Source organism: Leptosomus discolor, chromosome 24 (genome assembly GCF_034619465.1).
Source record: "Leptosomus discolor isolate bLepDis1 chromosome 24, bLepDis1.hap2, whole genome shotgun sequence".
NCBI classification, from domain to species: Eukaryota; Metazoa; Chordata; class Aves; order Leptosomiformes; family Leptosomidae; genus Leptosomus; species Leptosomus discolor.
Window position 1 is genome coordinate 7,344,676 of NC_141414.1, and position 65,309 is coordinate 7,409,984.

The 65,309-nt window shown below is 64.8% G+C and overlaps 6 protein-coding genes across 7 annotated transcripts; 2 read left to right on the forward strand and 4 right to left on the reverse strand.

Annotated features, from left to right (window-relative positions):
• Positions 1-15,456: 15,456 nt before the first annotated feature.
• On the reverse strand, positions 15,457-17,446 carry LOC147413793 (myocyte-specific enhancer factor 2B-like). The gene is made up of 5 exons (XM_086477441.1): positions 17,425-17,446; positions 17,179-17,324; positions 16,456-16,567; positions 16,260-16,350; positions 15,457-15,772 (listed from the first exon to the last, which is right to left on the reverse strand). The coding sequence occupies exons 1-5, from the start codon at positions 17,444-17,446 to the stop codon at positions 15,457-15,459; spliced, it is 687 nt and encodes a 228-aa protein (XP_086333567.1).
• A 478-nt stretch (positions 17,447-17,924) lies between these two features.
• LOC147413794 (myocyte-specific enhancer factor 2B-like) lies at positions 17,925-19,458 on the reverse strand. Its single transcript, XM_086477442.1, has 5 exons — positions 19,405-19,458; positions 19,015-19,218; positions 18,810-18,938; positions 18,557-18,719; positions 17,925-18,307 (listed from the first exon to the last, which is right to left on the reverse strand). Exons 1-5 carry the CDS (start codon positions 19,456-19,458, stop codon positions 17,925-17,927), a joined length of 933 nt encoding a protein of 310 aa, XP_086333568.1.
• A 10,804-nt stretch (positions 19,459-30,262) lies between these two features.
• Positions 30,263-34,967, forward strand: TMEM221 (transmembrane protein 221). The gene is made up of 3 exons (XM_086477709.1): positions 30,263-30,564; positions 34,091-34,176; positions 34,450-34,967. The coding sequence occupies exons 1-3, from the start codon at positions 30,263-30,265 to the stop codon at positions 34,965-34,967; spliced, it is 906 nt and encodes a 301-aa protein (XP_086333835.1).
• A 1,448-nt stretch (positions 34,968-36,415) lies between these two features.
• On the reverse strand, positions 36,416-45,210 carry BORCS8 (BLOC-1 related complex subunit 8). 2 transcript variants are annotated; one of them, XM_086477514.1, is made up of 5 exons: positions 45,159-45,210; positions 42,789-42,901; positions 38,472-38,536; positions 37,840-37,947; positions 36,416-36,953 (listed from the first exon to the last, which is right to left on the reverse strand). In XM_086477514.1, exons 1-5 carry the CDS (start codon positions 45,193-45,195, stop codon positions 36,911-36,913), a joined length of 366 nt encoding a protein of 121 aa, XP_086333640.1. In that variant the 5' UTR covers positions 45,196-45,210; the 3' UTR covers positions 36,416-36,910. The 2 variants fall into 2 exon arrangements, 1 of the variants encoding a protein (XP_086333640.1); XR_015184019.1 differs by having other exon boundaries at positions 36,914-36,953; positions 37,379-37,947.
• A 1,294-nt stretch (positions 45,211-46,504) lies between these two features.
• Positions 46,505-50,874, forward strand: RFXANK (regulatory factor X associated ankyrin containing protein). The gene is made up of 9 exons (XM_086477443.1): positions 46,505-46,703; positions 46,916-46,993; positions 47,706-47,786; positions 48,113-48,178; positions 48,358-48,458; positions 49,439-49,564; positions 50,057-50,123; positions 50,362-50,442; positions 50,816-50,874. Exons 1-9 carry the CDS (start codon positions 46,505-46,507, stop codon positions 50,872-50,874), a joined length of 858 nt encoding a protein of 285 aa, XP_086333569.1.
• Positions 50,875-51,977: 1,103 nt separating this feature from the next.
• On the reverse strand, positions 51,978-53,307 carry NR2C2AP (nuclear receptor 2C2 associated protein). Its single transcript, XM_086477649.1, has 5 exons — positions 53,267-53,307; positions 53,011-53,101; positions 52,769-52,874; positions 52,406-52,473; positions 51,978-52,094 (listed from the first exon to the last, which is right to left on the reverse strand). The coding sequence occupies exons 1-5, from the start codon at positions 53,305-53,307 to the stop codon at positions 51,978-51,980; spliced, it is 423 nt and encodes a 140-aa protein (XP_086333775.1).
• Between the last annotated feature and the right edge of the window lie 12,002 nt (positions 53,308-65,309).

The following is a 65,309-nucleotide window of genomic DNA, read 5'->3' on the forward strand; positions in this document are numbered from 1 at the left end:
CCGAGCGCCCCGGCAGCGCCTGGGATTATCCTGAGCGTAACATCCCCTGGGAACAAGATTGCAGCTTAGGCCCTAATGGAAAAGAGGAGAGAGATGGGATTAAAAGGAAAATAATGACTATTTCTTTAGCAAGGCCGGGGAAATGAGACGGGGATTAGCGTCCTCTTTACCAGCAGCCCTCAATCCCGCTGGGCGGTCCCGGATCCATCCAGGGCAGCCAGAGACACCCACGCTCGGCATCGCTCCTGAGGGTGACACCGGGGCTGGTGGCATCAACCCCAAAGGGACGAGCCCCGCTGTCCCAAGCATGAGGCCAAATTGCCGGCACTGGATCCAACCCACCGCGTCCCTCTGCCACCGCCTCTGCCCGCACGCGGACGGCACGAAACGAAGGCGATTTTCGCAAATATTTGCCAGCGCGGTGATTTTCCTCTCCCTGCAGATTCACCGGGAGAAATTATCAAATATTCTGCAAGGAATAAAACATTGAAAATTAAAACTTCACTTGCAAAGGCACAAGCCTGAGAATAAACCTGAAAGGCTCCTTTCTCTCGCCTTCGGTTGCACACACCACGCGGCGCAATTGGCTGCTTCCCTGGAATAGATTCAGTTGCTATGATACCAAGTTTGCTTTTAACGAACCCCAGAAAATTAATGGTATTCAGCAGATAAGTCCTTAAAGTGGAACCTATTTTAAGAAATTCTTGCTGAATGGTTTACAAGTAGTCAGGAGGGAGAAGAAGGTTTCCCGAGCGCGGCAGAGCCTGCAGCGGTTCCCCCTCTGCTCCCAGCCGGGATGTTGGGGGGTGTGGTGGTATCTTTTGGGGTACGCTTCAGCCTGGGACTGTGAGCGGTGAGGGCAGGATTGCTGCACAGCGTCAGCCCCCCGCGCCCTGCACCGCGCATCCCTCCCGCTGCTGCTCGGCTGCCGCTTTGCATCCTCCCGGCTGTCCCCACGCGGCCTCGCTGCCGCTGCTGCTGCTGAAACGCTGCTCCCGCCAGCCGGCAGCTTCCTCCGCCGACGCTGCCGAAACGCGGGCAGGTCGGTGCAGGCAGCCTCTGCCCAAACCCTGCCCAAACCCGCACGCAAAGCTACGGGATTCACGGCTGGTCCCGGTCTTGGAGAGCCCGAGACTGCCAAAGGGATGCAAGCGGGTCTGGCGTGGAAAGCCTGCTCCGGCAGAAACCTGCCGTCCCTCGGAGGAGCTCAGGGCAAACAAGCGAGGAGCCGAGGTTTGTCTTCCTCCCGACATGGTGCCCCATCCATCTGACCCTGCAAGCGGAGCGCAGGGTGGCATCGGCCGTCGGATGGGGCACGTTTCCCCCAGGACCTGTGTTGCCACCAAGGAGACAAGCCGGTGCCTCCGGATGCCGCAGCGGCCCCGCGTTGTGCTGCAGCAAAGGCTCTCGCCCAGCTCGGCACCGCCACGGCTAAAGCACCCGCTCTCCTGTCCCCATCGCCGAACCGCAGGAACCATCTCCTCTTTAGCCCACCCCATATTTTGGGGTGTATGGGGGCCACCTCCGCTTTATCCCACACTGTATATCAAGTCCACATCCTCCCCGCCCAGAAAAAGGCCCAAATTGGGTGAGCCCAGGGTGTCTGTGCAGGCTGAGGGGGCAGCACCAGTGCCAGGGATCACAGAGATCCAGGATGAGGAATCCGCCTCAACAAAGCAAGATGTCTCAAGAGGGAGGAAGGTGCACCCCTACCTCTCACCCCCCAAATTTCTCCTCTGCTCTAAACTCCGGCAACATCAGGTGAAAGAGGAGGCTCAACCCCACGTAGAAGCCAGGATGCGCAGGGCAAGGAGAGGCTGACGGGGCGAGACATCGGGGCGTTGGGCTTTTAATGTTTGGAGCTGATGCTCTTCCCCTTCTCATCCCTTGGCACCAACCCAGCCGGAGAATCAAAGCACCCAAAGACCCGAGCAGCGAGCGGGGGAGTGGACGTGCCCCGGTGCCACCACCTGCTCGGGCCGCTGTGCCCCTCGTGCCATGCCTGCCTCCCGCGGGAGACGGTCCAGCATGGCCAGGGCCTGATTCTGTGATGGTTTGAGCACTTGGGTCCCTCTGCAGAGCCTCCCCGCTGCTGAATGCCCAAGGGAGCAGGACTGGACTCTGTGGCCTTGGAGGGGCCTCTCTTGCTGCCCGCTCTGAGCTGCACCCCAAAACACACGCCAGAATACACCGCTCTCCCCCTTCCTGAGCTTCCCAGGAAGAACTGAGGACTGCTCAGCCTTCAGGTCACCACTTACAGCCTTTCCCCTCTTCCAGCATCAGCCCTCGGGGTCGGATCCAGTGCTCCTCCTCCTGCATGGCCCCCGCATCTCCCTGGCAGCCCCGGCTCAGCCCCACAGCCCTCGCAACGGCGAGTGTCCCCGGGCACCGCGGGGACCGAGAGGAGCCGGAGGAAGCAAGAGGAAAGGAGGGAGCGGGCTGCATGCAACACCCTGACCCACGGGCAGCAAAGCAGGAGCACGGAGGGGGGGGTCCAGCAGGGACCCGGGGGGAGGCTGAGACCGGAGCACCCTTGGAGTGATGCTCCCAAATCCCCCTTTCCGAAGAACAAAGCTGCAATCTCTCTGCAGATGCAGAATAACCAACGAGCGACGATGATTTATTTCTCCTTCCCGGTAGATAAACCGGCGTCAGAAACGGGTTTGTGCTAAATTACAATTTGCATGCAGTAATATATTTAAGCAACTTTCCTTCTACTACTATTTCTGAGCTGGCCCCATTTCGTTTATCTCCAGCAGACCCAGTGCAAGCAAGCTTAATTGTCAACATGAATATTAAAACCACGGCGGAAAAAAAAAATTAAGCAATTAATAAAATAAAGGTGCTGTGTTTGTAGGAAGCCTGAGGAACCCCGGGTTGGAATCGGAATAATCACCCAGGCATAGGTGCTAGCTCTGGGCCTCAATAAAAATTATTAAAGACAAAACCCCACTGAAATTTCCACTCCAGAGACACGTTTGGCTTCCAGCCGCTCTCCCCCTCGCAAAGACGCCGGGGCTAGTGCCTTGGGGAGGCCAGCGGCCACCGAGCCCCTCTCCTGCCGGGAGGGCAGGGCTCTTCTCCCGGAGAATAGCGAGTGGGTTTTTACATTCGGTTCTCTAGCTTTATGATATCACATACACTCATACAGCTAGATAACCAAAGAGAAAAACCAACCCAAGTCTTTACGAAAGGCCTCGGCCGTGCCACGCACCCGGTGGTGTTTTGCTCCGGTGCCGGAGCCCCCCGGGGTGGCCGTGATTCTTGTCCCCTCGCCGCCAATAATGAAGAAACCCCAACGGTTTCGGTGGGAGAGCAGGAATCTGCCCAGCGCCTTGGGATGCGACGCACAACCCCGATGCTCCCCGATGGCTGCCTGAGTGCCCCAGCTTGACAGCCGCACCCCAAAGAGGACCCGCACCCCAAAGCAGGCTCAGCCCCACACAGACCCCCATGGCCCAGGGGCCGTCGCAGAGTAGGATGCTCCCCCAGGATCCATCTGCACCGCCCGCGGCCCAGGGACCTGCCTCCTTCCCAGCCCCAAATTCACCCCCAGACCCACCCCGAAGCCTGCTCCCACTTTATAATTACTGTAATTACTAGCACGGAACTGCTGAGTCATGAGAGTGGCTGGGGAAGGGACGAGCCCCGCCGAAAGGGCCCCCCCGGGGGCTTCCACTGCACCCCAGCTCTGCTCTCCTCTTCCTCCCCTTCCTCACGCATCCGCTCCCTGCAGCCGGGCCCGCATCCCCGGGACGGACCCCGCATATCCTGGGGGCCCGGGTCGTGAATCTCCCGGGGGAGGGGGGGAAGAGACACCCTACATCCCCCGGGGCGGTCTCGTCCTCACTCGCCCTGCAGGGATCCCAGGCGCCCCGGCCGGGAGGCGCCGGGCACCGGCTCCGGGCACCGGCCGGGCCGCGGTGGGCGATGCTCCCGGGGAGCTGCCCAAGACGGGGGGCTCCGGCCGTGCGGTTTCTCGGAGGGAAACTCGGCGGAGCGGCTGCCCCCGGCCCGCAGCGGCTCACGGGGAGACGACGGGAGGGACCCCGGGAAGGGGACCCGGGGAGGGGACGCGGAGAGGGGGTACCTGCTCGCCCCTCTGGGGCCGGTGCTGCCCGCGGTCGCCGTCGGCTCCGGGTCGCTGCATCTTTCCCAGGCTGGCAGGGTGGGGAGGGGGCTCAGCCAGGGAGGGAGGCTGGATGCCCCCTCCCGGTGCCGGTAACGCTCCCGCTTCCCGGAGCCTCCGGGACCTGCCTCTAAAGTTGAGGCAGAGCCGGCGGCGGAGAGATGGCTGGAGGGCGGGGGAGGGCGGGAGGAGGGACGGGGCGGCCGACGGGGACAAAGCCCGAGCGGCGGGGCTGGGACAGCCCGGGCGTGGGGACGGGGCAGGGGTCACCCCCCCCCGCCCCTCCTTGCCTCGGGGGGCAGCGCCATTCGCCACGGTCGCCGCTGTCCCCGGGGGCCGGCCCGTCTGCTCGCCCCGGCCCCCCCCCCTCCCCTTCCCCGGACCCAGCCTCCCGCAGCAACCGGCCCGCCCCGTCGGGAAGGCGGCGGTGCCCCGGGGGTAACCCCGCTCGGGCAGAGCTGTGGCAGAGCTGCCCCCCCCCCCCCCCCCCCGGCAAAGGCAGGCGTTAAACCCGACGTGCCCAGGGGAGCGGCCGGGGGGGGCAGCGAGGGCGGCCGGACCCTCCCGTCGAGTCTGCACTCATGGGCCCCGCTTGCAAAAGGGGAAATTTGCGGCTGCTCTGGAATAAAACCGGTCTCGACCCGCCCCCCGCTCGCCCCGTCCCGGGTGGTAACGGGGTCCCCCGACGGGCCTGGCCTCGGTTCTGCCCCCCCCGGTCCGGGACAAAGCGGGGCCGCGGCTCGAAGGGGCGGCGGGGCAGAGCCTGGGGCGCGGTGCCGAGGTCCGGCTCCACGTCCCCCCCGTGCGGCCGCCCGGGGCCGGTCCCTGCTGGCCCTGTCCCGGTGCAGCGGACCCGCTCCGCTCTCCCGGCAACGGCGGGGGCAGCACCGGCCAGGGGCGGAGCGGGGCGGGGCGGGGGGGGGGGGGACAGCGGCCTTGCCCCGGCACCTCCAGGCGCCTCACACCGGGAGCTCACCGGCGGGCACAGCCGTCACCCCCGTGTGCACACGCCCACCCAGGGGTGCCCGGGCACGGGTGCACGCACCCCGGGGCACACGCGGGCGCACACCCACCCTGTGCACACCCAGGAGCGCTTGCACCGATGCACGCACACTCATCCGTGCACACCCACGCAGGACACCCTGGCTCTCTTTCCTCACGTCCCCGGCCCCCCAGCCTTGCCCCGGCCAGCCGGGCTCCGCAGCCCTCCCGGGGCCGCCTCGTCGCACCTCTGTCCGGTAAAAAAAAAAAAAAAACCAAAAACAGTGGAAAACGAAAACAACAGGCGGCCCGGGTATATCGCCGCCCCCGGTCCCGGGCACAGCGCCGTGCCGGTGGCCCGGCTGTGGGCAGCCCCGGGTGGGCTCCGCTTCCAGCGAGGACCAGGAAGAGCGGGTCGGAGCGGGCGGCGGGGCCCGGCTCCCGCTCACAGCGCTCCGGGGTTCCGGGACGAGGCATGGATCCGTCCCGACCCCCGCTGTCCCCACCCGCCCTTTTATATGCACACACCTATATCTATATAAAATATATAATGGGTATGAAGAGGCCGGGAGCGATGCACGGCGGCGCTTGCGGAGATGCCAACCCCCCATTACCGGGGGCTTCCCGGGAGCAGCGGGGCTTTGTGCCCCGCACCGGGGACCCCCCAGGACGGGGAAGCCCTTGGCAGGAGCCCCATCCGCAAGCGGCGGCCGCAGCATCGCGGGGCGAGGGCGGAGGATGGTCCCGCCAGTACCGGGCACCGGGGACCGGGCACCGGCACCGGCTCTGCCGCTCTCCGTGGTGCTGAACCGCCGCCGCTGCCGCGCCCCCGGGGCCGTGCGGGGTCGTGCCTGCTCCGTCCTTTTCTTCCCGAGCCGTCACTAATTAATTATTATGACCGCTATTAATTATTATCGTTATCATCTCTGCCGTTCCTGTCGCTCCGGTGCACCGCGGCACGGCCAACCGTTCCGAGTGGGAAGATGGTGCCAGCGAGGCAGCCCGTTGCCGAATTAACGGATGGTCCCCCCCGTACACCCCCGGTGGCTGCCGTCAGCGATCCCCCCACCCCCCTACCGCCGCCGTGGGTCCGCACCGGGCGTGGGCCCAGCCGGTGCCGTTACCTCCGCAGTCGGGCTCCGAAATGCCTCTCCTGCCCGGCCCCGGGCGGCGGCGGCGGCCCCGGCGGCCTCGGCCCCGCTGCCGTCCACACCGCCCGGGGCACCGTCGGTCCCGGACCCTCTCCTCCGCCCCGGTGGGTTCCGCCACCGACCCGCTCCGTCCCCGGCCGGGCCTGGCCGCGGTCCTTCCCCAAAGGGGAAAACGCCAACAACGACCGCGGCCCCAAAGCTCCGCCGAGGGAACGAACGGGACCGGGGGAGCTTCTCCGCCACCCCGAGAACACCCTCCGGCCCGGGCCCGGCTCGGAGAAGGGTCGCTTCGGGCACCGGCGGGGCCGGGGAGCAGCATCCACCCCGGCCCCGCTTTCCCGCAGCCCCCGGGCCCGGTAACCGCCGCGCAGGGCCCGGGCGGGCCTCAGCGACCCCGTTTCCCCCCACGCCGGTTGCCGGTCCCCGTCCCCCACGGCTTCATGCCCCCGAAGGGACCGCGGGGGAGGTTTGGCAGCGCCGAGACGGGGAAGGCGGCCGCCCCACGCGTGTCCGCGGCGGAAGCTCCACGGGGCCCGCCCGGCCCCGTTCCTCCCCGGCACTTACCGAGCCGTCGCCCGCCTGTACCCCTCGCCCCGGTGGCCACGGGTGCTCTCTCCGGCCCCGGCGCCTCTCGTCCCCTCTTCTTCCCCACGCCTATCCCCTCGTGTGAATCAAATACCTTCACTACAGCAGCCATGTTGGGCTCCGGTGCGAGCACGGCGCTCGCCGCAGGAACCGCCGGCCGCCTCGGCGGGAGGCAGCGCGGCTGGGCTCGGCTCGGAGCGGCGAGGGGACCACAGTTCCCACCGGAGAACTGGAGCCTGGGCAGCCCGGCCGGCCGCCGGCCCCCTCCACCCCCCCCCGCCCATCTCCTATCGCACCGAGGGATGCCGCGGTGTGCCGCTCCCCGCCAGCCCGGTAACTTCCCACCGTTACCGGTAACGCCGCGAAGTGTAGTTCCCGCACCTGCCCCAGCATCCCTCCGGTAGAACCCGGCCGCATCCTGGCGCTGCCCTTGGAGAAGGGGGCGGGGAGGGGGGGGGAGCCGCGGTTACCTCCGCCTCGCCCGGTGTGCCGGTCCCCCGCGGCGCCGCTCGGCCGTGCCCACCTGGGGAGGGAAAGAGAGAGAAGAGGCGTCAGGAGGAGCCGCCGCCACCACCGCCATCGCTCCAACTTGGAGCAACTTTCCCGGCGAGGCTGGCAGCGAGGGCGGGGGGGTGGGCGGTGCTGGAGCCCCTGCCCGGTCAGCCGGGACCGGTCCCGCCGGCGGGCAGGGCGTGGGATGCCCCCAAACCCGTCCCTTCCATCCGTGAGGTGGGGACACCCACCCGGAGCCCCGGCCCTGCCCAAGGGGGCCACGCCGGGACACGGCCTCTGCTGCCGGGGACACGCAGGAGACCCCCGCGGAGGGGCAGCCCCACACCCGGTGGCTGTCTGTCTGTCTGCCTGTCTTTACGGGGCGGGGGGCGGCTCAGCTCCCCAGCACCGCGGGCATCGGAGCCTCCCCGGGCACCGGAGCATCGCACCGGGCAGCCGCCGCCGCTCCCCGGGCAGCGGAGCCGCTCGCCCGCCGGGACTTGCCCGCCCAGCCCGGCGCCCCTCGAAAGCGCATTTTTCATGTAGGTTTTTTTTTTCCTTCTTCTTCTCCCCCCCCCCCCCCCCTTTTCCTCCCACCAAGATTTTTTTCCCCTTTTTCTTTTCATTTTCCCGCCCCATTTTTTCCCCCCTCCCGTTTGATTCCAACGTTGTCGCTGGGAATTATTTGCATTTAAAATACAACGAGTCGTTCCCCTGCACATCGCTTCGCAGCTCAATTCAACCAGCACCGGAGAGAGGGGGGGCGACCCCGAGGAAAAGGGGTCTCCAAAACCCCGGCCAAATCCACCCAAATTCTGGCCCGGCTGAAAATATCGATGTGGGCGAAAACTCAAGATTTAACAGATTTTAATTATTTTCTTTCTGCAGCCGCTGTCACCCAAAGGTGTTGTGGCAACAAAGAGCGGGAGGGGATTTGACGCTCGTATTTTTGGCCTGTTCCTGTGCAGAAATATTCCTCCAAAGCCCCGAACGCTTTGCAAAGATTGATCTTTCTAAAAACAATCCTATCCCGCCCTGCATAGTCCTTCGAAAGAAAATTCTGATTTTATATTTATCCTCCCGTCGCTGCTAAACCCGTCGGAGGACGCACACACGCGGCACCCGCTGAAACTAATAGCGAGGAGGGTGGCTGGAAATCAAACCACCACCTTCCCAGTCCAAACTGGGGGCAAATTGTTTCTCCCCGCGCACGGCAGAGATTTCCCCGCTCGGGAAACAACGGCGTGGAAATCGCCGCCGTGCCCGCTCGGGCAGAGCCCGCCGCTCCAGCACAGGAACAACCTCAGTTACTTTTTTTTAGGGAGGAAAAATAACAATAAAGCAAGATATTTTTTTTTTTTTTTTCCCCCTTTCTCCAGAAATGCCAAATTCAGCCCCGGCCCTTTGCGTGAGTTTGCTTTTTTGTTTTTTTTTTTTCTTCTTGTGGTTCCGGTTTTTTTTTTTGGTGGCTGGGATACCTCGCACCAACGCAGGGCTGGGGACGCCCACACAACACACCACCCCGGCACAGCACCCCCAAACCTCCGGCTCCCTGCTTCCCCTTCCTCCCCAAAACCTCCTCCCCCCCTAAAAAAAAATAGCCGCACACACCGAAACTTCGCTCCGGCAGCCCCTTACCTCGGGCGCCGGGCAGGGTAGGGCAGTCTGTCCAACCGGCCCGGGGGCTATAAACCCCGGGGGTGGCTTTTGTGAGTTTGCCGGAGTTTCCCCGGGCTGTCCCCTTTTGTGTCCCATTGCCATCTAGAGGCCCTGATTAATTAATTTCACACCGGAGCTCGGGGAGAAAATTTTCCCACCAAAACAAGTGGCCGAAGAGATGTGAAACCCCCCAAAGAAAAGGAGTCAACATCAAGTTCAACAGCATGCGGGGAAAAAAAAAAAAAAAAAAAAAAAAAAAGGGAAAAAAAAAGGGCCCAATTTCCATCACAATCGCGTCTAGAGCGGGGGCCGGGCGGGGGGCGGCGGGCGGCGGCCCCCGCGCCCCCTCCGCGCGTTCCCAGGCTCGGAACAATCGCGCTCTGTTTGCCTCGCACATGCCGGCGTTTGGGCACGGAGGCTGCCTTGGGATAACAGGAATAATGAGGAGGGGGGGGGGGGGGGGTGTTGGGGAGGGGAAGGGGTGGGGGCGGTGGGGGTGTTGGGGGAGTGATGGAGGGTTGGGAAAGGGCGCGGAGCGGAGGGGGTGAAGCGGAGGAGCGCGCACCTGCGGACTGTCCGGTACCGACCTGTTGAGCCCCGGTCGGGAGCAGCCGGTGGAGTTTGCGGCAAGAGTCGGGATGGGCAAGGGGGAACCGGGGGGTCCCCAAAGCCGGGAAGGGACGGAGCCGGCCCCCGCGGAGGGGGGGGGGGGGGGGGAAGGCGACAGCGACTTTTACCCAAGTTTGTTGCCCACCTCCCCCACCTCCCACCCATCCCCGGCCACGCGTTTTCCCACAGCCCCGGGGGAACGAGGGGTGGCTGTCCCGGGGGAACGGGGAATGCCTGCCCCGGGGGAGCGGGGGGCCGGGGCCCGGGGTGGCCGAGGCGGTGGTGGACGTGTCCTGCAACCCAAGCAGCTCGGCTCCGCCGGGCATTGTCCCCACGGAGCCCGTGGCCATTGTTCCCGGCGCTGCGGGAGCCGGAGGGAGGGCAGCTTTCCACGCCTCGTCGTTCCCCCCCCGCCCCTCCCGCCACCTCACCCCCATCCCGACACTCACACCGGGCTGCCGGGACCCGCAGCCCCTAATCCAGGGCGGGAGGGGGTGGGGAGAGGCAGTTGGGGAAGGCAAAACCCACCCACCCCACCCCCCCCCAAAAAAAAGGCCTAGGTTGGGGAGGCGCGGGGTCCCCCCTCGCAGACTTCCCTCAAGTTGGGAGAAGCGGGAGGGGGAGCGGGGGGCCTGCCGGTGCCCGCACAGCCCTGCCCCTCCGGTGGGCAGCACCGGCCGCTGCCCCGGTGCCCCGGCCCGGGGAGTTCAGTGCGGGGCAGGGAGAAGGGGGGGGGGAAACAGCGACGAAAAAAGGGGAGGGGGGCGGATTATTTACCTCCCTCCGCACCTCTGCATCCATTAATGACTTTAGCCTGAGTCGAGAGCCGCCGGGACACCGGCAGCCTCCGGGGCGGGGGCTGGGGGGGGACGCGGCAGCGGAGCCCGGAGACATCCAGGCGATGCGGAGCGCGGTACAGCCGGGTTGCGGCTCCCGGAGAGGACTGCCAGGAGCAAGCAGGGCTGTGGAAAGCGGAGCCCCCCGCGATCACGTTGCCTTTACGTGGGGTTAAACAGATAACGTCTGCCTGGGGCTTTAACGCCAAAAACCCCCCAACCGGGCCCGGGCAGCCCCGGCCCGCCGCCGCCGAGCCCTCGGGAGGGGGGTGGCGGGGGGAGTGGATTCCGCCCAAACATCCATTTTGTCCCTTTTGGAAATGGAGATGGGAGAGAGGAGGGAAAAATGCGCTGCTTTTTTTTTTTTTTTTTTTTTCCTTGCTTTCTCCATATTTTACTACGTAAGACATGACGTCCTCACGTCGGGAGCAGGATAGGTTAGCCTTGCGCTGGGGGGAATGCACCGAGCTGGGGGGGGGCGGGGAGACGGACGGGGACGTGGAGGCGGCTCTGGCAGCAGAACCTAAAAATACCGGGGATTTTATTATTAAAAAAATATATAATAATAATAATCCCGCTGACCTCGCGGATGCGGCCCCGCACGGGCAGCGGGAGGCAGGGCCGGGCAGGGGCCGGATCCGGATTCCCCCCCCGCCCCGCGCCTCCGCCCTGCCCCCGGTACCGCGGGACCGTCAGGGCTCGGGGCATCCCACGGGGCGCGGAGGGAGCGGGGCCGGATCCGGAGGGGAAGATTGGGGGCGGAGGGGGTGTCATCTTGCCTCCCCCTGTCCCCCCCTCCACTCCCGGGGCATAGGCTGCGGCAGGAGGCGGCGGGCGGGCAGGGTCACCCCGCTCCGCTCCTGGTGCAGGATTATTCCGTGGAAATGAAGCAGAAATCGGCTATTTTTTAATTAAACCACAAATCCCCGAGCCCCCCATCGCCCTGCCCCGAGTGTTGACACCTACAAGCTCCGAAGTGGCCGCGAATTGAGCCCCCCCGCCCCTCCCCCTCACCGCACTCCTCCGGCGCACCGGAATTTTCAGAGCCCGTTAAAAATCGGTGGCTGCAAAAGGGGCTCCGTGCAGCTCCCGGAGGGTTTTGCGCCCCAAATCCGGGTCCCGGGGCGAGGGAGGGGAAGGGGGGCAAACCCCCGCCGACACCGAACGGCGGAGCGGAGCCGGGGTGGGCCGAGGCTGGCTCCAGCCACCGGAACGATCGGGATGCGCGTCCCCCGCTGAGGAGCCGGGACCGGGCCGGTGCTCGGTGCCCCCCAGCCCCGAGACCTGCCCGCCCCGGGTACGGGCATCCCCCGGCCCTGCGCTGCTGGCGATGCCGCCGGCTCCGTACTCTCTCCTAATGAGCTCCGGTTATTCATTTCCCCCTCAACGAATATTTCTCCCGGCGGGGCTGGGGAGTGCCGGGACGCGCTGCTCCGGCCGCCCACCGCCCGTCCCGTCCAACCGGGGCTTCGCGGGGCCCCGGCCGGTCCCTCCCGGCCCGCAGGGCAGCAGGAGGTGGGGCCTGCACCTCGGACACCCTAAATCCTACCACCGGTCCCGGAATAACCATCCCCGGTAACGGGGTTTTACTCCCAGCCCCCGGTGGCGGTGCGACCCCCGAGCTGCCTGGCCTCGCCACCGGGGCATCCCCCGGTAAATAGCCCTCGGGGCCCGGCTCCTCTGGCTCCCCGGTACCGGCAGGGCCCGGTCCTCCCCACTCCGACGGTGGGGGTTTGGGGCGGCGGGGCGGGGGGGGGGGGGGGGGGGAGGGCTGCGTATTTTGGCTCCTTGATAAGGTTTTGATCAAAAATTCATTAAGAGGCGCTCGGCGCAGCGCCATGAATATTTCAGGGCTTTTGCAAAACAACAAAGTGGGTGTTTGGGGGAGGATACGCGGGGGGGGGGGGAGAAAGGGGGCGGCAGCCCCGGTGCCCGGCTCGGGCCCGGTTTACTGCGGCGGGGAAGCGAGGAGGTGCCCGGCACTCCCGTCCCCTCGGGGCCAGGGCCGCGCTCGGTCGCCCCCGGCCCGGGGGTCGTTCCCACCCAGTTCTAAGGCGTGAAACGGCTCCGGGTAACGCGGGAGCGGAGACCGGCCCCCCAGTTGGATCGGGCGGCCCGGCCCGGCCCGTCAGGTCGCTCTGCCGGGACACGCAGCGCCCAGCCCCGGCTGAGCCCCGGGATCACCGGCACAGCCCGGAGTGGCCCCGGCCCTGCCCGCCCTCCCGGGGCGGCTCCGCGGTCACGCGTGGCCGTGGGGCTCCGAGGGGCCGCAACTCCCCCGACGGGGGCAGAGCCGCCTGGGTGGAGGCAGCGGGAAGACCCCATCCCCACCCAGTAGCACCACGACCCCAAAGGACATGGACCATCATCTCAAGCCCCCCCCGGCCTGGGATCCGACGACACAGGGCTGCTCCCCTGCGGCTCTGGGGAGGGGACGGTGCCCCCCAAACCAGCCCATCTGCCTTTTCCCCAGGAAGGGGAGCACCCTGACCGCAAGGTCCACAGCCCCCCCAAATGGGGGTGCAGAGCCCGACAGCACACCCACGTCCCCAAAAGCAGATGTACCAGCACCGACTGGGAGACAAAGCCCCGAGCGCCAGCGCCCAGCGCCCTCCTGGAGCAGCGCAGCCCTTCGCCATGCTGGGCCTGCAGGTAACTGGGCTTTACTGGGGCAGCTCCTCGGCCAGTTGGGAAGGGGACACAGAGCCACAGAGGTGGGGAAATGGCCCAGACCCCTCCACCGTGGACCAGGACCCCGTAGGATGGATGGGTGGGGGACAGAGCAAACACAGATGCTCCATCTTTTCCCAGTGTCATCTCGAGCACTGTCGTGCCCTCCCCACCCCAATAAAGCCGTGGGTCCCCGGGTGCCACCTTTGGGCCCAGTGCAATGGGGCATCCCACCATCTCCACCGTGCTCGGGGGGGACGCTCAGCAGGTAGGTAGGGGCATGAGGCTAGGGGCAGAGGGCGAGAGTGGCTTCCCTGCAAGACCAAAGCCAGGCTTGGGGCACCCCAGGGCACCCCCCCATCCCAGTTTAGGACCTGTCGCAATGGGGCGTTACTGGACCTGCAGGCAGCCGGGGGGGTGCGCAGCTCCGGTCGGCTCCCGGGTCTCTCGCCGCTGCCCTCCAGGTCCCGCCGGCCGCTCCCGTGTCCCCGCGGTGGGATGCAGCGAGTCTCCCCCGGCAGCCCCAGCCCCTCCCCGGGGCTCACCTCGCCCTGACATTTCCTGGCTCTCCTTCCATGTCAGCGGGTTGCCATAGCAAATCTAAATCTTACAAACAAAACGAGGAGAAAAGCCTTATTAGCATATATTCAAATGAGCCATGCAATAATGCAAACCATAAATCATGCAGTCATTGCTATTCAATCAGTGTCTCTTACCCCAGCCCCCACACTTTCGCTGGGTGTCTCACCCTCCTCTTTCCATGCAGAAGCCCCGTCCCAGTCCCAAGGGTGGCCCAGGAGGGGACCTGCCAGCCGGGGGGGGGCGGACCTGGGCCGAGGCCGGACCCAGCCCTGGGCTCTGTAGAGCCCCTAATCCCGGCTGGTATTTATGTCACTCGCCGGGCTCTCTTAAACCGGGCAAACTCTTCCCAGGATTAATCTCCCACCCATGTTTTAATCTCGGGGCTCGGCCACCAGTAATCCCCCCGCCCCGCGGGAAGGGGCCCAGTTCAGCGCTGGCGAGCAGCTGGTGCTGTGGGACCCCCATCCCCACCTCATCCCAACCCGTGGGTGCCCAAGCAGTGCTGGGGGGAACCCATACCCCCCCCCCCAAAAAAAAAAAAGCCCAAAGGGTGATGGGCACTGCCAAACCCTGGTGTGTCCCCCCCCAGCTCCTCGCTCACCTCTCAGCAGCGTGGCTGTGGCCGTACCCAGCACACCGCAGGCCAACGGGGTGCTCCCCCACCCCGGGGAGCAGCAGAAACCCCAGCCGCAGCCCAGCCCCGAGCTATAAGAGACACAGCTCAGCTGGGCCAGTCCCACTCCCCCCCCACTTGCCCCCACCGATGCCGATCTTAAGGGCGCAGAAGGGGATTTTTCTTCTCCCGCCCCTCCCAGTCCCAGGCCGTGGCACTGAGACCTCACAAGCAGCTTTTTGGGGTCTCACAGGGAGCTGAGGGGTGGGAGCAGCACGGCTGGGCCCCAGAGACCTGGCCAGAGCTGGGGGTGACCCGGCTGTCACCCGCCTCGCTGGTCGGTGACCCTGGAAAGGCATCTCAGAGCCTGGGGGGGGGGACGGACACGGGGACAGGGGACAGCAACGCTGAGCCAAAGGGGGTCAGGGCATGGGCCACTTCTCCCCTTGGGGACATTAATGACCTGCCGCCTCGTTAGTCACCCCGAGTCATGTCGCCTGACCCCAAGAAGCTCACGCCAGACACCCCAACACTCCCAGTTCTTTATTGGTGAGAAGATAATAAATAGAAAAGAGCCCCTGGGCTGCGGGAGCAGCACCCACCACCCTCGGCTGCCTCCCTCCAACCCCCCCCCACCTCGCTGTGGGACCCTGGCAGCACCCCCCCCCAGGCTGGGTGCAGGCTAGGGCCAAGCGTGTGCAGGATTGGACCCTTTGCTGGTGCTCTCGGTCCTGCTGCCACCCCGTGGCACTTCTCAGGCATTCCTGCTCCTAGCGGCGGCCACGCTGGCGCAGGGACAGACGGACGGACGAGGATGGACAGTGTCCAGCACCGGAGAGGGGACCAGGGTAGTGCTCCTCACCCGTGGGGTCCTGGCCTCGCAGGGGGCTGGGGGGGGGACACAGAGCTGCAAGGAGCTGGGGGGCGGTGGCCTGGGGGGGACACCGGGGTGAGGAGGGGGCTTGCCGGGAGCTGCAGCCCCAGGGTGGGGGACCGAGACCCTGCGGGAAGCCCTGTGGCACCGCTGACCCTCCTGGCAGCGCTGCAAAGGGCACGGGGGGGGCTTCCCGAGGGTCCGAGGATGGGGGTGAAGTGGGGGGGCTGCTTTCCAAGGCTCGCCTGCCCCCCCCCCGTACCCCGTCGGCCTCGCTATCTCTGCCAAGCGTCCATGGTCTGCACCCGCCGTGTGGGGACGGGGGCCCGCTGCTCCTCCGCCAGCGGCCGAGGGGGTCCCAGGGGGTAGGGGTACCCCTTGGCGTAGTCATCCCGTGGTGGCTGAAGGTCTCCAGGGCCCCGTGAGGCTTCGCTCAGGGAGGCCAAGGTGGCCAGGGGGGACTGGGGGGTGCCCGAGGGGCAGCCCAGCCCCGGGGAGACCCGCTCGGACTTGATGCTGATGGCTTGGGGCTGTGGGGAGGCGCCGGGGGCCGGGGCTGGCTCTTCGGGGGAGACGATCCGGCTGCTGACCCTGGGGTAAGAGGGGAGGAGGAGTAAGGCTGGATCTCCCTGCACCCCTTGCTGAGGCGCTCAGAGTGGGGAGAGGCTGAGCTCACCCCCCCCACACCCCTCCCTAGAGCTGCTGAGACCCCCCCCAACTCATCTCATGTACCAGCTCGGACCCAGCTGGGCAGTGGGCAGCTGCCCACCCGGCTGCTGGGAGCCTGGTGTATGACTGGGGGGACACATGGGGATCAGGTCCCCTCGGGAAATCCAGTTGGAAACAGGCTCTGCCAACAGCAGGAGGGGGGGGAGGGTGTCCCAGGATGCATCCCAGTTTTGGGTGAAGCTGGACAGACCCCAGCATGGAGGGGGGGGGGCTGTGCCTTGAATGCTGGCAACACCCATGGCTGGAAGGTGGCACCTTTGGGTGCAGCAGCTCCCCATGAACAGCCTCATCCCCAACCCACGCTCTCCCCACCCTGTCCCCCACCCCACGGCTGCCCCCTTTTCCTTACCCCAGCGCTGCCATGTCCCGTGGGTGCTGCCACGCTGTGGGGCCAGGCTGCAGGAAGCCGGGGGGTGGTGGGGCCTCACCAGCCCCAAAATCTGCCGAGCAGGAGGCCAAGAGTGAGCAGGAGCCGGGGGAAGGGGGGGGGTCCGCAGCCAGGGGGGGGATCTGTGCTGTCCCCAGGCCGAGGGACCAGGACTTACCTGCTTGGGCCGGGGTGAGGAAGGGGAAGCCGGTGAGGCTGTGGCTCGGGATGCCGGAGCTGCCTGGGCTGAGCACGGGGCTCAGGGTCTGCAGAGTGGGGTACAGCGGCCGCTGTGGGAAATTGGGGTGCCCCCCCCATCAAGCTTCGTGCTGCTGACCCCCTGGGGGGGGGGGCTCATGATACAGCCTCATCCTCTCCCTGCCCCCAACCCCTTCCTGTGCCTCCCCCCAGCAAAGCCCCGGTGCCAGGCTGAGGAAGAGGAGGTGGGAGCAGATCGGAGAAACTCCTCACTGAATTTGGGGAGGGGACATCTGCGTGGTCCTGGGGACACCAGGCCTGGTGACTTTCTGGGAAATGCCTGTCTGCAGCGAGCTGGAGGGGGGACACCCCCTCACTGCCTGCCCTGCTGCCCCCCTCCTGCGGTGTCACTGCTGGGGATGGGGAGCCCAAGGCCACTGAGTGCCCTGCTGGCACCGACCCCCATGGCCAGGGGGTCCCAACCCCCTGCCCGAGCACCAGGGGCACCCCAGGGACCCAGAGCTAGCCCACACCGGGGGACTACAGACTGGGGGGGGGGCTTTGCCTTGCATGCAGGGGACACATCCCAGCGATGGGGACATGCTGGGGCTGGCACCCCCCTGCTTTGCTAGCGCTGTGTCCCCCCCATGCCAGCCCAGGCAGCAGGTAGAGGTGGTGTGTGTCCCCCCCCCGCAGCGCTCACCGCCACGCTGCCACCACTTCGCCCGCTTGCCAAGTTGCCGTGGGCTTCACCGCGCCGTCCCTCTGCGCCCAGGTACAGCGGCGGGGGCGTCTTGGTGGCCAAGGCTCGGTTCAGGCTGCCGGTGGGGAAGAGGGGGTAACCGATACCTGGATGGATAGAGGGACAGGACGATGCACAGGGTGGCCCCGAGGGATGTGGGGTCCCAGGGGCTCTGGATCTCGGTGGGGGGGGGGATCCCCATGGTGCCCTCGTCGCCGCGGGTGGCCATGCGTGCCTGCACGGTGCCGCGCTCCGGCAAACCCACATCCTGCGCGAGGCGGCCGGTGCACCTGGGCCGCGGTGGCCGCACGCCGCGAGCGGAAACAGCGCGCGAAGGCGGTGGCCGGATCCGGCCCTGGGGCCAGCGGGCTGCAAACCTCCCCGGCCGGACCCTGCCGCGGGGAGGACCCTCACCCCAGCTCCCCACGGAGCAGCTGGGACCTCCCGCAGGCGCGTCCAGCGGGCCTGAGGCCACCGCGCTGTCCCCGTCCGAAGCGACGGGGATGCTGCGCACCCTCATCCTGCACCGGGAATAACACCCGGCTGCCCCTGTGCCACCTCCCAGCCACCCAGGGCGGGGGGTTTCCACCGGTCAAGCCCCAGCATAATTTTTTTCTGGCTGCTTTTCTGCTGTATGGTCCTGGAGGCACCCGTGTCCCTGTCACTGGTGGCATCCCACGGGGCAGGATGAGCCCCCTTGTGCCCAGCTACGAGCTGTGCCGCACGGGAGGGATCCGTGGGCGTAGGGTGCCCAGGGTGCCGGGGCTGGCTGGGTGCTGGCAGGGTGCAGGAAGCAGCTGGATGGAGGCAGGGGACGGTGTTTCCACAGCTGTGGTGGCGCTACCAGCCCACGCACCCACCCCGGCCCCGCTCCCGGTAAGTCCCCGGGAGATGCTGCGAGAGGAGCTTTGCATGCAGCGCGTGGCCAGGAAAATCCCCATGGGGCCAGCGAGGACAGGGGACAGGGTGCCCGTGGTGGGGACAGAGTGCCCGTGGGGGGGACGGGGTGCCCATGGTGGGGACGGGGTGCCCGTGGTGGGGACAGGGTGCCTGTGGTGGGGACAGGGTGCCTGTGGTGGGGACTGGGTGCCTGTGGCGGGGATGGGGCACCCACGGTGGGGACGGGGTGCCCGTTGTGGGGACAGGGTGCCTGTGGCGGGGACAGGGTGCCTGTGGCAGGGATGGGGTGCCTGTGGTGGGGACAGGGTACCCGTGGTGGGGACAGGGTACCCGTGGTGGGGACGGGGTGCCCATGGCAGGGACGGGGTGCCCATGGCAGGGACCATCTCCTCTGCAGCCGCCTCCCCGCAGCACCCCTGGGTGGTGGGTCTGAGCCTACCTGGGGGCAGCGGTCCCGGTGATCGTCCTGGTGGCTTCGGTGCCGCTGGCTTGAAGGCGGGCGGGCGACCTTGGCTCTGCGGGGAGCCGCTGGCGCTGCCCAGGGACGCGTCGGTGGCCGGCGAGGAGCTGCCGTAGGCTGCTTCAGGCAACGGCACTGGGCTCTGCGGGGTGAAGCAGAGGTGAGGGACGAGGAGGGGATGGGGACCCTCGGGGACCTTCGCCCCCGGCACCGCGGGACGGCAGCGACTCACGTAAAACCTAGGCCGTGCCGCCGACAGGTCCGTGCCCTCACTCAGCCTTCGCACCTTCTCCCCAGGATCCGGCCCTTCGTCCAGCTCCAGCTCGTGGCTCTCCAGCCCCAGCCCCTTGCGCTTCAGCGTCTGCGGGGAGCAGGGTGCTGAGCGGGGTCCCGCACCCATCCCCTCCCTCCCCCTCCGGCCAGCCCCTCGCCGCTACCTCGAGGATGTCGGAGTTGGTGCGGCTCTCGTGGGGCTCACTGTACTCCGTGTACTTGAGCAGCACCTTGTCCATGTCGGTGCTGGCGTACTGGAAGAGGCGGTTGGTGCTGTTGAAGATGATGAGGGCGATCTCGCAGTCGCACAGGACGCTCAGCTCGTACGCCTTCTTCATCAGCCCGAATTTCCGCTTGGTGAAGGTCACCTGCAGCGGACGGGATGCACTCAGGACCCCTGGGATACGGCCCCAAATCCTCCTCCTGGGTCCCCAAACCCCAGTCAGATCCTCACCACCTCTGAGGAAGGTGGGAGCAGAGTGGCTTTGCCTCCCTGCGTGGCCTCGTGGCTCCCCAGCCCCCTCGCCCCCACCTCGTTCCCGAGCGGCTCCTACCTGCCGGTTCCGCTGATCCAGTATTCGGCTGATCTGTATTTTTTTTCGGCCCATTTTCGCCTCCTACACTCGAGGAGGGGCTGGAAGAGAGCAAGAAGCCCCTGAGCTGCCGCAGCCCAGGGCCGGCCCGAGTGAGCATCCGCCCCGGCACTCCATGTGCCTCCTCGCCCCTCCGGCTGCCAGAAATAAGTTTTGCGGAAAAAAAATGTTTTCAGAGGAAGTTTCGGCATTTTTTTTTTTCGGCAAAGACGGAAAAAAAATAGAAGAAGAAAAAATGGGAAATTCTGCTGGGGCAGGGGGGAAAAAAATCCCCTTAGCTCTGCCCAGCCAGTTCCAGTGCCCCAGCTCCGTCATCCCCACCCCACCACCGGCCCTGGGGACCCAAGCACCTGCGCGTGCCGGCCGGAAAGCCGCAGTGCCACGATGCCACCAGGTCCCTCGGCAGGAGCAAGGGATCAGCCTTTGCATCCCCGAGCGCTCGCCTGCAGCCGCGGGGGCTGCTCCGACCCTGCCCCGTGCCCTGATGCTGTTCACCGGCGGGGAGGGCGGTTATAAGGGAGGCCGGGCTGGCTGCGGGGAGGGTCCGTAAAACAAAAGGGCTGGTTTTAGGTTCAAGGGTTGTTTGGTTTTTTTTTTAATTTTTTTTTTTCTACCATGAACAGACTAAATTTGACCTCCGCCCTTCGCAGGTCAGGAAGTGGCTGTACGAGGAGACAGCAAAGCGAAACCACCCACCTCTTCGGGCCACGTGAGCCGCTGGTGGGAAGGGTGAGGGGTGCGGGCACCCTGCATGCCACCCTGGTTGCAGGGTGCCAGCACCCATCGCAGCCTGGCGCTGGGCTGTGACACCCCCCCCCGTGACATCCCCCTGCTGCCACAGGGACCCAGTCCTTGTTCTTCTTGCCATCCCTCAGCACCGGTCACCCCAAAACCCCTCTGGAATGCCCTGGTGCCACCGCAACCCGGTGCAGAGCCATGGGCGTTATCAAGACATTCCCAATGAGAACCCCACATTCAGCCTCTCTACCCCAGTTTGGGGGGGGCAGACCTGGCCCAGCTTGGTCCCCACCATCCCTAAGCCACGTCCACGGGGCAAGAGCCAAGCTGGGAGGCCGCCAGGGCTGGGGGCTCTGTGCTGCGGCTCCCCAGGGATGGCAGGCACCCCGGGAGCGCCCCGAGCCCAGCCATCAGCTCCCCCCCCCCCCCCCCCATTGCAGGGATGTACCCCAGGGGTGCAGGTTGGGGACCTGCCAGCCTTTTGCTCCCCCGATGCCCCAGCCTGTCCCTCTTCCCCCTCTCAAGCACGTTGCCATTTACCATCTTGCTCAGCTGCTATATTTAGCTGATCAAAACTAATTTTAATTTATGGAAGGAAATTGCGCTGCCGTTCCCACGGCCCTGCTGCCACCCTGTGTCCCGGGGCCCACGCACGACACCAAGGTACAGGGGGGTGCCAAGACCACCCCAGTCCCCCCCGGAAAAAGCCAACGAATCCCTGGTGAAAAGGCAGAGGTTTTCCCAATGATTTCTGCTGCCCACGCGGGGCCGGGGCTGCTCCTGCCGTCCCGGCACCAACACCTTCAGCGCAGCATCGGGACAGGGCGCTGCCAGGGACACGGCTGGGGCCTGGCCACCCCCATCCCACGATCTTTAACTTGGGGTGCAGAAACAGGAGCTGTTCCCCAGGGGCTCTGGCTCGCGGCTGGCTTGGGCACCTTTGGGTCAGGGGATGCTCACCTGGCTGCAGGTCCCCATGTCCCCGCACAGTCTCACCCCGAGGGGATTTTTAAAGGCTCCGGGGTGCTGGGGACGGAAGGACGCGTCCCCCCATCTGCAGTGGGGACACGAAATGCTGCCGAGGGGCCCCTTGGCTGAGGCCACCACCCCCAGCCTGCTCAGCTGCTGCAGCACCCTGATGTCCTCCTCCAGCACCCTGATGCCCTGCTCCAGCACCCCAGTTTCTAGCTGCATGGGAAGCACAAAGGGAGACGGCCCCTACACTGGGACTGATCCTGCCTGGCTCTGGCCCTCCCCAATCCCTGGCTGTGTCCCCCACCCTGTGCTGCTCCACAGCAGGGGACAGGGGACAGCAGCCACCCCCGGGTACCAGCATGGCTCTGAGCCCCATCGGCCTGTCTGCCCAGGCAGGGTGCTCCTGGGTTACCAGCAGCCAGGGGGGCAACACTCTGGGGGTCCCAGGGGGGTACAGGCACCCACAGGGTGATGCTGTGGGGGTCCCAGCGGGTCCCAGCACCCACGGGGTGATGCTGCGGGGGGCCCCAGCCCAGAATAGCAGGTGGGGGGGCGGGAGGCAAGGGGAAGCGGTGGCAGCAGCGCCATCAGGCCAGGGGAGCTGGGGACCCGCCGTGGCCGGACTCCCGGCACGCTCCCCGCGGGCTGGGCTGGGCACGGGGTGGCTCGTCCCCCCACCGGGGAAACCATCCGAGGCCTCGTGCAACACGCGGGGCGGTTTCATCAGCCGCCTCCCTGCGCAGCTCGTTACGGCTCCGCTCCTCCTGGGGCATCGCCTCGGCCGCTCGGCCGCCGCAGCCATGTGGGACCCGCGGGGGACACGCACGGCCCCGGCCAGGTCACCGCTGCCACCAGCACGGCGCGACGGGCCGGGGTCTTGCAGGACAGGCGCAGGGTTCGGTCCGGCCGATGCTCTCCGGGAGCGGGGACAAGGCGTTACGGCTCGTTGCCCCCACGGGTGCAGCGGGGCACCGGTGCTTGGTGTCCCCCCCAGGGAGGGTATCAAGGGCTGGGAGGGGAGCGGGGACCTTCACTCTGGATTTTAATCGCCGCACCAGGCGATGAGGCGACAAGCAGCATTACGGCTGGTGACCGCCGGCGGTGACAGGCACAACGGGGTGGCTCAATCCGGCGTTGCCGCCTCCATCCTGCGGTCCAGTGAGGTGGCATCCCCCAGCCTTGTCCCCACGGCCGGGGACAGCATCGAGGGAGCAGCGTAGCTCCCGTAAGGAGCAGCATCCAGCGAGGGCTCATGGCCCCAAGCAGCAGGGAGCGGGGTTGGGGTGCTGGCCCCAGGGAAACCCCCCAACCTCTAATTGCATTAATCTCTGCAAGGTCCCACCTCGTTTGGGTGGCTGCGATGGGGACTCACGGCGTGGCCCGGCTGCAGGGATGAAGCACCCTTCAGCACCGTCATTACGAACGAGGCCACCGAAACCCAGCGTAAGCAAAGCTCTCGAGCCCTCAAAACTTTTCAGAGAGGAGACGTTTTCCCCTGCCTGCACCGGGCAGAGGCTCCCGTGCTGCCTGGCATCCCGCCGGCCTCCGCTCCCTCCCACGCACACTTATCTTTAGCCCAAGCTCTCTGCTCACTCGCACGCACCAGGCTCGCTTCCACGCCCAGGCGCAGCCCCTCGTCCCCACCATCCCTTTGCCAGCACCCACAGCGAGGTGTCACCCTGACCCCTGGGCTGCGACGAGGTTTATAATTAACTCCCCGGATCCTGTACATCTTTAGGGGTCATTTGCATCACGCCCGAGCGTGTAAACTTCCTATCCCAGCTCCTAATTAGCACGATGAGATGAAGTGAACCCCTTGAGAGCGACGTGTTTTTCCGTGTGCCGCAGCCCTGGCACGACGTGGGATGCTTGGTGTGGTACCAGGGGGGTCCCAGCCCCGCCTTTACATTCTTCCCCATCCCTGGATGATCCCAGAAATGTTAAATGTGCCAAATTTATTCTAAAGTAAGAGCAAGGGAGTTATTAGGGGTCTGAGCGCTCCCCTAAAAACCCCAGGTCAGGGTCTCTGAGCTCCTCAGCATTTCATCCTCCTACCTCTCCCATCCCCATGAGACAAAGCAGCACCGACACAGAAACTGGAGGGAAAGGCCGTTTTCACCAAATTATGGGGATTTTGTTGTAAATCTGAAAGCTGGGGGTGGCTGGGTAGAAATGGGAGGGGAAGAGAGCGGCCAGCAAGTACCCGCTGCTGGCATCCGGCAGCTTCCCAAAAGCGTTTGGTTGGAGAAAAACAATGATTAAAGTGGGAGAAAGAGTTTCCATCCCATCTTTTACGGGGAGAAGAAGCGAGCTTGGCTGGGAGGGGGAAAATCTTGAGCCAGGAGAAGCCAAATCCCATGGCGGGGGGGGACCAGACGCTGCATCGCTGGGGACCGGGAGGGCAACGGGCTTGAAATGGGGCTTTAAGGACCACCGGGCATGGGTGGACACATGGCGCTGGGACCACCGTGGGCCACATCCATCCCTGGCTGGTGCTGCCCTGCTCCCAGCTGGGGACGTGGCTCTGGCTCTCACCAGTCCCCGGGGACGGGCGGCGCTGGGGCCTCGCGGTGTGAGCAGCATCCCGAGCCCGGCACAGCGAAAAGTCAAAGTTGACCAGAGTTTCTGCTGGGGGTTGACAGGCCCTTCTGCTTTTTATAGGTTGTTTAAACAACTAACCAGTATAAACCAGAGTGGGACCGGCAGCATGGGAAGGGGAGCGGAGAAGGCTGGAGGAGTCTGCTGGGAAGCAGGGGAAAGGCTAGCCCGACAGACACGGGGTGCTGTGGGGGCTTGGGGAGCACTGGGGAACCGAGGGCATACGTCAGGGCGCTGGGGACAAGGGGGTTTTCTCCGCTAACCACCTTCCTCCATCTCACAAGCATCACCCCAGCACCCAGCAAAATCCCCGGGGACAGTTATAATTCATTTATCTCCCCCCGTCGCAGCATGGGGCCCGGCCACGGCAGTGCCCTGCGTCCCTCCAGAGCCAAATCCAGGCTTCAGCCAGGCTCAGAGGGACCCTGCCATCATCCAGCCCCGGCTCCATCCCGCTCGGGGTGACACAGAGCGAAAGTCCCACCAGCACTGCCGTGGCCCGGTGCCGTCAGGCGAAGCGTGGTGATGGGCGGAGGCTTTTCGGTTCCAAAATGACTGTGTGGAAGGAGGAAGGATTGAAACGTCCCCCCAAAAAAATGAGGCAGCTCTTGCCCTTGGGAAGACGGACAGACACAGAGACACCCCCCCCCCCTCCAGGCCCCAGACCACCTTTTCTGCTCGGTGTCGGCAGCACCGCTGGCAGCAGCTGAGGGAAGAAACGCGCTGTTCCCGCAGGGCTGGGCTGCCCCACGCTGCAGCTGGGCATTAATCCGGGAAATGATGCTGGTTTGGTGCTGGAGGGTTTGCTGGGGGCAGCCAGAAATTGCTGCTGGCTGGTCTGAGCCGATCCCCGTGGCGTTAGGGCGGCGTGGCTTACAAACCTGGTTTGCTCCTGCCAATCCTGCTGTAATTCTTGTGAAGAGGAGGGAAATCCAAGGGTCTTAAACACACTAATTCCCTGCATTCCTTCTGGGGAACCCCCATGGCAGCGCGGCGTGCCAGGCTCTCCACTGCCAGGACACTTCTCCTGGGTGTCAGCAGGAATCCCGCTCCCCTTGCACCACACAAAGTTTCCCAAACTCACTTTCTTTCCCCAGTGCTAAGAGCTGGCCGGCTCTCAGCGCCGGGAGATCATCAGTGCCCCGGGCTCAGAGGCGAGTGGGAACATTTGAAATCCTAAATCAAACACAAGGCCTGCACCTACATCCCAACCCTGCCCCCAGCTGAGCTACACAGGTCTCCCCCCAACATCACCCACGTGTGACGTGTCCAGCTGGCAGCCAGTGACACAGACGAGGGCCAGGATCTGGCTCTCCCGGCCGGGTCACCCACGGTCCCTTCCCAACTGGTACCCAATGCCCCGAGGGATGTGCGTGGACCGAGGGGGCACAGGCCATCGCCTCCCCGGCGCAGGTCCCTGCCTTCCAGCTCGCCCACCAGCTGCCACATTCATTTGTCACCTGCGAAACCCCATCTCCAGAGCCAGCAGCTCTGGGAAACTTTCTCTCATTAAAAGAATAAAGCCCCGGGGACGGGGACTCGCTGGCAATCGGCTGCAGCGGGCGGGAGGATCCAGCCGAGGATCCTCCTCGCTCTCCCCACGGGGTTGGGTGATGGAGAGAGACTCGTGTGCTGCGCTGGGACACGCTGGAGATGCCACACGCTGGCAAGAGCCGTGGACGGGTCCCGTCCCCACCCGAGAGCGGGAAGAAACAGGGCTGCCACTCAGCGCACGCTATGAACCGCCAGACTGGCGCAACACCCCAGAGAAGCTACGGTGACATCAGGCCCTGGCCCTGCATCGGGCTCTCCTGGTGCTGCGTCACTGGCGGCCTTACAACTTACTCCCCGTTGGGCCAACGGCCCCGCAGCGCTGTGCCTCAGTTTCCCCTCTGCACAGCGGGCTCTGTCCCAGAGGCCGAAGGCCCCGGGGGTGGCGGGGAGGCGGCCGGCGGGGCCGGGGCAGGGCGGCTGCCATCCAGGCTGCACTTTTGGGTTAAACCCGGGCGTTCCTCCCTGCACAGACACGAGTAAAAATAACCGCCCCGAGCGCGGCGCAAACCACAGGCTTTTTATAGCCCGCCATCCCTAGACGTCGGGGCGGGGGGACGGGGCTCCGTCGTGCCCAGACCAGCCCGCGGGGCGCCGGTCCGGCCGCACCGGCACCTCCCCTGGCCGGTTGCGCTCCCCCAGCCCGTGAGCCCCGATGGGGCGGCCGGCTGGAGGCGTGGGGCTGCCCGCCGCGGAAGGGAACCCGGTCGAGGCAGAAGGGCTGGGTTTGGGGGTGTGCGGCCGCCACTGCCCCCCCACTCCCCACCCCACACCCCCCCGGTACCGGTGACACCGGAGCGTGGCCGCGCCCCGGACTCCCCCCTCCCCACCCCGGGGCACGCACCTGGACACCGGCTCTTCCTCCTCGGCAATTCCCCGCCGGCTCGGCCGTGGGTGCCCGGCGCTGCAGCGGAGCCGGCCCGGCCCCGGTGCGGCCCCGCCGCCGTCCGGTCCCGGTCCCGGTCCCGGTCCCGGTCCCGGTCCGGTGCGTGTCCCCGGAGCCGCGCGCTGCCCGCCGCCTGCCCGAGCCGCGCCGGTAACATTTGCATAGCCCCGCCCTCCCCGCCGAAAGATTTGCATAGCGCTGCCGGGCTCGCTGGCCATTGGCGGCCAACGCAGGGCTGGTTTGCATAGCCCCGCCTCTGGCGGGAAGAGGGGCGGGGTGGAGGCGGAGGTGGAGGGGCGGGGTGGGGGAGAACTGGGGGAAAACTGGGGAGACTGGGAGGGGGGAGGCTGGGGGACCCGGGGGGCTGGGGTGGGGGTGAGGCTGGGGAGGACGCGGGTGAGTTTGCGGGAATTTGGGGGGCTGGGATGGGGGTGAAGTTTGGGGGGGTCCCAGGGGTTGCTGTGCCCTCGCCGGGGGGGGTTCAGGCTGGGGCTGAGACGAGGGGTGCTGGGCGCCGGTTTAGGGCCAGGCTCTGGGTTCGGCCTATGCCAAATCCTGGGGGACCCCCACCTTGGTTTCAGGGGACCTCCTGCAGCACTGCCGGCCCCCTCCGCCACAGGGGTGGGGGGTGCGTGTCCCCAGGGTCACCGAGGGCTCAGCGAAACCCCTCAGCAGCTCGAAGCCCTGCCGCTGGTTTGCAGCTCCAAGAGGAACCGTCCAGCACGCTCCCCCTTCTTTTTCTTTTTCATTTTTACAAACAGAGTGACCTGCCCTGGGAGGGCTGCCCTGTCCTCCTGCCCCCAGCCTGTCCCCGAGGCCAACCTGCAGCGAGCGGGTGTCCCTGGAACCCTGCGTGGGGGCCGCTGAACCACGGTGACAGAACCCGAGGGAGGCTGCGAGGAAATGCTGAGCACGAAACCTCCGCAAGCAGCTCCTACGCTGCTGGAGACCCACTTCAATAAAAGCAACCCGACGCCTGCTTGCTGCAAAGCCCAACACCTCTGTGTTCCCCCCACCCAACACAGAGAGTGGGGACAGGCCCTGGTGGCACCTGGGACAAGCCACCGCTGTGGTTTCCTGGCACCATCCCCACTCCCAGCCCAGGGAAGGTGGCAGAAACCCGCTCTGCACCGGGGCATCTCGAGTGGGGACCGGAGGATGCAGGTGGTGCTGGATCCTGTGGCTCAAAGTCTGTGGAGATGACCCAAAGTGGGCTTTGCAGACGCTGCTCTGTCACATGGCCTGCCTGGCTCTGACAGAGGGGAACAGCACAGCGGAGCTGGGAGTCAGCATTTGGGCTGGAGGGTGGCGAGTAGCCGGACTGAGACGGTGCTTTTCCCCAGAGGGAGCAGAATCTGACCTTGAGAGATGCTGATGTGCCTTGGCTCTGTGTCCAGGTCCGAACCCAGCCCCAAAATCAGCCCCGGAGAAGGCACTGCCCAATTCACACCCCCGCTCGTCTCCTGTCCTTGTGTGACCTCTACCTCGGCGGGGGCAAAGCCGTGGTGCAGCCGCAGGGGTGACCATGACCCCCACGCTCTGCTCCAGCTCCCCCAAACCTGTGATCTGCCGGGCATCCCCCGGGTGGGTGCTGCGTGGCCTTGCCGGGGGTCCCACTCCCTCTGGCCACGGTGGGAGGCGAAGGGCTGTCCGGGAGCTGCTCGATGTGGGGTTCCCATGGGGAGTGCCCGTGTTTACAGCAGCGAGGGGGAACTGATGCAATTCCCAAGCTCCCGCTACGTGAGCGGAGCTGCCCGAGCAGCAGGTGGGAAAGGGGTGATCAAGGGCTCGCTGGAAACCAGCCCCACGGTGGGGACACGTCCTTCCACCCCAGGCATGCCAGTCCCAGCCCCGGGGGGTTTGGGAAGAGGGGCTGGAGAGATGGGGACTCTCTGGACGAGGTTTTCGCTGCAGGCTGCGCTGGCAGAAAGGACACGACATCTTGCTTAAAGCTGCTTTTAAAGCTCATGATTTACAGAGGGCTTCAGAGTGCAATTAGCAGACTGTTAATTAGCCCTGCTCGTAATCTTAATTGATCCTAAAGAGGAGGTGGGAGGGAGAGCACAACTGCAAGAGCATTGGCGTCCTGGCAGCTGTGGAGTCCGAGGGCAACGCATTCAGACACCCCGTCCTGCCGTGGGCCAGTGTTTGGGGACATCAGGGTGGCCCTTTGCCCGGCCGAGGTGTGGGACTTCCCTGCCCTGTCCCCCCGCCTTTGTCTTGGGCTTCCCAGGGGTTTGGCCTGGCTGAGAACCGCTTCCAGCCACGGCAGCTGAACCCCCTCTTTGGGCGCAGGGGCTGCCCGGACCCCCCAGGTCAGGGGGTGCCCAGGCTGGGCTTCTGCCCGGCTGCTCCCTGCGAGCTCCAGGTCAGCAGCTTGAAAGCTTTGAGCTCCCTCTTGAGGCCCTTCCTGCCCCAAAATCCTGGGGTTTTGGGGAGCCTCAGCTGCTGGGTGCCCCAGGCTGAGCCCCGCAGTGCTCAGCACCCCAAGGCACACGGCCCATAGGACACGGCCAAGCCCCATCTCTCTCCCAGCCACGGCGAAAGGACAGAGCCCATCACCGGGAGCTGTTTTGGGGACTTTGGGCCAAGTGCCAGCGACCCAGGCCTGGGGACTGCCATCCCCCCCGCGCCCCCCAGCCAAAAATGCAAGCAGGGCTGGAAACAAACTGGGAGCCAAACTGCCTGCCAAGGCCAACACACCAGCTTTCAAAATAGCCCATGTCCCGCACGGCTCCGGCCGGAGCGGAGGGTGCCAGCAGGAACCACCCACGCGGGACGGGAAGGCCGGCAGCGCCGCGGCGGGCAGAGCTCCTCTGCCAGACGGAAAGGTCACCCCGTCCAGATCCCACAGCCGGGCTCGGGCACGGCTCCAGGCGCTGATGCCACCAGGCTGGAGGAGTCAGCATCGCACCCGGTCCCCTGGCCTGGCACTGGCAGGGTGCCCGGGACGTGTCTGGGAAGGCCCAATCCTGATATTCTTGTGTCTCATACGCAGGGAAAATCGATGTGCTGGGGAATGTGGGGTTGAGTGGAGAAACTGAGGCAGCTTCCAAGGTTCGGGGTATTTCCCAAGGTAACAGGTGACCTGCAGAGTGACTTTTCCTGAGCTAATCTTCCTTGAATCCTCCCCGGTTCCCGGGGGGAACCCGGTGGTGCGGCAGATCCCAGGGGAAAAGGCGCTTCTGCTTCCCAGGGTATTTATAGGACACAGGAAACTTGTGCTGGCCCCAAGGGCCGGCGGCTGATGGTGGGGCAGCCCCTCACAGGTCCTTTCTCAGCCTTACGAGAACATTTTGGGTGCTCCCTCCTGACCCGGCGAGGATGTTCCCGCCGCAGGTGGAGGCCAAATGTCCCGGGGGGGGGGGGGGGAAGCAGGATTAGGCCACCGTGGTGCCCCTCATCTCCGCTCGCTCCACGCCGAGGCCGGGGTTACATTCACGTGGTTGATCCCAGGATTTTCCCAGGAGCAGGAGGATCCTCTGGGAACGGGGAGAGCCGAGGGGAGCGGCGGGGTGCACCGCTCGGAGCAGCTCCAGCACCCGCCCGTCCCTCTGTCCATCCTCCTGAGCGCAGCTCGGAGCCTCCCGGTCCTGCTCCCTCCATCCAAATCCCCCCAACCCGCCCCCCCCCCCCCCCCCCCCCCCCCGACCCCGAAGAGGCTCCGGCGGGGGGAGGGTGCTGGGCGGAGCCCGGCGCTGGGGGGTCCCGGCCCGGGGGAGCCGCTCGGCTGCAGCCCCCGCGGCGAGGGGCCGTACCGGGAGGCAGGACCGGCCCGCCCCGGCCCGCCCCGGCCGAGCAGCGGCGTAGGGAGGGAGACGAACACCCGGTGGGGCCGTAGCTCCACCGCCCTGAACGGCGCTCCCGGCCCGGTGCCCCTTCCCGGTTCGCGGTCGCACCGGAGTCGGAGCTCACGCAACTTGAGCGGAGAGGAGCGGGTCCGCCGGCCCGGTGCCCTCCCCGGTTCCCGCTGCCCTTCCCGGTTCCCGCGGCTCTCCCCGGTTGCAGGTGCCCCCCGGGTTCCCGGTGCCCCGCCCCTCCCCGGTTGCCGGTACCGGTACCGGCCCCGCCATGCCCGCCGCCTACCCGCAGCGGGCCCTGACGGTGCTGCTGCTCTTCGGCACGCTGGCCGCCGCCATGGCCCTGCTCGCCTCCAGCCTCATCTTCCAGCTGCCGTCGGGGCGGGCCGGTCCCGGGACCGGTGCCGGTACCGGCCGAGGGGCTCTACCGGAGCCGGTGGCCGCCGTTCTGCTGCCGGTGTCGGCCGTGCTGGCCGCCCTCTGCCTGGTGCTCAACGTGAGCTGCCTCCTACTCTGCCTCCTCCACGGCTACTTCAGCACCGAGCTGTGCCGGGGCCAGCCCGGGCCCGACCGGTGAGAGCGGCGGGGACGGCGGGGATGCAGGGGGACGTGGGGGGCAGCGGGGTTTGGGGGTGCAGGGGGACGTGGAAGGGGGCGCCGGGGTGCAGGGGAGGCTCCGAGGGGGGTCTTGAGAGGATGGAGGTCGGCAGGGGAGGGAGGAGGCTGGAGGGGTGCAGAAGGGGCTGGGGGAATGAGGGGTGCGAGGAGGGTGAGGGGTGTGAGGAGGGTGAGGGGTGCCGGGTAGCACCACGACCTGTCACAGGGCGCCTGTCCCCGTGGCGTGGGCTGATGCGCAGCCCTGCCCACCCCTCCTGCACCCCAAGGTCTGGCCTTTCCCGGGTTCCCCCCCAGTCATTGCCCCTGCAAAACGGGGGTTGTGGGGAGCGAACGATGCCACTGGCACTCGCTGAGCGCTCGGAGATCACAAAATTCACCTCTGCCTGTCCGGGAAGCGGGGTTATCTCCGGCTGATGAACCCCGGGGCTGTAAGTGTGCCCCTTAGTTGGGGGTGTAGCTGTGCTGAGCGACTGTATCGACAAGGAGCAAGTTTACAGCAGCCCCTCCACCCGGGCTTGCTCTTTAATTTCCCCAATAACATCCCTGGGTGAACCCAGGGCGCACATTAGGGTCCCTCTCCGGGCTTACAGGAGCCCTTGGGGTCACCCCAGGCTGCAGGGCCAGCTCAGCTCCAGGGTTAAGGCAGGGAAGATGTGCTGGGCCTGGCCACGATGCCCAGGACCACCCGAGATTTGTCCCCTTGCAGCAGGAGGGCTGGGCAGTTCGGGTCACTGCCGGGGTGACCGCACGGGCCACTGGCTCAGCACCAAGCTGACCGCAGGCCTGGGGTCATTAACCACCAACATGTGTTGACTTAATCATTACCAACACATTTACACTTGCAAAACCGCTTCCAAAGCGATTTCCTCCTCCCTCCTCGGCGGAGAGCTGGGCCGAGCTCCTCTGCCTGCGCTGACCCAGCCCAGCACCAGCTCCGCTCCTGGATTAACAGAAAAAAACCCCCAACTTGTGAATAATCAGATTTAAAAGCATCTTGGTGGAAACCGGTCTGGACGTGGAGGTCCCTCGGTGTAGCTCAGGCGACAGTCCCCACGGGACCGTTTTAGGACCGCTCTGACTTAAGCAAGTCAAAACTCATTTAAAGGAAATGATAATGTTTCAGCAGTTACTTTTGTCCCTAATTAGACAAACCCATCAATGCCTCCTGCTCTGCATGGAGCACGATGGCTGGAGGCACTCCAGCAAGCGGCAGCGTCTCCTCTCAGCATCTTCCAAGCGGAGCTGATGCTCAGCGCGCTCGTTAACGAAGGAGAGCAAAATATTTCTGCCAAACACAAAGTTTTTAAAACCGAGCGGTGGGAGCTCAGTTTCTGCCGGAAAACTGCTACAGCAGAAAATTCCCCGTCAGCTGTAAATTCATCCGACACCTGGTGTTGATTTGGGCCGTAAAATGCTCCATTTTGAAGTTGTGGGGTTCAGCTTTGAAAAACCCGAGGGTGAAACAGGAGAGGCGCTAATCAGGCAGCCAGATGCAAAGTCACAGGTAGGGAGATGGAACGTGCCGGCCGTGGGACAGCCCGTCCTCCAGCAGCAGCGACTCGCTCAAGGGCTTACAGGGAAGAGCAACCGCCGTCTCACCGAGCAGGGAAGCGCTTCCCAAACAATTTGATTTTTAAAGAACAGATCTGTGCTCTCCTGCCGAGCCCCAGCAAAGCACGAGGCTGCTTTTGGCTTTGCTGCAGGCGACATGAGGCGTCGGTAGGGTCGGGAGCCCTGGGTTGGTGTCCCTCTGCCCAGGGTCTCAAGCAGATCGCTTCGTCTGGCTGTGCCTCAGTTTCCCCAGCTGCCACCTGAAGGTCACGCTCGTGTTTGGGAGGAAAAGGGCGGGTTCTCGCGATGCTGGTCTGCAGGCTGGAGGTGCCGGCAGGACTCACCCCCTCTCCCCTGCGATGTGGGACACCGTTAGCCGCCATCTCCCCGTGGCTGAGCTGGCCTGGCCCCACCGGGCGCCTGGTTTCATTAGGGGACCCGCTCACGTCCCAGGGACCTTTCCCACGTTGGGCCTGTCACACTGAATTACCGCTCCGCTTCTCAGCGTTGCGCTCAATAATCCGAGCCAGCTCCAAACAAAGTCCTTCTCCTCCCTCCTCATCCCCCCCCCCCCCCCCCAGCCCCTGACTCAGGTAATTAATAAAACAAAGCGGCTGCTCTTCCCCGCCGGCAGCGAGGAGCGGGAGCGGGTCCAGGGTCTATTAACGGCCCCTGGCTGCAGCTCCCCACGCGGGCGGCAACGGCCGAAGGGCTACAACAAGCCCAGGAGGAGGGGAGGGGACCAGGCCACGCTGCGGGGAGACTGGGCCAGGGCACAGCACCCTTGGCTGCCGCGTTCACCCCGCGGGGTGGAAGGAGCTGGCGCCGCAGAGGGTTGGTCCTGCCGGGAGGACGGTTGCGCCGCTGCCCCTTCAGCAGGTCCTTTGAAGCCAGGGCGCGTTTCCAAACGGCTCCTGAGGACTTTCAAAGGTGGCCGGGGGACGACGACACACCAGCGATGCCCCAAGTTGTTGCAAGGGATTGTTTGTGGCTTCCCAGCATCGCGGTCCTGCCAGCACCGCTCTGAGCACTCACATTTCCAACACCACCCGCCCCCCCCCGCCGAGTCGCCTGGCACCCATCCACCAACCTCCACCCCGGCCACACTACGCTGCGTCCCCTTAACGACCACATCCCGCTCTCCCAATTAGCGGAGGCATCCTCGGGTGCCAGCAGCCTCCAAAGCCCAGCGAGGGCTGAGGTTCGCCGGGTCAACCTGCCCCCGAAGACACCCAGGCAGAGCTGGCAGCGGCTCGGTGGAGAGCGTGCGGGGGGGAAAGCGCCGGCAGCAGGCGCAGGGGTCGGTGCTGGGTGGGATACAAAGGCCCTGCTGGAAAGGAGCTGGTCTTTTCATGTGTTTTAAGCACAATTCAAGTACCAAGCCCCCTCCAGACAAAAGGCTGGCAATGTGAGCTGAGCACAGAAATCCAATCCCGGGGGCGAAGAGAGAACCTGGCCTTGCTTAATTCAACGCGCCAGCACTCATTCTTTCTTTACGGGGGGGAGACGGGCTTGACACGCCTCAGTTTTGGTCCCTGTTTGCTCTTCGGGGTTTTCTGGACAGGGGCAAATCACCTGCAAAAAGCCTCCAACCATTTGTCTCCCTCCTGCCCCGATCTGGTTTCCGAAGCACAGCTCGAACGGGGCAGGAAAAGTCAGAAATTTCAAATGATCTCAAAATCTTCCGTTTCAGAGCGGGAAGAACGCAGCCCAGAGCTGTGCAACCCAGCGGCCTGGGGAGGAGGTGGGTGGGGGGGAACCCCCACTTCAGCAGAGGTCCTTGGGCTGGTGACCTGGCTCTGAACCTCTGCTCTATACAAACCCAGCGTGCTGAGTTTCTCGGCAGGGACCAGAGCATCAGCGGTTTTCCTGTGCTGAGACCAGGGCCAGGAGACCACGCAGACCTGTATTTTCCTCACCTGTTTTGCAGGGCAGACTGGTTCCTTCTAGACAGCCGGACGGTTCGCCACGCTGCCATCGGCTTGTTCTGCTGCGGGGTCTCAGTCTACCTGACAGGCAAGTGCTCCTTTCCCACCAGCAGAGCCCAGCAGGGACCGTGTGTTTTCAGCCCCAAACCGTGCATCCTGCACTGCTGGCGAGCGGCTGAGTTTCTACTTCAGCATCGGGTTTGTTTTGCAAATGCCTTTGCCAGCTCATTCCTGTAGCGCGAACTTTCCGTTCTCGGTGACCGGCCCTCACGGGGGCTCCTCTGGCCTGAAGTTTGCAGGTCAAACGCATCCCTCGAGCCCTTCCGCTCCCTCAAGATGTTCCTGCCCTCTCCCCTCCCAGCTCTCGCCATCTACATGCTGCTGCTGTTTGAACTGGAGGCCGGCATCGCCAGCGCTTGTATCCTCTCCTCCGGCGTCATCGTCCTGCTGATCACGGTGACGCACGCCCTGGTACGGGCTTCCCAGGTTTCACGCCGCAGCCACTCCGAGGTTTCTCACACCCTGTACGAGAACGACTCTGCCCAGCACGGCGAATCCTCCACCAGCGACCTGAACAACAAGAACGTGGCTGCACCCCGGCCCCGGCCTGAGATCCACCGGGAATTTTCCTTCCCTCCTTTTCTGGAGCACAAATCCCAGCTGGGCTCTCCGGCCAGCAGTAACCTCACCTCCTCGGGCAGCCCCGGGCTTCGCTCCGAGAAGGAGAGCTACAACCTGCCCCGAACCCACAGGACGCTGTCGGCAGAGTCCGGCCTGCTGCAGGCGCAGGGCAAGCCCTGGAACGGCGTCACGCAGGAGATGAGGAACGTGCTGGCACGCAAACCTGGAGCGTCGGGCAAGGACTCGACTCTGGTGTGAGTGGAAGTGGGACCTTTTCCGCCCCATCTCGTCCCAGGAGAGCTGCAGGCCCCAGGGCCATGATTTGCATCTCTATTTAGAGCTTAATACAGGTCTCAGCGGAGCAGGGGGACGGCTGCTCTTCCACCCTCCCGCCTGGGGAGGGGGGGGGTCTGCGCAGCCCCTGCCTGACGCTCTCTGCTCCTTGCGCTGAGAAGACGCCACCTCCACTCAAAGCCAGAAGCCCCCAGCCCCTCCTGCCACGCTGCTGGCACTCGCCACCCTGCGCACGAGGGCCGCCACGTTGGCAGCGCGACGGCTGGCAGCGACCCCCCGCGGGACCCCCAGGGCTGTCCCAGCCGTGGAACACGCGCCTGAGAAGCGAGGGGACCTTGCCCACGAGCAGTCCTACCCTCCTTCTCCAGCAGATCCCAGCCCATTCCCCCAGCTGCCCGTACCTCCCTGCCCGTCCCCTGCCTCCTCCCTCCCTCCTCCAGCCCCAGGAGCCAGCACTGCACCGGGACGGATCACACAACCCACCCAGGCAGGTGCTGGGGGAGCAACGAGCGCGATGGAGCCAGAACAGTCCACGAGCTCCAGAGGGTGGGTTGGGGGGCTGCTGCTCGGCCACCAGCACATCCACCCTCCGAGCAGAAGTTCTTCCCAGCTCTTAGCAGGGAAGGGCTTGCGCTCGAGCAGCCCCGGTGCCCTGGCTTGGCTCAGTGGGTGGGGGGGACCTGGGTGCCACCAGAAGGGTGCCGCCCGTGGAGGCTGAGGGTCTGCGTTGGCACTGCCCGTCCTCTGCTGCACGCGGGGGCAGAAAGCCCCAGTGCTGAAGGCAGCAGCTGTTTCTGGGTGACACGAGCAGGTTTAGCTCGCTGTCCCCCGCGCCGACCAACACCGTGCTGGTCACTCACAGCCCCACGGGGGCTCTGCCAGCCCTGCCCAGGCCCAGAGCAGCAGCACGCTTGGTTCTCCCCCAATTCCTTATCATCCAGCGATCATTAAGCATTTCAGGGAGCAAAGGGAGGCCGCCGATGCCCAGATTCCCTCTCACCTCCCGTGCTATTATCCCAGAAGACACCGTTTATCCTGAGCACAACGTGGTTTCTTTGGAAACGGAGTTTGCGCCGCTTTGGTCCCTGCGTCCTCGGTAAATTCTGCAGCAGAGCAGAACTGGTGGTTCCAGGAGAAATTCACACTGAAGCTGCATCCTTTGTGAAGTGACCTCCAAAGCTGGGCGTTCAGCTCCGCTCCCCACTGCTCGACAGGGGATGAAGAAAGTCCTTTTTTTTTGTCTTTTTTTTTTTTTTTTTTTTTTGAACAGGACAGTTTCTTTTTCCTCTTGAAAAGCTCCAACTCTGCACGTCTCCGTTTTGCTCCAGGCCCTTTGAAACACGCAGAGCCAGCAGGCTCCACGACCCCCCCCAAGGCGAGCAACAGGGGAAAGTTTTAGACAGAACTTTCTTGGTTTTTCTTTTTATTATTGTTCCCGCTAAAACCAAATTCAGCAACTCCCTGGCACACACATGAAAAACTCCCCTGGCAGAAGGCCTCCTGAGCAAAGCTGAAGTGTGCCCGCGTTACGCCTTTACACAGCTATCTACAAAACACTGAAAGCAAGACCTAGTTTTTCTGAGATATTCCCGTGGCCAAGAGGTAGAGAGAAAAAACGCCTCATAGCAGTCTGCCGTCGAAAGGAACTGGACAAACGCAGAACCACCCCAGTTCCCGTCTGTAGGGCGCTCTGGGAAGGGATGTAAGGGCTCCCTGCAGGCAGTCCTGACCCCAGGGGCAGGATTTGCCTGCTCAGGTGCAGCACCTTGTTACTGGGAATGGCCAGGCAGGCAGAGGCCCCTGTGCAGCTTCACAGATCGAGCAGGTGGTTTCTCACTCCTCCCGCGGCTGGAGAACATAGAGCTGGGCTGGAGAAGGCAGCAGAGGACGGTCAGTCTTGTCCGAAATCAGGAACTGGCTGGAGGATTCTTGGCTTGTGGGGCAACAGCGCTGTGAAAAGAAAGAGACAGTCACACCCAGCAGGCAGGACACCAGCAGCCGTTAAGAATGCGAAGAACCAGGGGTTCTTCACAAAAAAAACACCTCGCCGCTTGCAGCGGGAGAGCAGCTTCGACGAGCACAGACTACGGAGCAGCCTACAGCAGCCCCCGCGGGCGGTCAGAGAGCATCTTGGCAGCCACACCGCTGCAGAAACCCCTGAGAACGCTCCGGGCGGCCCAGAGCGTGACCCTGCCCCATCGGCAACCGGGAATACAGAGAAGGCGAACCAGAAGGGTCTGCAGGCAGAGTCACTCTGCAGGCAGAGGCTCCCTGTTCGCTGTGGTGGTTTTATCAGCGATGGGCATTTGGGGGTTTTCTCACTCCTACCCAGCCAGAGTCCCAACGCCAACACCGTTCTGGGGAGAGACACGTACACCAGACCCAGACGATCTGCTGGAAGGTATTTCAGGAGCCGTCGTTCAAACGTACAGAAACGCACCATCATTCTGCTGCCTCCACCAGCACTACCTATCACTGTGGGACTCTGCCCAAAAAAAGAGCCACACACGTGACAGAGAACAGCACCAAACACAGCCTCTCCCCTGGTCCACCTCGGCAGCATCACCTCACTCCAAATGCCTTTGACACCACGAAGATTTAACGCACTACACAACCAAACATCCCCTTTTTAAGCAAGGAAATAAATTCTTTTCCAGTTACCCTTTCACAACCAAGATTATTTGCTTCCCAGCAAAGCGAGGCAGAAGCTCACCCGAACGCTCTTTCAAACCACAGCCCAGAACTGTGTGACTGAGGGAACCTGGTGTACTTGCAGCGGGCTGCGTCACATCACCAAAGCCTCAGAGGGACAGGCAGCGCCCCAGCCCCGCGCTACCTGCGGCCCTGAGCAGCGTTCAGCTGGTCCTTCATGGCTATGGCGTGCTTGAGGAGGCTGTCGATGCTCTTGAAGTACACGCTGCTGTCAGTCATGTTCTTTATGGCACTGCAGGACAAAAAGAGGGGGGCAGAGGGAGATGGAGGACTGGTATTTCCAAAGGCACCGTGGTTTTAGAGCCTGACAGAGAGAACTGTTCAGAAGAAACCTCAACTCTGTGCATCTTCCCTCCCTAGTTGGGGGGTGGATTGGCTGCAGGTCCGCACCGCACAGAGAACCGGGGGGGAGCTGCCACGCTCATCGAAGTGATGCCCCCCAGGCTCATGGTGATGGTTTAAAGATGGCCATGGTAATGGTTTGGGTGCCTTTGATAATGGTTTAAGGATGGCCACGGCAACGGCTTGGGGATGGCCACGGCAACGGCTTGGGGATGGCCACGGCAACGGCTTGGGGATGGCCACGGCAACGGCTTGGGGATGGCCACGAGGGGGCTTCACACCCTCACCCCGACCACACTCTCTCCCGGGCTGACACCAGGGAGGCGTCAGGGAAGTGCAGGCGCCTTCTGCTGGTTTCCACCCCCACCCTCCGCCTGCCAACACGCCCCTCCTGCTCGGAGGAGCCTCCCTCACCTGCAGGCGTACTCCACCGTGTAGATTGCTCCTTGGCTCTGCTCCTCCCAGCTCTGCATGTCGGACTGCAAGAGAAGAGAAGGGAGGGAAGGGAAGGGAAGGCGGCGTTAGGCCCGTGCCGGCCAGCCGCAGCGCCACGCTCTGCCAGCCCTGCCCAACCAAGGCTGCTTTTCGCTGGAAAATGTGTCTGGATTCTGTCTCCCACTTGACAGCCCTGCGACACGCTCCAGGCTCCGGGTGCCACGCACCAGCATTTTGGATATTCTGGCAAAACTTCCCTTGGCTTTAGATGTTGTAGCCCACGAGGCAGCTGAGAGGCAGGGTCAGCCAGGCTGCTGCCAGCAACCGCGCTGGTTGTTTCAGAGTACCCTGATCTCCTGGTGTGTCTGGCCCAGAAGGCAGCCGGGATGTGAAATAACACAGCTCCTGCCGAGCCTGCTCCTCAGCCCTTCAGGCAAACCCAGGTAGCGGTTTCTGTGACAGCCCTGCCAGCGCTCGTTTCATTAGACCTGCCAGTCACAAACGTTTTCGTACCCACAAGCGTCCCCGGCCCCCCCCGTCTGCTCTGAAACTCTGCTGTCTGATCCCAAGCCGCAGCCAGCGTGATGCCCTTCCCTTTCACGAGCTTGGAAGGGGCCCTGTCAACTCCACACCGACCCCAGCAGCACCGCACGCAGCCGGCTCCGGCACGGGATGTAATTGGCCGCTGTAGCTCCAAGGAAAGGGAAAACCAAACAAATACACAACCCACAGCGAGAGCGCGGCCGAATTCAGCGGCGTAGCTCAATAGATAACTACTTCCAAAGTCCTTAAGTAGTCCGGGCCCTCTTTAAAATCCATTCTCGTGGGAGCTAATTTTCCAGTCCATTCTGCTGAGTCTCGTTACAAGCCAGAGGAAATCCAAGGGCCTCTTTCTGTGAGCGAAGGAGGTCGGGCAGGAGCTTGGACTGCATCCAAAATCACTTGTGCTGTTCAAAGCCTGCCCTACATCAGGCTGCCTGACTGCATAGCTTTAAAGTACAAAAGAAACAAGCCTCTACACGCAACACCCCAGGCAGTTCTCTGCAGGAGAGAGTCCTGAGGCCCAGGACTCGCAACCCCACCGAGACCGCGCTCGTCCCAGAGCCCAGTGGCGTTTTACCCGGCTGTCTCTGCCGCCGGGGTCACGCTTGGCCGGCGGAGGCAGCTGCGAAAGACGCCGAAACCTGCCGGCAGCTCCTCGCCCTGCTCTCCCCGATGATCTTTAACAACAATTCAGACCCCGACACCGCGCTGGCTCGGCCCTACGTGTCACAGCCACTTGCCTGTGGTCCTGCCGTTCCCGAGCACGGAGAGATTGGAATCATTTCCCGGTATCAGAGCCAGCGGTGCCTGTTCCCAGCATCCCCACCACTTCCTGGGATTTTCATGTCCTTAATTAGGAACAAGAGCCTTTCCCTCACTTCTTAATCTTTTCTTGATGTCCTTTCTTCAAATTCCCAGGACAAGCCCTTAGATGCAGCTCCCTAGAGCTCCTCACTTCTTAATCTTTTCTTGATATCCTTTCTTCAGATTCCCAGGACAGGCCCTTGGATGCAGTTTAAGAGCTAAAGCTATTAATACACAACAGCACTAATGATAAATTCCTGCTGCTTGGAAGTAAATTAATGAGGAGATGTAACTTCTCAACAGACCGGGCGAAATCCGGGCTCAGCAGCGCAGCTACGACGCGTGGAGGCGGCGAGGGCCTTGCACCGGGGGTGGTAAATCTGCTGCTCGGAGAGTTTGAGATGCTGAGGAAGGGATTAAGGTGGCCGTTCCATCCAATCACAGAAAGCTGCTCGTTGTAAAGGCACGGAGGTGACCTTCTCCTCGCTGAAACTTTTCTCCCAGCCCCCTCCCTCCCCATTTTTCTGAGGTTTAAACCCTCTGGGAATTCCAAAGGCTGCGTCTCGGGAGAACTCAGCCAGCCTGAGACGGAGCTGCTGCGCGGCTGAAGGAAAGCTGGAACCCACCAATAAATCCTGTTTCCTTTGCACATGACTTACACCCCGGGATTAGATTCACCTGCCAGCGGATCCACACAGAACGGTCCTTTTCCTTCTTTTCTACTCCGAAAGAATATTTCTATTCTTTTCCCACCTCACTTTAGTGCCTTTGCTCTGATTTAGACAAAACCTGACAGCGTTTGCACGCTGCACAGCCCTGCTGACACGCTCCCGTTCCAGGCTCTGGCCACAAAGCCAAGGGGCTCTGGCAGAGCAACCCAAAATCTCCACCCCCGCCTAACTGAACGCCCCACGGGGACGGTGGCCCCGTCAGGGCCCCGGGCACATCCCTCTCGCCTGGGGTTTGGCTGCCTGGGCTCACGGGCTGCCAACAGCAACGCCTGGAACTGGGATAAAATGGGAGTGGGATGAAGGATAAGGGAGAGAACCTGGTCACCAGCCCATTACCAGCAGCCCGGCAGCACAGTCAGGGCACTGGCCCGAGTTATGTTTAGCCCTCCCAGTTCCTGACAGGGACTGGTTACCAGCAGGGAGGAGAGCACGCTCCCAAACACCATGCTGCAGCCGTGGAAAAAACCAAACTCAGGAACTGAGGAGGCTGGAAGAGAAGTCCCTAGCAGCAGCTCTGCATCTGCCCGTGTTCCAGCTGCCACAAATGATTTTCCTTCTGTTTTCTCCCAGCTCTGGCCACATCACTGCACCATTAAACACACAGCCAGTAACCAGGAAACCAGTTAAGAAGCTGGGAGTGCCCATGCAGCGGGCAAAAAGAAATGGATGTGACTGGCAGCACCGCCGAGCAAGCATGGGGAAACGTTTGCTAACGCCAGAGGGGTGCTGGGGTGGCACCGGGGCAGCACCCCAGGGCACCGGGCACCCCACGGGCCGGCGTGCGCTGCAGGGAGCACGACGAGCTCTTCCTGGTGTACAAAGGCCACCGCTGGCCCAGCTGGGGCTAGCAGCCAGGGCAGGAGGGAGGCTGCGAGGCTGGACATGAAGGCATGAAAGACCAAAGGTGTCTGATGCCTGTGATGGCTGAGGTCACACAGGGGGGGACACGCAGGGTCCTTGTAATTGCTGCTGGCACCCACGGGACAGCACGACCTCCTTCCTCCCAGGAAGAAAGTGGAAAACAGCCACAATTTTGACTACAAAAGAGACTCCTGGGATGGCTGCAGCGAGGAAAGGAACTTAGACGAGCCAGAGAGGTCACAGAACGCTGCGGGACACGGCCACGCGCACGCCGAGCAGGGAAAACGAGAGAATTTCAGGTTTTCAGAGACCTTGCCCGGCACAAACCCCGCTGCCTCACACCACCCTCCGTGTCCGGCGCCTTCCCGCAGCTGTCGCTTCCAGCAGCGCTTCCCTCGCCCTCGCCCCCGTCACGCAGCGCTCCCTGACGGAAACGGATCTCTTCCCTCTGCGCCACGTGTCGGACAATTGGCTCCATTTCCTCCTGTTCACGACACGTTCCCTGAAACTGGGGCCAGCTCGATGAAACTGGGACCAGCTTGATGAAACGAAAGCAAGTGACAGCTCGGGGATCACCTCACAAACCTGCCCCCCTGCACGCCAGCAATGTGATCACACCCACGTGTGCTACACGGCCCCCCCCCCCCCCATACACCGAGCACTGCACACGGACACGTATATAAAACGCTAATAAATAATCAAATAATAAAATGTCACAATCCAGGTTCATTTGGCAACCAGGGCTGTAAAGCAAAGGTGAAAAATGGGGCCTGACAGCGCATTAGCATAGCCATGCAGCAGTAATCTATTCACGAGACGTCCCTCCTAATGAATCATGACTGGCAGGAGCGGGAGAAGGACAACAAGGCTGGCACTAAAGCGTCCGTGCTCCGGAGGAAAGGCAGGAGCACAGCTGGGAGAGGTGATCCATTATCCCGCTTGGCCTCACGTGGGCTCTTCAGGCTCCCCCTTCCCCGCTCTCGCCCTCCCCCTGGCTTTATGGAGGAGATAAAACCCTCACCGGGAGGCCGGGGGGAGGAAGATTGAATGTCTCCCTCCTCCCTGCACAAACCAGACCCCTCGTTTTGCTCTGTCTGCACGCCCAAGTCCAGCCATGGGAGCACAGCACCGCGCCTGGACTCAAGTTTTTCTTCCTCAGGTAAATCTGTGACGTCCCCTCGTCCCCTCCGGTCCAGAGCCGGGGTCCCGCAGCACCGCACGCCCCGATGGCTGATCTCCTCCCTCCCTGCCACCCCCTAAGGGAGGTGAAATGGGGACGAAGGGCCAAGGCAGGAAAATATCTTTTTGTGCCCGAGGTGTGGGGCGGCTCCGGCGTCCGGAGGGAAGCGCGGCTCACCTTGTGCTGCGCCAGCTCCGGCAGGGATCGCCGCACGTGCTCCTGCAGCCGGTACAGGGCCACGGAGGGCTCGTTGGCCAGCACGTACATGCTCTCAGTGAACTTGTCTGTAACTGCAACGAGAAAAACACCAGAGTTAGGGAAAGCAGGGAGCCGCCGGGGTTGGCAAGGGTGCCCTGGAGCGCTGGTGCTGTCCCCAACGGAACGATGGAGAGATCGGAGCAAAACCCCACATAACTTCTGTAACTCAGTCTGTTAACAAGGACATGAAAGCAAAGCAGGCAGTTCCGTTTCCACTCTTGAAGCCGAGAAAACTCGCTAACAACTCCGGGTTATCCAGCAGGGATTCTCTATTGCGGCGCCGGGCAGCCCGGGGGATGGCTCCTTCCATCCCTGTGCGCCCAAGCGTTGGGATTCTTGCCTTATATTTACAGCTTTCATGTTTATTCATTACATTCCTAAGAAAAGGTTGGGTTATTCTAATTATTTCATTAACAGAAGTTCCTCCCATAGTCCTGCCTCAGTCCGCCCAAGTCACCCCCCCCTCGGGGGTCCTTGGTGGTCGTTGGGGATGAAAGTCCGAGTCTTCCTCAGGGTTGAACTTTTGAACTTGTCCTGTGGTGGATGCCCTGAACCATCCTGGGGCTTTTCCAAACTGCAAGACCAGCTCTCGCTCGCTGCCCTCCCTGTCTCTCCTGCTCAGTCTTTTGTGTCCCTTGAGCCCCACAGTCTGACTGGAGGATCCCACCGGGTGCCCTTCGCTGGGTGGATTCTGCTTCGTTCTTATCTTTAAAGTGTTTATTAGTCCACAATGCATCTGTGCCTACGGGTTAGTACAAACCAGCCTCCCTCCCTAGCTCTAAAGGCTGGTCAGCAGCACTTTTCTAAAAGCCAGTCAGCCATTCTTTATTACACTCTCCCCATAACGGCATCTGCAGCCAGCGACGGGCTTGGCTCCGGCTGCAGGGAGACCAGCCTGGGATGGCACCCCCTCCACAGGCCCCTACGAGCTCTGGTTGCTCTGGTTTCAGGGACCACTTGGGTGATGCCCATCACTGGCTCCTTTCTGACCGGTTTGGAGGGAGCCAGGAGATGGGTAGAGCCCAGCAGGGGCCTGGCTCCCGCTCCTGCAGCCGCCCCATCCGGCTGGGAGTGCCGGCACCTCCCAGTCTGGAGGCTCCGTCTCGGGACCGGCCCTTTGGGTTCATCTCTGCTCAGAGCCTCGAGCTCTTCTGCATCTGAGCCACCCCCTGTCGCAGGGTCCTTCTGCTGCTCCCCTCCAGACACCTCCCCCCCCAGGTGACACTCTAAAAATGTCCACGGAGGAGACACGGTGGCTGCAGACCAGGGCTCAGGAAGCTTCGGTGCCATTCCGAGCTGCTTCCCCTCCCTTCCCGCCTCTTATCCTGCTCCAGCCTCTGCCCAGGCCTCCCTCCACACACAAACCCCTTTTCAACTGGTGGTTTGCCCATCCCAGCTCTGACTTCTTCCCATCTCAGCTCTGACCTCTCCTTCCCTGCACGGCGAGCACCGACAGCTCGTCACAATTAAGACACAGAAAAACCAGAGACCGTTTCATTGCTCATAGAGGGGGGGTGGAACCAGCTTTTCACCAGGCTGAAGCAGAACCTTGCAGCTTCTGCAAAATGCTCTATTTTAAGGAAAACATGGCTTTGTTCCTCCCTTCAGAGCTTCTGTTGCAGTGACAACTGCTCGGATACCGCAGTTCTCTAGCGCCGGCAGAACCGCTGAGCCTTCTGAATGCCAATGGGAAGAAATGCAGAACTTTACGGGAATAATTATCCCCACTCGGGACAGACACACCTCCTGTCCGCCTGTCTGTCTGCCTGTCTCGTCTCCTGACACAAGTTTTTCAAGAGACCCTCGCAGCAGGGCAGGTAAAGAGGGGACAAGCCGGGTGAGGGGGACACTGGGCAGCTCCCGACCGCAGGACCCGGCTCCAAGCGGGCCCACAGAGTCCCGCCAGCTCTGCCTGTCCTGGCTCCTGCCGGGCTACGTCGTCCCCTGCCCTGTCACGACATCCAGCTCCCCATCGTGACCAACCCCAAGGGGGCCTTTTTGGGCCCTGCTGCGGCTGCAGAGCCCTGTCACCACCTGCGACACCCTGTCACCACCCCACCCTGTCGCAACTTGCCCTGCCCCGTCGTACCTTCCTCTCTCACGACCCGCAGGGCCCTGTCGTGACTTCTGCTGTCGCCGCAGAGCCCTCTCGCGCCCGCGGCCCACAGGGTCACGTCGCGACCGGCCAACTCAGACCCGCAAAGCCCTACCGCGACCGGCCCCGCGGCTGCCGGGCCCCACCGGGCCGCCGCTCCCCGGCCATCCCCGCCGGCCCCGGCCCGCTCCCACCTTTCTTCACCTTCAGCTGCATCTCGGGCTCCTCCATCCCGCCCCGCCGGCACTTCCGCTTCCGCCGGCGCCCTCCAAAATGGCCCCGGCCGGAAACCGTCGCAGCGGGCCCCCTCCCCCTCAAAGACCCCCGGCTGGAAACATCGCCCCAGCGCGAACGTTCCGCCTCAGCCGTGTCGTGTCCCCCGCTCCCCTGGCCCAGTGCTCCCCAGTGCTCCCCCCTGGGGTCTGTGTGTGGAGGCCTCGGGGGGGCAGAGGCCTCGGACGCCCGGCGCTGTCCCCCTCCCCCGGCCCCCCCCAGTGCTGTACAGGGGAATGAGGATGTCGCTGGCCTCTCTACGAGGCCTTGAGGTCCGGGGTCGTAGCCCCCCACCACAGAGGACACACACACACAACCCCCACGCCGGACACTTGTCCCCCTCACAGCCCCGCCATGGTGCCACGGGCCTGCGGGGCCGGACCGCTCCCACCCCCGGGGCCTGGGCGGCCGGAGCCGCTCTCCTCAGGCGGGAGCAGGACGTGGGGCTCCGTGGGGGAGGAGGGGAAAATGGCGGCGGGGGGGGTGTGTGGGGGTGTGTGCCGTTCCCCCGACATGGCGGGGACCTGCTGCCCCGTCGCCACCGCCTCCCCGTCCCCATCCCACCACAGGGACTGTCGCTTTAACGCCAGGCTCCCCGCCTCGCCCGGCCTCCGCGCCGTCAGCGGGCAGGTGGAGCTGGACGGGGGGGACCCCACTGTGCCCCCCCTCCCCCTCCCCTCGGACGGCCACCCCCCAAATCCCGGCTGGGCCCCGCCAGGCCGCCCCGGCTGCGGCCGGAGGAAGGGGAAGTGCTGGGGCAGGAGGCGGGAACCGGGACGAGGAGGGGGGAGCCCTTGGGCCGGAGGATGCCGGCGGTGAACCCACCGGACTCCTCACCGGGGAGCTGCGGCCTGGCCTGAGCCGGGACGGGCCCCACCGGTCAGCCCGGGGGTGGCGAATGGCGGGAGATGGCGGGGGGGGGGGGGTGGGGTGGGGTGTCCCCTCCGACCGGCCCTGGCTCGGTCCCGCTGCGAGCGCGAAGGCGGCCGTGCCGGGGTGAGACGGTGCCGGTGCAGCTCCGTTCCCGTGACCGGTGGTGCGGGGAGTCCGGCCCGGAGAGGGCAAGCGGGTCCCCAAACCGCCCCCCCCCCCCCCCCTCACGGAGGAGTTTGGTGGCCGCAAGTGCTTTGGTGCTCGGGGACTTGGCAGCGTCGTGTCGTCCCGTCCTCCCTCACCCCGAGGCTTCCTTCTCCATCCCGGGAGTTGTCCCCATTCCCCCCCCCCCCCCCCCCCACTTCCTAACGCCTTGTTGTGTGGCAGGTGCCCCATGGAAGGTGAAGCAGCAGCCGCTCGTCTCGTGGAGACCCCCCCGGACAACGGGGACACCCAGGAGCTCCCAAAAGAGGGTGAAAATGGAGCTGCAGCCACAGAGGAGCTGGCTGGGACCAGGGACATGGGGGACAGCGGTGCCCTCCTGGGGCATCTGCGGCCGGACCAGGAGATGCCACGCTTGGACCACGGGGATGGTGAGTGCTGAGGGGTGGCAGGGCAGTGGGAGCCAAGACGGATCCAGGATCCCACAGCGTCCGTCCCCCTGTGAACTGGCATCAACTCTCCCTCTGCCCTGGGGTCCGGGGTGCTTGCCATAGCCGTTGGGTCTCGGTGTGCCGTGTGTGGAGCCCAGCCTGCTGCCCAACAAGCAGAACCGAGGTCTCTAATGGCCGCCCTGGCTTTGTAGGTGGAGCAGACGCTCTCCCGAAGCCCTCGACTGCCTCGATGGACGCGCGGAGGAGCACGGAGCTCCCGGCCCTTGACAGTGAGTGTTGCAGAGCTTGGTGCTCACAGATGCTCAGGCGCGGCCCCAGTGGGAGGCAGGCGTGGGAGAGATCATCGGGGTCTCTCATCCCACAAAGGCACCTAGGAAAAAAGTCTTTTACTGCTGCCAATCCCTCCCATAATGTGGCAAGGCCGAGTCCAGATCCAGACCTTGGTGATGACTTGTGCCAGCAGTGAGAGGTCGCTGCAGCTCCACGCAGTGGAACCGAGATGGCAAACTCTTTTTCATATACTTTCCTAATTAAACTGCGAATCGCTTGTTGAAAACACATTGAGATTTCCAAGTGGAGCTCTTGATGGGTAGGAAATAACGAGGATGAACCCGAGTGCATCCCCCAGGCTGTGCTCTGCGGTGTATCGTTTGCAATTATGCCATTAAGGCCAGATCCCTGCTTCCCGCCGTGCCCCAGATGGACCCTGCCCCTCCTTGGGCAGCTGTTCAGGCGGTTTTATCTTCCCCGCTCAGCTGTTGGTCGCTGCGCACTGGTCAAACCCCAGTCTCCCCCCTCTTGACTTGCAGAGGAATAATTCCTTTCTTTGCAAGGCTTGGTTTTTGCCAGGGACAGGAGGGAACAGCTTCAGATAAGGTGCATGAGACCTGAGCTTTCGTGAAGCTCTTGGCCTCAAGACAGCGTAGTTCCTCCCTGTGCACGGAGGAGACGTGTCCTGACTCTCTCCTCTCTCTGGAACAGGCTTCCCCTTGAAGCACTCGAACACGCTGACGAACAGGCAGCGAGGCAACGAGGTCTCAGCCCTCCCAGCCACACTGGACAGTGAGTACCGCTGGGAAGAGCAGGCTGTGTGCCCCGGAGCACAGATGGATGTGGGGTGCAGGGGAGCAGAGGGACAGCGGGGCTGGAGCCTCCCTCGATCTCCTGCTGCTCTCTCAGCTGCTCCCTGCAGCGCTGTCGCTCTCAGCACTCGTCGTGGCTGGCTGTCCCTGCTGCTGCACGGCAGAAGGGTGTTAGTTACCCATCGGGGGTTTTTGGGGGGGCTGGCCAGTCCTCACCACCCCAGCCTTGCAGGGACCCACCTACAGACGGTGGGTGCTGAGCTGGGGAAAATTTGCCCTGATGGGTGGATTCTTTCTGTCCCCCAGCGCTGTCCATCCACCAGCTTGCTGCCCAAGGTGAGCTCAGCCAGCTGAAAGAGCATCTGCGGAAAGGTACGTGGCTCTTCTTGGGGTTCTTACCCCACCCAGATCCTGCAGAGTCCTGCAAGGGCACAGCATGCCTTTTGATAAACCCTTGGCTTAGCTGAAAGCCTTTGTTGGGTTTACTGGGGGGGACAGGGAGCAGAGGGGGGCTTTACCCTTCCTGTTAACGATGTCTCACGTTTGTGCAGGCGAGAACTTGGTGAATAAACCCGACGAGAGGGGTTTCACGCCCCTGATCTGGGCCGCAGCCTTCGGAGAGATCGAAACGGTCCGTCACCTGCTGGAATGGGTAAGGCCACGCTCACTCAGCACCTCCTTAACAGACTTCCCATCTCCCACCCCAGTAGCCACCAAATTGTCCAGCACCATCCTGGTACCACCTCAGCCAGTCCTTCCCATGGCAACAAACAGGACACGTTGGCAGAGCTGACGGCTCAGACGCTGTCGGATGCTACTCCCCGTTGGGCTGTGAGCTAAGTCAGGAGCGTGAAGAGCCTTATCTCACAGCTAGCAATAACTGTTTGTAATTAAATATCTGCTTATTGGTAATTTGAGATCAAGCTTATCACTTGGGCCCTGTAATCTGCCAGCAAGCGCGCTCACCGAGGTATCGTTGCAGTTAATGAACTCACTGCTGCGTCGTCCTTGAGTGCTGGGCTCGCAGTCGAGGACTGTTGGGGGGTGAGCGGGAACCAGAGCGTCCTGCACCCTGGATCAAGCTGCTCCCCAAAGCTCACTCCCACACCCACCCGTGTCCAGTGATCAGTGAGCGCTCGCAACCTCACGAGCACTGGCCGAACTCTGCCTTTGCTACGGTGTTAGCAGCAGAATTGCGGTGCATTATCAAAAGGGGCAAACAGAACCCAAATTAAACGAGGTGGTACATTGATAAAGGCGGTAACGAAGTCCAGGAGTGGCCCCTGGCTGGCAGGGCTCGGAGGACGGGGAGGTAGCCTGGGGAATTTTGAACAAAAGAGACGGTGGATGCTGTGCAGGGCTGGCAACGCTGTTAACTTGTGATGGGAAAAAGGGCTGAGTAGCAGGAACCCTCAGGCTCAGTTTAGTGACACTGGAGAAGGGCTTTTAAGTCCTCACCCGAGATGTCTGATGGTGATTAAAATATGCCCAGTAAGGATTTTGCCAAGGAGAAGTCACTGGCAACGCGTGAGCTGTCTCTGCCCCGTGAGGCCGTTGGGACGTGGCCGTGGGGGACCCAGCTCTCAGCAGGGCTCCTCCGCCCGCCGGGGCTAACGCCTGTGCCCTCCCCAGGGCGCCGACCCCCACGCGCTGGCGAAGGAGCGGGAGAGCGCCCTGTCCCTGGCCAGCACGGGCGGCTACACCGACATCGTCACCATGCTGCTGGAGAGGGACGTGGACATCAACACCTACGACTGGGTGAGCGCCGCCGGGCACGGGCCGCTGCGGGGACCGCGCCGGCGCTGGGGGCGACCGCAAGCCCCGGCGGGGGCTCCGCAAAGCTCATGTTAAAAAGCAGCAGCGAGTTCCCACCGCTCTGGGCCGAGGCATCTCTCTCCTAGATGCTTCCCGGGCGCTTGTTTGCCTGTTCACGCGGTCGTTTCAAGAAATTAATCTGGATAATCATTTTAAATGGTTCCCCGAGTTGTTCACGCTTGGTGGTGTTACCAGCCGCAAGGAAACGGCGCTCAGAACTTAAGGTTGTCTTTAAAACGACACCGTTTAAAAGTTCCCGTATCGCCTACAGAGACTAAAACCTGCGAGGAAACACCCAGCCCGGAGCTGGGAGAGAGCGGGAAGGGGATGGATACCAGCGGGTTGGGGACGTGCCGCTCCGGGAGAAGCGGGAGCTGCGGGAGCACGGCCCGGCGCGAGGCCGGCAGTGACGCGGCCCCTTCCCTCTCCCTGCAGAACGGCGGCACCCCCCTGCTCTACGCCGTGCGCGGCAACCACGTCAAGTGTGTCGAGGCCCTCCTAGGTAACGGGGCAGATCTGCGCTTAGTCCTTGGCCTCCAACCGCTGCTTGTTGGTTACCGCCTCGGGGAAGAGAGCGTGACACGCCTGGGGGGAGAAACTGAGCAGCCCCCTCCAGTCATGGGGGGCTGCCCAGCCAGGATGGGCACCTTTTGGGGGTCCCTCCACCCTGAGCCTGCCCCGGAGGGGACGCCGCGTCGGCAGGGGAGCGCCGTGCCCTGATCTCCACTGCCTGCTTGCAGCTCGCGGCGCCGACCTGACGACGGAGGCGGATTCCGGCTACACCCCGATGGATCTGGCCGTGGCGCTGGGACACAAGAAAGGCAAGTGTCCCCTCTGTGCCTGGCAGGAAGCCCTGCCTTTCCTCCCTGGAAAACCTCTAGGCAATTCCCAGCTTCCAGCCTTGCTCGGGGCTTTTTTTTTGGGCCTTCCACCACAGCTCCCCGCTCTGCCACGCAGGGAAACCGAGGCAGAGCAGTCAGGATGGGTCCTGTTCCCCTTGCTCCCCCTCCAAACCAGAGCTGCGCAGGACATAGGGCTGGGACAGGGGAGATGGGGACAGGTCCCTGGAGAAGGGGGTTTTCCAGCCTCCCACTGGAAAACAGGAACAAAAGGGGTGACCAGGTCCTGCCCGCAGCAGCACTGGCTTCTCACAGGCTTGGCTTCCCCGGGTTTCACTTCTCGCCCCTCCGTCAGTCCAACAGGTTATCGAAAATCACATCCTCAAGCTGTTCCAGAACAAGGAGCTGGCGTGACGCGGCGCCTCGCGCTGCACCGCCGCAGCACCAGCGCTTCTCCCGGCCGACGCGGGGCTCCGCTGGGACCGCTGCGACCTCCCAAACGGGCAGCGGCGCGGCGCTTCGGGCCAGGAGCATGCGGAGGAAGCCAGGAACTGCCTGCCCTCGGCGGATCTGTGCCTCTCCCGGAGGGTGGCACGGCCACAGCGCCTCGCAACCGGCGACGCTTCCTCCTCAGGGCAGCTGCGTTTCTGCCCTGTCCGGGCTCGGCTGCTTCGTGCGTGTCTGCGTTGAGGTACCGCGTTCTTGGAAGTAAACTCGAAAGCAGCCGTGTGGAGCCCTGTCCGTTGCCTCAGCCTGTCACAGCTCCCCAGTCCCCCCATCCCAGCACCAGCTACTGGGGAACTGCAAGGGGAACTGGGCCAACCAACCTCCTTGAGGCCTCCACGCCCCCCTCCAGTGCCCGGGTAGTCTCTCCAGAGCTGTCTCTTCCAAGAGGGAAGCTCCCTCTTATGCCCATCAACTTGCCAAGCCCTCCCTGCACGCAGCGCTTTAGCCAGCCAGGGAAATACCCCTAGGCAGGAGCAAAACCCAGCAGGAAGCATCACCCTGCCAGCCAGGAACACGGCACGGCCCCGGCCGACAGCCGGCACGCCGCGATCCCGAGCCGGAGCCCTGCGAGGCCGCAAACAGCCGCTCCAAGAAGTTCAGGGGTGGTTGGCAAAGGCGAGAGACAGCCAGAGCCCACAGCACGTGGAGGTGGCACTTCTCCCCCCTGCTCAAGCCACGCACCACCATGGCCATGGCCAACCTGGTCCTGGGGTGCCACTTGCCCAGGGAGCAGCCGGGAAGGAGCAGGGACACCGTTTATTTGGCCGGTTACACAGGCCGTGTCCCACCGAAGGCTTGGAAGTCCAGCGCGTGGTTCTCTGCACTAGTGTCCCTCTGTCGCTGCCATCCTGTGGGGTCCCCTCTCAGCGCCTTGGGGTGCAGTTGGGGGCAGCATGTCCCCCCACGGGCAGGGTTGGCTGTCCTGGTTTCACCCACGCAGCAGAGCCCTCACGGGGGAACGCGGGTGGTGGGGGAGCAGCCCCCCCCTACGCTGTCCCTCGCCGCTGTCCCTAGAGCTTCTCCCCCAGCACCCCGAGGTGGTACACCACGATCCTCCCGAAGAAGTCAGTGCTGTTCTCAAAGGTGATCTTCAGCTTATCCAGCACCGTCTCCTCCACCTGGAATCTGTGCGGGGCCCGTAAAGGAGAAAAATAGGCCGGGGGGGGGGGGGGAAGCCACGACGCGTGGGCGACCCGCACCGAGGGGGCACGCGTGGCGCTCGCAGCCTGGCGTACTGCGGCTGGCCGGTGACATCGGGATTTGCTCCGGCTCTGCCGAGAAGCTGTAGCGGTAGCCAAGTGCCAACAGGCACCCGCAGGTCGGTTGTTTCACTCGCAGCTCTGCCTTCGCCCCCTCCAGCCCCTCCGCAGCCACGGGGGGCTCCGAGCCCCCCGCCCCCCAAGCCCTCTGACCCAGCCCGCCGTGCGGCAAAGGATATCTGCATGGCGTGGATGTCCTCGGGGTACAAGTCGCAGATTTTCACCAGTTCTTCGCCTGCTCTGCAGCCTGGGGAGGAGGGTGGAGGCAGCCGTGCGGAGGCTCCGGTGCTGGGGGAGCCTCCAACGGCTGCCGTGGCCTCGGCAGCCCCCAAAATCCTCCCCGCTGTGGTCTGTGTAACGGACCAAGTTCCCATCTGCACCCAAAGCAGCCCAGGGAACCCCTGGTCCTCGCTATTCACCCCTCTGCTCCAGCCCACGGCCTCAGCCCCTCTTGGGTTTTTGGGAACAAACAGCTGCAGGATCCAGGTGCGGGTAAACTGAGGCAGAGAGATCCCCATACCCCCCCCAAACCAGCTCCTCACCTTCCAGCGTGCACAGCCGGCTGGAGAATCCCCCCTGGAACTGGATGTGGAGCTGTGAGACCCTGACGGTGCGGGGGAAATCCAGGGTGACCCACTGGCACGTGCCCTGAAGGCAGGAACGACACCGGGGCTCCGTCACGGGGGTGGGGGGAGAGCGGGGTGTTCACCGTGTGCGCAGCTCCCTTCCCCCGTGCACGGCTCCTGTCCCGTCCCTCCGGCTTCCCCCATCCTCGCCCCCCAACCTGGTCTGAGTTCCAGCACGTCTCCTCGCTCGCGTCGAACATGTGCTTCTTCCCAAACTGCTTCGCATCCCGGTTAAGCACGGAGCTCACCCTGCGGGGACACAGGCCACCATCCCCGGGGACACGATGGGGACAGTGTCAGCGAGGGGACTGGAGTCCCCCGCAGGGCCAGGGGACAGCACGTGGCACCCAGGAGGGACCTGCCTGGGGGTGGTGGCCGCAGCACCCCGCTGTCCCCTCGGGGTTTGGGACTCACCGCGTGGCCGTGTCGGCGCAGATCAGGGGCTCCACGGGCATCTCTGCCTGCGGGGAGACGGGGTCAGCAAGGGGCAAAAATGGGGACACCCAGCAGGAATGGGGACACCTGGGCAACGTTGGGGGCAACTGGCAACACTGGGGACCCCTGAGAAGCACTGGGAACACCCCGAGCAGCATTGGGGACCCCAGGACAGCACTGGGGACCCCCGGGCAGCACTGAAGACACCCAGCAGCACTGAAGGCATCTGGGCAGTGATGGGGACACCCCAACAGCACTGGGGACCCCTGAGCAGTATTTGGGACCCCCGGGCAGCACTAGGGATTGCCCAGCAGCATCGGGGACACCCTGAACAGCATTGGGGACCACAGGACAGCACCAGGAACCCCTGAGCAGCAATGGGGACCCCCGAGCAGCATTGGGGACCCCTGAGCAGCACTGGGGACCCCCGAGCAGCATTGGGGACCCCAGGACAGCACTGGGGACTCCTGAGCAGCAAGGAGGACCCCCAGACAGCATTGGGGACCCCCGGGCAGCACTGAAGACACCCAGCAGCACTGAGGGCACCGGGGCAGTGATGGGGACACCCCAGCAGCATTGGGGACCCCTGAGCAGCAACGAGGACCCCCGGGCAGCACTAGGGATTGCTCAGCAACATCGAGGACACCCTGAACAGCATTGGGGACGGCAGGACAGCACTAGGTACCCCTGAGCAGCATTGGGGACCCCCGGATAGCACTGAGGACCCCTGAGCAGCATTGGGGACCCCCGAGCCGCACTGGGGACCCACCTGGCAGCACTAGGGATGCCCAGCAACATCGGGGACACCCTGAACAGCATTGGGGACCCCCGGACAGCACCGGGGACACCCAGCAGCGTTGGGGCAGCCGCGCAGCACCGGGCACCCCCCCGAGTGTCGCCCCCGCCGCCCCCCGCGCCCATCCCCGTCCCCTCGGGCCGCCCCGCACTCACCGCCCGCCCGGCGCAGGAAGCGGCGGAACTGCTTCCCCGGGACCCGGGCGGCCGGGAACGCCCTTCCCCCCACCCCTTCCCCCTCCCCCACCCCCTCCGCAGCGCTCCGCCCTCCCTCCGCGAAGCCCCGGGCGTGCGGGAGCCCCCTGCCCCCCCCTGCCGCCCCCCGCCGGGGGAGGGGGCGGGGGGGGGGGGGATACAGCACCCCCGGGCACCCCTGGCTGCACCCCCGGCCCGGCATTCTCGTGGGTGCCGCCCCCCCGGTGCTTCACCCCCCCCGCAAAGGGCTCCCCCCCCCCCCCCCCCCCGATCCCAGCTGCCCACTCGGCCCCCGCACGGCGCTGGGGACGGGGGGACCCCCGGTTCTAGGGGGGCCCCGTGGGGCCCTGGGCGGGGGGTGGCGGGGTGCCCTCCTGGGCCAGCTCTGTAGGTGGCACTGGCGGAGCGCAGCTGGAAACAGCGGCGGCGAGAGACCGCAGCGAGCGAGGGAGTGCGGGGTGTGCGGGGGTCCTCGCACGGCCCCGCACCCCTGCCCGCTCCAGCAGCCCTGCACAGCCCCGCACCCCTGCACAGCCCCGCCCCCCGCCTGCTTCATCACCCCTGCACAGCCCTGCACCCTGCACATCCTGCACCCCTGCACAGCCCCGCACCCCTGCACATCCCGCGTCCCTGCACAGCTCCGCACCCCGCCTGCTCCAGCACCCCCGCACAGCCCTGCACCCTGCACATCCCGCATCCCTGCACAGCCCCGCACCCCTGCACAGCCCCGCACCCCGCCTGCTTCATCACCCCTGCACAGCCCTGCACCCTGCACATCCTGCACCCCTGCGCAGCCCCGCACCCCGCCTGCTCCAGCACCCCCGCACAGCCCTGCACCCTGCACATCCCGCACCCCTGCGCAGCCCCGCACTCCGCCTGCTCCAGCACCCCCGCACAGCCCCGCACCCTGCACATCCCACATCCCTGCACAGCCCCGCACCCCTGCCTGCTCCAGCAGCCCTGCACAGCCCTGCACCCCTGCACAGCCCCGCACCCTGCACATCCCGCACCCCTACGCAGCCCCGCACCCCGCCTGCTCCATCACCCCTGCACAGCCCCGCACTCTGCACATCCCGCGTCCCTGCACAGCCCCTCACCCCCGCACAGCCCCGCACCCTGCACATCCCGCACCCCTACGCAGCCCCGCACCCCGCCTGCTCCAGCACCCCCGCACAGCCCCGCACCCTGCACATCCCGCATCCCTGCACAGCCCCGCACCCTGCACATCCCGCGTCCCTGCACAGCTCCGCACCCCGCCTGCTCCAGCACCCCCGCACAGCCCTGCGCCCTGCACATCCCGCATCCCTGCACAGCCCCGCACCCCTGCACAGCCCCGCACCCCTGCGCAGCCCCGCACCCCCGCCTGCTCCAGCACCCTGCACATCCCATCATCCCTGCACACCCCAGCACCCCTGCCTGCTCCCGCATCCCGCCTGCTCCCGCACCCCTGCACGCCGCAGCATTGCTATGCCCTCCCGCATCGCTGCCCACTGGAGCGTCCCCACAAGCTGCAGCATCCTTGCAGCGGAACATCCCTGCGTGCTCCAGCATCCCCCTCGATGCACGGGGAAAGCCCAGCCCTCCCTCCTGCCTCCCGGCCAGCGCGGCAGGGCCAGCTCTCCTGCGGGCCCCCCCGGCCAGGCACGGCTGAGACACCCCCCCCCCCAGCCTGCGAGGGAGCCGCGGGGGGCCCAGAGCAGCCACGCAGGGAGAAATCACTCCCCCCCCACGCAGAACAGGGCAGCTGCTTAAAATTATCCCTCTCAGGCACATGGTGCCGCTGCGCTTGCCCACGGCCCCGGCTCTTTGCAGAAGTGCCCCTGTGCCCAGCGAGGTCGCCAAGCCTTGACCCCACGGTGGTCCCACGGCCCTGGCTGGCCCCTCGCTGTGCCGGGGGAGGCAACGCAAGGCAAGGGCCCAGAGGTGCTCTGCAGCCCCCCCCAAACCTCCTCGGGTGCTGGGCTGCCTGCGTGACTCACGGCGGCCGCGCCGAGCCTGCCTGCGCTCAGCCACGAGCAAAAATAAACCCAGCCGGTGCTGCAAAGCCGTCACCTCCCCCTCGCAGCGCAGCTTTGGGGGCTCAACCCCCGGCTGGGGCTGCGCAGACGCCTGCACACGCGTGTCGATGAGCGCACACGCGTGTGTCCGTGCACGCACACACACGCGCGGTGACACGCACCAGCACACGTGTGACACGCTCCGTCTTCCGCCTCCTTCCTCCCCTTCTCCCCCCCCCCTGCTGAGTTTTGCCTGAGAAATTGGGTCAAAAACTGCAGGAGCCTTAATTGCCCCTCGGCTTATCGCGCGTTGGGGATGGCTTCGCCATTGGTGCCACCGCTGCCCACATCACCTCCTGCCCGCGCCGGCCAGCACCGTCCCCGTTCACCCCAGTGACCCCCCCAGCCCTGCCCGCCCTGGGGGGGACGACACAGCACTGGAGCTCTTCGGCCTCAGCGTCTTCCTCGCCCTCTTCGCTCTCGAGGAACGAGGCGGGTGGTAACTGCAGCTGTTTCGCACCGGGCTGTGCCGGGAGCAGCTTGGCGGCGTTGGCTCCCGGCTGCCATCCAGCCCGGCACTCAGCCGCCCGCCGCGGGAGGCCTTTGCGTTTTATCCAAGAGCTAATAGAAAGGCTGGTGCCAAACCAGGCGCCGGCACGGATCCAGACCCCCCGCTCCCACCAGGCACGAGCTCCCACCCGTGAGCCGCCGGGGATGCTGGCCCTGTGCCGGCGTGGCCACCTCGTGCTGGCGGCACAGGAAACGGGTGCCGGTGCCTTTTGTGCGGCGGGTGCCGGTGTGTTGAGTTTTGCTGAGCAACCCCGGCTGGCACCGGGGGCTGCTTCCGAAGAAGAAGCGGGTGTTGTGCCCTTCGCCGTTAATTACTTGCGGCGATTGATTTCTGCTTCCGTGTAAACACTGGAGATTACCGGTGAATGCGGCACAGGCGTTATTCAGCGCCGCGACCTCTCCGCCCGGCACAGGGCCCTGCCTGTTCTCCAGGATGCGCCTCTGCCTTTATTCCCCCTGCCTGCACAGAGGGGCTGGGGGGGCCAGGGGGCCAGGGGGGCCGGGAAGGGCAGGATTTGGCACAACCGGTAATTAACGCTCAGTAACAATGCGGTGGCATCTCCGCGCTGGGAAAGAGCTGTGCGGGGCACCGACGGGTGCGTCCCTTTGGAAGGGGGTGGGTGAAAGGGTATAATTACAATTATCTTATTATAGCCCTGCTTTTAAGCCACAAATCGGTGTTTCCTCCCAAAGGGGTGAGGGCACTGGGCTTGTGGACGGGTTGCTGCGGTGCCGGTGTCCTCCCCACCGGTGCCGCCGCGCAGGAGGTGCCGGGGATGCGGTGAGCAGGTGTGGGGGTAGGATGTGCCGTTAATGAGCTCGGCTCTGCTAACGGGAGATGCTGCTCGACGTCCCTGCGCGGGCAGTGCTGGGGGGGGGGGGCGGAATTACCACCCTGGCTAATGAACCAGCGCCGCGTCCCCACCGGCCCTGCTGCTAATCATCGCCGGTGTCAGAGAGGAGCTGATGGGGTTTGGTGTCCCCCTGCTCCCAGTCCCGTTCCAGCCCTGACCGCTGCTCCCCCAAAATCACACACCGGCACCGTGGTGGGCACAGGGGTGCAGGGTTGGGTGCTGCTCATGGGTGCTGAGCTGGTGGCATCGCCACCCAGGAGAGTCCCCGGAGGAGGGGACAGTGCTGGGTCGCAGCCTGTGTCCCCCGTGTCCCTGGTGCAGGGCGGGTGCTGGTGGGGCTGGGTGCTGCGGGAGGGTGAAGGAGCGGGTCCTGCTGCTGGAAGGGGGAAGGGAAGGAGGTAGTTGCCATGGAAACAGAAAATAAAATCAATGCATCCTGCCAGCGGGTTTGGAGGGAAGTTGGGCCTGGCCAGGGCAGGGTCCCTGCATCCCCAGCGGGGATGCTGCAGCCCCCAGCCCAGACCCCTCTGTGCCCTTGCCGCCATGCCCAGGTTGTACCACGGGGTGGGTTTGGCCCTGGCCAAAAGCAGAAACAAGCCCCAGCCGGGGGGGGCCGGGGGGCAGCGTGGGAGCAGGTCCACGGTGCCCCGTCTCAACCCCTTCCCTCCGGAGCAGACCCCAGGTCGGGGCATCCTGCCCCGTTCCAGTCCCAGCTTCGGACCAGCATCTCAGGCAAGACGGGCGCCAGCTGCCTCTTCGCCCTGCCATGGAGCTGTCTGTCCGTCCGCCCGTCCTCCCGCTGCCTGTCCCCGTGCCAGTGCCCCGAGCGCTGGCCCCAGCTGCGGTGGCAGAGGCCTCATTAATAAGCCGCTCTCCCCGTGAATGTGGCAGCTCTCCTGGAACGGGCTTCATTAGCCGCCGGCGGACCTGAGCGGAATAACAAGCGCCTCCGTGGGGCGCGGGACGGGGTCCCCTCACGCACCCCCCCCGGCGATGCGGGGACTGGGGCACGTGGCTGCGCTGTGGCCATGGGGAGATGGGGGGTTCTGCACCACACAGGGAGGGTCCCTGGCCCCCCAGCCCCCCCCGGTGCTCAGCGCCCATGGGATGGCAGTGGCGACGCCGCTCAGCACCCCGGTCACGGCGCTGCAGCCCCGGGTGCCAAACCGGGCAGCACCACAGCTCGAGAGGCTCCCGGCCTCGCCGCCACCCAAACTGGCTCTGTCATCGGGGTGACGAGGGTGTTTTGCCACCTGCTCTTGCAGGGCCAACCCCTCCATCCGCTTTGGGACGCTATGGTGTCCCCACGCCTGTCCCCACCCTGTCGGTTGGCCACGTCACCTGCCTATTGTGGCTCTTGATGGGAGCGAGACCTGGCTGAGACCTATCAAACTCATGTCACGTGGCACCTCCGTTTGTCCCCTGGGTGGCTGGGGCCAAGCCAGGGCTGTGCTGGGGCTGGGGGAACCCCCCCAGCCTCACGCCGGAGCCGGAGCCTCCCTGGGGGCAGCGGAGGGTCCCGGCCCTTGGCAATGGGAGCCCCTCACCATCGCCACCACGCACCCCAATTCCGACGGCTGCCTCCCTGCGTCCCTGTCACAACAAAGGAAAACATCTCCGGATGGAAACTGCGGGAGGGTCGTCACGGCAACACTGCTGCAGGATTTCACCAGAAACCCGGCGTTTGGGCTCAAAAAGACGCTCGGGTCCCTGCTCACTTGGGCAGACAGCGGTGCGAAACCTGCTGGGGCTGGGGCCAGGAGAGCAGGACTGAGAGATGTGTCACCCCAACCACCGCTGCCCTGGGGGTCACCCAGCCTGTCCCCGCTGCGGTTGGGGACATGGGGTGCAGCAGGGACCTGGTGACAGCGGGTGCTGCCTCGTGGGAGCAGCTCGGGGCAGAGCCATCAGTGCTCTCGAGGTGACGCCACAAGGATGGGCTGGACGTGGGGCAGGAGGCGCGGGAGGGACCCTGAGCCAGGCAAGGAGGGGGTCATGGTGACACCCCTCTGCGCCAAGCGGAGCTGGCTCTCCCACCCGGATGAAGAGCTGGCCGCCGTGGGATGTTGGGGCTCCGGGTTGGTCCAGGAGGATGGGGGGACCCCCATGATGTCACCTCCCAGCTGCAAACACCAGCCAGGGGGACACTGGGGGCTCCAAACCGGTGCCAGCGGAGGAGCTGGTCCCTGCCACCGCCCCGCCGCAGGCAGCGGTCCCCGGGCGCGGAGCAGCTGCCGGTGCGGGGAGGCGGGCGGGGGGAGAGGTGTCTATTAAATCCCCATCCATAAGCCGCGCTGGCTGGTGTCTGTTATGACATTTATCTCCACTCGAGAGGAGAGCTCCGATAACTCAGCACCGGCACCTTCCGCAGCAAGACAAATGGCCAGCGGCAGCTCGGCCACGCTGCCTCCGCCGGGGCCCAGCCAGGGACCTGTTTCCCCCCCCAGGAGGTGAACGGGTGGGTGCCTGGGGTCCCTCCGCTCCCCTCCCCGTCCCCTGCCCCTTGCTGAGCCCACGGGGAGGTTTGAGTCCCCGAGTGGCTCTGGCTCCGCGCTCCCCACGGTCCCTTCGCTCCACGGACCCGGCGTGGGTCAGGGTCAAGGTGAGGTGCAGCTTCGTCACCGCACCCAGTGCTCGTTAGCGAAGGGTGACCCACGGGAGGTGGGTGCTGGGGGGAGCCAGGGGGTGCTGGGGGGACCCAGGGGGTGCGGGAAGGACTCAGGCTTCTGGATGAACCCGTCTAATCCCCGACACGTGCACGATGCATCGTGCGGATCGGACTCTTTGCGGGTGAAGCTGAGGAAGACGAAGAGCGGGAGGAAGGGTCTGGGCAGCCCTACGGGCAGCAGGCGGGTGGGATGCGGGTCTTGCTGCAGGTGCAGGACCTGGCTGCTGTGGGGGGGGGGGGCAGTGGGAGCATCTTCACCCTGAGGGGTGCCCAGGCCTTTTTGTGGGTGTTTTGTGAGCCGAGCCCATCCTGCCCCCACCGTGAGCCACCCTCATCCATGCTGGACCACGCACCTGGAGATGGTGCAGCACCCTCCTTCCAGCAAACCCCAACCAGCACCCATGGGTGCTCTTTCCGAAACAGGGTAGTGGGATTGGAGACCCGTAGGGTGGCAGCAGCCGCCACCTGGATCCGCTGGGAGTGGGAATTGGCCAGGGCAAATCCCCTGGGACCCTCTCGCCGATCTTGCTTGACAAACACCATGGGGGCATGAACCCCTGTCACTGTCCCCCACGCTTGGGCACCTACGTGGGGACGGGGACGCCAGCTGCAGCCACATAAAGAAGGGGAACAGAAGAGCTCTGTGTGCTGGCAATGCCGGGGTTGTGCCGGAGAGGGGGGGGGTTCACAAAAGGCAGGAAACGCCACGAAAAGTCTGGCACAATGGAGTCGGAAATGAGAACTTTACTCTCTCGGGTTTCCGCGGACTCATCCTATGGAGAAAATGAGGAAGGGGGGAAGGCGGGGGGAATATTTTTTCACCGGTTGTTGGCAAGTCGTGGGAGACAGGGCGGCATTCTCCATTCACCGGTGGGAAGGTGACACCCCCCCCCCCCCCCCCCCAACCCTTTCCAACAGCTCAGTGATGGGTTGTGTCGTTCCCCCCCCAGTTTTGGGGTTTGTTTCTGGTATCGCAGCTCCCTGGAGTGCCTCACCCACTTTATTGGGGTTGTTTGGGCTTTTTCTATGAGGCTTCATCCATCCTCAGCATCTTCCAGCCCCTCTGCACCCCAGTATGGCCCCATTTTGGGGTGCAGAGGAGCTGGGAGCTGCTGCTGGGTGCAGCCTGTGTGGCTTGGAAGGGATTTGGGGGTGCAGAGGGGCTGGAAGCTGCTTCCCTACTTGGAGATACCCTAAAATCCCGCTGGCTCCCAGGGCAGGGATGGAGGGGGAAGGCACGGTGACTGGAGCAAGGGGGCCCCGCAGTGACTTGGGGGTGGGGGCTGCAGAGGGGCTGGAAGGTGCCCCCTTTTTTTTTTTTTAGAGACACCCCCCTCCCTAAAATCCTGCTTGGATGCAGCCGGTTCCCAGCACAAGGATGACGGGGGGTGCGGTGCACACGGAGGGGGGGGGCACGCCGGGACACACACACCCCCCCCCCCGACCTGAGGGGGGGCTACGGAGGGGCTGGCAGGGACCCCCCCTCCCCTCTTAGGGACCCCACCCTCCTTACAGGGACACCCCCCCCCCCCCAGCCCCTGCCAACCGCGGCTGCGGTGCGATGGGGAGGGGGCGGCCCTACCCGAAAGCGGGGGGGGGGGGGGGGGGGCGGCCCCGGTTTGGAGGGGGGGGGGGCGGCGCATGCGCGGCCGCCCCTCGCCCTGCGCCGGGCAGCGCGGCGGGGCGCGGAGCGGGCGCGGGTTCGCCGCCGCTGCGGGCAGGTGCGGGCGGCACCGGCGGTACCGACGGGGGGGCCGCGCCTGCCGCCAGCCGCGATTGGCCCGGCCCGGCCCGGCTCGGCCCCCTCCGGGGGGGTCAGGCCCGCTGCCGCCCCCCCCCCACCCCCCCACCCCCCCCCGCGCCGCTCCCCCCCCCCCCCCCCCTTCACCTCCGCCCTCCGCGCCCCGCTTTTAAGCCCCCGGTGCCGGCGGGGTGCTCGGCTCCACCGGCGGCGATGACCCCCTGCGCGCTGTGAGCACGGCCCCAGGTACGTCCTGTACCGGTACCGGTACCGGCACCGGCACCGTTACCGGCTCCAGCACCGGCTCCGCCCGCGCCGCGCCCCCGCTGCGGTGCCCGGTGCCGGCGGGGCCGGGCCGGGCGGTGGGAGCGCACGGGGATGGGGACGGGGACACCGCTACGGCAGGAGCGGGATGGATCCGGGACGCGGTGGGGAGAACGGGGTTGTCAGGGCTGGAGCGGGGGGGGGGGGGTGTAGGGGCTGGGGGGGGGTGTCACTGGGATGGGGGTGGGGGGGATACCGGGATGGGGGACACTGTGGGTACCGGGGTGGAGAGGGATGAGGGATGCTGGGGTTGGGGAGATGCTGTGACTGAGGGTTGGGGACACTGAGGGGACTAGGGCTGTCAGGGATGGGGACGCTGGGGTTGGGGGGGGTGGTGTCAGGAATGGGGTTGGGGGCCACCGGAGCAGGTGGACCATGGGGCTGGAGTCACTGGGATTGTGGGGATACCAGGAGAGGGGGACACCGCGGTCACCAAAACAGGGGGACACTGCAAGGACCAGGGTTCTCAGGGCTGGGGATGCTGAGGCTGAGAAGGGCTGGGGGACTCTGGCGCGGGGACAGGCTGGGGGACACCTGCCCTGGGGCCGGTGGGACAGGCAGGGCTGGGGGACTCTGGCACGGGGACAAGCTGGGGGACACCTGCCCTGGGGCCGGTGGGACAGGCAGGGCTGGGGGATGCTGTCAGGGCAGGCGGCACGTCGCTGTGCCCTGACCCCCTGCCCAGCCCGCGGAGGAGCTGGCAGCGGGGCGGTGGGCAGGGAGAAGGGACGAGGGATGCCAGGAGAGCAGCGGGTGCTGGCGGGTGGGTGCCCACCGGGGAGCCATCCCCCTGCGGTGCCGGAGCTGGGGGCGCCTTGGCCCCCCTCTCCTGCTTTGGCCGCCCGGTTCCCCCTTGGTGCTGCCGGTGGTTCCCTGGCAGGGAGGCAGCCGGGAAGTTTTGCATCCCTGGGGTGCCCCTGGCTGCCAGGGAGCGGGCAGGGCTGGCAGCGCCGTGGGGGCTCAGCACCACGGGCAGAATGAGCCCCAGCCTTCACGCACCGGCGTGGGGATGCCACGCGGCGAGGCCGGGCTGGCTGGACGGAGGGCTGCCGGGATGGAGGGACGGGGGTGCGGGTACCGATGAGGGGTTCGTGGCTGCTCAGGGGGCTCCTCGCTCCCACGCACCGGCCTGGGGGGCTTGGCAAACCCAACGCTGGTGGGGAGGACGGTGCCGGAGGCCCGGCTCTGTGCCAGGCCCACCAGCCCGGTGTTTTCCTCCCTGCTTTTGGTGCTGGGCACCGGCGCTGCTTTCGGAGTCTCTCGCCGGTGTGCAGCCGAGCCATCCGCAGGGATGGGGCCGGGGGGGGGCTTGCCACGATGCTGCGCCAGCTTTGGGCCTCCCGCGGTGCTTTCGCGGGAGAGGCAGAAAGCGGGAAAAAAAAAAAAAATAATAAGGGAAAAAAATAATGAAAAAAATAAAAAGAGGAGCAAATTCTAAAATAAAGGCTGCAGACTGTCTGCCTAATAAAAATCGCACCCAGCAAAGGGCCCATATTGGACGGGATCACAGTTTTCCGAGGTGCTAATTTATTCTCGCAGGCTGGGGGGGAGCGGGAAGCATCACGTTGCCTGTGAGATGTGACGGCAGCGAGGTTTGCAGAATTCCTTTGTTGTGGGCAGAGAGGAGGGGACGCGGAGCCAGCCCCGTCACCGGGCTCCTGCCGCGGCCGCACAGCCCTGGGGGGGCACCTCGGTGGACGCCCCCTCCCCGTTGGGGCGGCGGAGGCATCGTGGCGCTGGGAGGGAGGTGGGTGCTGCGGGGGGGGGGGGGGCTGGTGGCTCCGGCAGGGTTGGGTGCAGGGGGTGCAGGATCAGCCCCGTGGGGTGCCTGCGGTGGGGTGGGGGGGACACACGCTGGGTGGGTGGGCGCCGAAATGCCATGTGTGCGCTGGTGGCACTGGGGACCGGGATGATCCGTGGGGACAGCAGAGGTCATGGGGTCTGTGCCCTGGCTTGGGGAGGGGGGCAGCTGTGGGTGCCCTCAGGGCTGGGGCATCCCCAGGGTGGGGGGGCACCCCTGTCCTGCTGCATCCAGGCTGCCTGGTGGGTGGGCAGTGTGTCCCCCCCGTCCTCCCCCCCATCCCAAGCCCGTGTTCCCCCCGCACTGTCCCAAATGTCCCCTCTGCTCCATGGGGACTTCGGGATCCGCAGCCGCCCCCGTCCCACCCCATGGCTTGGGGCAGGTAGGGGTGAGAGGAGACCCCAAAACTGGCCGGGTCATCCCGGCACCCAGTGGCCTGTGAGGAATTAAGCTATGTTTCAGCTGAAGCTAATCACCAGCCCTGGCTTTGCATATTCATGAGGCAGATGAATTATTCATGAGGTGACAGCTAGTGACAGATGTGAAAATGTTCGCCCGGGTTGGGCGGGGGGGGGGGGGGGGGCGGTTTTGCACCGGCTTTATTTTAAATTTTTCTCGTCTGCCATTCCCCAGGCTGGGGCTGGGCTGCTCGGGGGCTGGGGACACGCTCCTTGTCCCCGAGGGGGACCAGCCTCATGGCACCGGGGACGTCGCTGTGCCCTGAGCCCCTGGCATCACCTTGACTGCAGCGAGAGACACCCCCCCACCCCCCCACTCCCCAGTGCCGTGAAATTCAGCCCCTCGGGTTCCTGGTGGCACGGCCAGCGCTGGCTCCCCGTGCCACCCTCCTCGCCTTGCTGTCACCGCTGGGGATGGCACGGGGATGCCCGGCGTGGCTGAGCCCACGGCCTCTTCCATGGGGACCCCGGCTGGATCCTGCCCCAGTGGGGTGGGGCTGGCGCTGCTTGGCACAGAGGCTGGTGGTGCTCAGCCGCTCTGGCAGCGGCGTCCCCCTGCCCGCGGTGGGGAGCCGGGATCCCGCCAGGGCTGAAACCGGTGGTGCCATGCGGTTGGGAC

Excerpts from the sequence above, each read along its gene's own strand:
- BORCS8 (XM_086477514.1), bottom strand. The coding sequence starts at position 45,195 with ATGGAGGAGCCCGAGATGCAGCTGAAGGTGAAGAAAG. Across the intron at positions 42,902-45,158 it reads GCAGCTGAAGGTGAAGAAAG|TTACAGACAAGTTCACTGAG; the intron begins GTGGGAGCGGGC and ends TTCTCGTTGCAG. Across the intron at positions 36,954-37,839 it reads AACGCTGCTCAGGGCCGCAG|CGCTGTTGCCCCACAAGCCA; the intron begins GTAGCGCGGGGC and ends TTCTTTTCACAG.
- TMEM221 (XM_086477709.1), top strand. The coding sequence starts at position 30,263 with ATGCCCGCCGCCTACCCGCAGCGGGCCCTGACGGTGCTGCTGCTCTTC. Across the intron at positions 30,565-34,090 it reads GGCCAGCCCGGGCCCGACCG|GGCAGACTGGTTCCTTCTAG; the intron begins GTGAGAGCGGCG and ends CCTGTTTTGCAG. Across the intron at positions 34,177-34,449 it reads GGTCTCAGTCTACCTGACAG|CTCTCGCCATCTACATGCTG; the intron begins GCAAGTGCTCCT and ends CTCCCCTCCCAG.
- RFXANK (XM_086477443.1), top strand. The coding sequence starts at position 46,505 with ATGGAAGGTGAAGCAGCAGCCGCTCGTCTCGTGGAGACCCCCCCGGAC. Across the intron at positions 49,565-50,056 it reads ACATCAACACCTACGACTGG|AACGGCGGCACCCCCCTGCT; the intron begins GTGAGCGCCGCC and ends CTCTCCCTGCAG. Across the intron at positions 50,124-50,361 it reads GTGTGTCGAGGCCCTCCTAG|CTCGCGGCGCCGACCTGACG; the intron begins GTAACGGGGCAG and ends GCCTGCTTGCAG.
- LOC147413793 (XM_086477441.1), bottom strand. The coding sequence starts at position 17,446 with ATGGCCACCCGCGGCGACGAGG. Across the intron at positions 16,351-16,455 it reads CCTCACCCCGGCCCAAGCAG|ATTTTGGGGCTGGTGAGGCC; the intron begins GTAAGTCCTGGT and ends CCTGCTCGGCAG. Across the intron at positions 15,773-16,259 it reads CGGGACATGGCAGCGCTGGG|GGTCAGCAGCCGGATCGTCT; the intron begins GTAAGGAAAAGG and ends CTCTTACCCCAG.
- NR2C2AP (XM_086477649.1), bottom strand. The coding sequence starts at position 53,307 with ATGCCCGTGGAGCCCCTGATCTGCGCCGACACGGCCACGCG. Across the intron at positions 53,102-53,266 it reads TGCGCCGACACGGCCACGCG|GGTGAGCTCCGTGCTTAACC; the intron begins GTGAGTCCCAAA and ends GTGTCCCCGCAG. Across the intron at positions 52,095-52,405 it reads AGGACATCCACGCCATGCAG|AGATTCCAGGTGGAGGAGAC; the intron begins ATATCCTTTGCC and ends CGGGCCCCGCAC.
- LOC147413794 (XM_086477442.1), bottom strand. The coding sequence starts at position 19,458 with ATGGGCCGAAAAAAAATACAGATCAGCCGAATACTGGATCAGCGGAAC. Across the intron at positions 19,219-19,404 it reads TGGATCAGCGGAACCGGCAG|GTGACCTTCACCAAGCGGAA; the intron begins GTAGGAGCCGCT and ends CGTCCGCTGCAG. Across the intron at positions 18,308-18,556 it reads ACCGGGACCGCTGCCCCCAG|GCACCCAGTCCCCACCACAG; the intron begins GTAGGCTCAGAC and ends TCCCCGCCACAG.